Genomic DNA, 72089 nt, shown 5'->3' with positions numbered 1-72089 from the left:
AGTGAAGAGGGTGAAGGATGATGGGGTTGGGGGCCTGTACTGATGGTGGGTTTTGAGCAATGGGCTGGTGCTGGGAGTGTGAACTGAGGGTGGTGGTGGGGGGTTGATGGATTAGGGGGACTGAACTGCGGGGGGCTGAATTGAGAGGGGTTGGATGGGGATAGAACTGATGGGAAACTGGGGGACACGATTTATTGCTGGGCAGGAGATGGACAGATGTGGGGGTGAGAGCTGCTGCAGCAGGGGCCAAAATCTCTTTGTTCAGTACATGTAGGAGAGTGGGCAGCACTATTTGTCACATGCACACACTCTGGGGATGGGCAGGGGGAGTTCAAACATCAAGAGACTGACCTAAAAACATAATATAATAATTTTTTTAAAATGTCATGATTTTGGGGCCAATCTCATGATTTTGGGGGGGGCCAACTCATGACTTTTGATCTCTTGAAGTTGGCAATACTGCGAGCCACATAGAATTCTTCTTCTGGTCTGGGAAAGGGGCTCCCAGCTTCACAGCAAAATGCAAGGTGGAACAGATTGTTTAGCATAAGTAGTTAGCACATATTCTAAGGGACCATTCAAGGACCTAACTACATCAGCCACACCATCGGGGCTCATTCCCCTGCACATCTACCAATGGATATATGCCAGCAATGCCCCTCTGCCATGTACATTGGCCAAACCGGACAGTCTCTACGCTAAAGAATAAATGGACACAAATCTGACATCAGGAATTATAACATTCAAAAACCAGTAGGAGAACACTTCAATCTCCCTGGTCACTCAAATAACAGACCTAAAAGTGGCAATTCTTCAACAACAAAAACTTCAAAAACAGACTCCAACGTGCAACTGCAGAACTGGAATTAATTTGCAAACTGGACACCATCACATTAGGTCTGAATAAAGACTGGGAGTGGTTGGGTCATTACAAAACCTAAATCTAAGTTCCCCAATACTAATTTCCCCCTGCTGTTACTCACACCTTCTTGTCAACTGTTTGAAATGGGCCACTCATTACCACTACAAAAGTTATTTTTCCTCCCTTGGTATCCTACTGTTAATTGAATTGTCTCGTTAGACTGACCTCACACTTGGTAAGGCAACTCCCATCTTTTCATGTATTTATACCTGCTCCTATATTTTCCACTCCATGCAGCTGATGAAGTGGGTTCTAGCCCACGAAAGCTTATGCCCAAATAAATTTGTTAGTCTCCAAGGTGCCACAAGGACTCCTCATTGTTTTTGCTGATACTACCTGGGGCTACCACTCTGAAACCATTCAAGGTAGAGTGGCCCGTTAACTCCTCTGCAATCCTGGGAAAAAAGATGGGGTTAGTGGGTTACAGATTGTTATAATAACCCATAAATCCCTCTCTGGTCAGTTCATGATTTTTAGTGTCTAGCAGAACAATTAATTTAAATTCCCAGGTTCATCTTTTGAAAGTGTTGTGCAGGTTCCCTTTGGGGATGAGGGCTGATAGGTCAGATGTAGAGTGATCACTTTGTGAAAAATGTTCACCTGGAGGTGATACAGTATTTTTGTCTTTTATCATTTTTCTGTGTGAGTTCATTTGAGAGCACAGTGATGGTCTTCTCCCTTGAATGGTTCCTTACAATATGTGCTAACTATTTATCCTAAACATTCTGTTCCACCTTGCATTTTGCTGTGCTGCTGGGAGTAACTTTCCCAGACCTGAAGAAGAGCTCTGTGTGGCTTGAAAGTTTGTCTCTCTCAGCAAGAGACATTGGTCCAATAAAAAGATATTACCTCACCCATCTTGTTTCTCTAATATCCTGGGACTGACATGGCTACAACTCCACTGCATATCCCTAATGAATCAAAGGTAAAATATATTTTTGAAAACTAATATGGATTAAAGCAAATGTAAACAATGTGGCTCAATTCTGTGCTACAGCTGAGGTGCACATGATGCCCAGCTCAGAGGTGGAGCTGTGTTGTGCTCCCCAAATCCTGGGGCTACCTAATCTCTCATTTAAATTAGAGCAGCTTCAGGGCTGCTCTATTTTATGCTGACTGCCAATGGTCCCCAAGAATTGCCCCGTTGGCCATGGAACACTGGGGCATAGAGATTGCACAGCCCCTTTTCTCAGCATGGACCCCTGCATCAGGGACTGGGTCTGGTGGTAACTGGTGGTATGAGAGCTGAAACATCCAACCAGGGTTTCTCCTAGGCACTGCTTTGCACTGTTGAAGCAGTAAAAACAAATAATTCATAATGATCTTGGCAGTTCTCAATAGAAACGGTGTGAGGTAGAGCCTGGTGCTACAAATCCAGGGTCAGACAACAGTCTTATTGAAGTCTGGGAGTTTTGATTGCATCATGACTTCAGGATTGAGCCTGTAGATAGTAGAATAGGGAAAATGAATTCCAGGCAATAAAAGTTGCTCTTGAACCTAAGAAAGAAAGAGCTAGGAAGTGTTCTGAAATGATCTTTCCCCCAGATTCCAGGCTCAAACTTTCTAGAGCAGCAGTACTCAGCCGGATTGATCTCTGGAGTTGTGTGTGACCATTCATAACCTTTATGTGCCTCTCTTCCCCAATTTGAGTAAAGTGGGGCAGGGCATCCTTCAAACAAAATGGCAGTTGCAAGGGGGAAAATGGCCCACTGGGGAAATTATGAGAATACAGAAACACAAAATGTTCTCACAGAGAGGCACACAGATATGTGGGTGGAGATGACAAGATAGACTCTTCTTTTCTCATTTGAGACTGGGCGGGCACATCAGGAGATGCACTATGTGCCATCTTTCTTCTAACTCTTTCTGTTCTTTCCTCCCTTCTTTATACACATCTTTCTCTTTCTTTCCCTCCCTCCCTCCTCTCTTTCAAATGAAGGAGTGAACTGGAGGCACCCAAACTGCTCTCCTTAGTCAAAGCCAATTTTCTTGTATATATTTCATGTGCTTATTTATAGCCTTTGACCGTCCTAGTAATTTTTATTCACTTTCACTAGCATGCTGAAACCACATTTTGTAATAAAAATCACACAAACACTCTGTTATGCACTTGGAGTCTGGCTACGGGATTGTTATTTACCACCTTCCACTACCTAGTACACAAGGCAATGTACAGTGTTATTATTAATAAGAGAGATAAAATAGTAAGAGATTGCTGGAGAAGATGTGTTATGAATGGACCATCTGGGTTTGTCTGCCACAAGAAAATCTGTTCAGTTATTAAATGGCCCTAGTAATCAGGAAAAGGGCTAATCCTGCCTTCTATCAGTGCAGTCCACTGTGCTGGGCACTGGGGCAGGATTTGTGGAGGCTTCCCTGCTTTCCCATGCACATAGATTTTAAGGGCAAGGGTAGACATGGGCTGATGGGACCACAGTTACCTGAATCTGCCATTGCCTCCTGTAAAACAGCAAGAACTACTGGACTGCAGCAGCGGCCGTGGAGCAGCTCCACCGCTACCTTGTGATCTGGGAAGGGGTGTGGGAGTATGGGGGAGCAGTCCAGAGAAAAACAATCTCCGCTGTCTAGGCTTGGTGCAGAACAGAGGATTTAGGACAAACTAAACAGCCAAAAGACTATGATGCTATTTGGTGTACAGCCAATTTTAATGAGCTGCACTTCAGAGACAGGCAGCATAGTCTGGAAAGTTTAAAACCTCTATTAACAAACACTTGTCTCAAACTGACATGCTTTCATGGCACTGAATAATCAATCTACATTTAAAAGATGTCAGAGACTTTGATAGCACTGTAATGGATAGAAACAAATTGTCTTTGGTCAGCTTTGTCAGCATAGATCTTTAGAACAAGGTAAAGAAAAATAAGGCATGAGAACAAGCAAGAGATTATAGTTGTTCACCAAAATGTTTAGAAAGATTTGCTTCTGCAGTGACATTATGCACTATTTTATTCAGTACAGTAGGTGGCACTTTAATAACATACACTTCCAATGTATTATTCTGGGAAATTAATTTTAGCTGTTATCTTTTATTAAATATGGGGAAAATATTTTAAATCTATACTTCGTCAAATCTATTTGCAAAAAGACAAAATTGTCTGTCCTCATGTGTGACCCTGCTGGGTTTTGAAAGGCAAAAGTACTTAAAACATACACCTGATATAAAACATAAGGTTGGCAAGATGTATCAGAATCATGCAGTGTGTCATCCCTCCTTTACATTGTTTACATCTAAACAACAAGCATTTTGCTTCATGTACCACTGCTTTGATTTCAGTTAAGGTAAAGAACTTGGGAAGGTTTCCCCAAAATATGAGCAGAGCAATGGTAAACAATTGATGTCTCAGCAGAATATTTAAATATAAAATGCGTATTCATATTTGCTTTCTACAGCAGGCAGGATATTTAAACACTAGAGAGAGAGGGGGGCCAAATCAGACCTTCTACTGGTAGAGTTTGCCAAGAAAAAACAGAAAATAGCCTTGTTGCCACTGGTCAAACTTTAAGGGACCTAGCCTGTGAGGTCACCTCCTGAGAGACAATGTAAAGCCAATCAAAGCCACTCCAAAAGTGATCAACACTTTCCAGGATTAGGCCCTAAATCCATGAAAATCTTGCACTGTCAATTGCATTTTCCTTTGTGAAATGGGCACTTTGTGTACTGCTCCACTATCATTCAGTTATGTATGTGACACTAATTTACAAAGGGCATTTGTTCTTGGATACACTGATGCAACCCTGTTAATGTCAGTGGGGTTGCATCGTGTAACCAAGAACAGAATTTGGCTCCTGAGGCTTAATTCATGCCTGTGTACCTCAAAGGGATATTTGTGTTCAAATAATAGCAGTAGCACTCAGTAGAATATAAAACTTACTTTCAGGGATTAAAACAGTAGGACAAAAATTAATTGTTATTGAATCTTTCCATCCAATCTGGTATTCTGTCACTTACTACAGGGCATTGATTTACTGTCTGGAGACCAGTCCAGATCTCACTGAAGACATAGGTGCCTTTCCATGCACTTTAACAAAAACTAGATTGGACTCCCAGGTCACCAGGAAAGGCAGTGCTATGGAATCTCTGATTAATATTGAAATGATTATTGATATTATTGTAGCATCAAGAGGCCTCAGGATTTGGAGCCCCATTGTGCTAGTTGATGTATGAACATACAGAAAGGGACAGTCCCTGCTTTTATTCCATATCTGGCTCTATGCAGGTGCAGTGGTCCATCTACACAGAGCCATCTGCAGAATTAGGGCAGAAGAGTCCTCTCTGTATCATATAGGATAAAATCCTGATCCCATTAAAGTCAATGGCAAAACTCTGACTTTAATGGGGCCAGGGTTTGACCCCTAATCTCTAGACTGCCCTTCAGGGAATGTTCATAATACAATTATTAATAAACCGCCCTCACCCCTCGCTAATATTTTGGAACTAATAAGATGTGTACCATTTTTGATTGCTCTTTCATGCTTTTAATATTGCCTTGTTTACTTATCATAGTATTTATATGCCATCCACCTATACTAAGGTCTTAGAGGCAGGATCCATTTTTTATCATGTCTTTAAAACACTTTGTTGGTCCTCTACAAATGCATTATACCAACAATTTCAAATTGATGAATTATCAATTCAGAGTGTAATGTGCTTCCATCAGATGATATCAGACTATCACAACATTTGTATTGTTGTAACTGAGCATACATTAATTTAAACTGGAAAACAATCTTTCTCTGTGCTTTTTTTTTTTTAAAAAAAAGAGCACCAGGGCTTGAGAGATTTCTTGCTGAAACAAGAAATAGAGAGTATAACAGTACCAATGTGAAAATAGGCAAATTCTGTAAACCATTAAAATAAGGCTTATTTGTTTATAATTTGCTAAAAAAAAAATAAGTGCCTTCTGTGACTGTAATGGAAAGCAGTTTTAAAAATGCATCATAACATTTTAACTGCATTGGTCTTCCAATGTTTTTTCCAATTTTCAAGTGTGACAGACATTCAGTAATAGAATTTCTCTAACAGATGCTTAGTGAGGAGTACTCACATGTCACTCAATCTGACATGGTTTTGGAGAAAAGATATGTTCTTCAGCATGTGATCATTATAAAATGATTATCAATTGCATGAGAGTTTATAATTATATTAAAAGAATGGTTCAAGCCTTCTGAGAGCACATAAAACAATTAAAAATAGATACTATAGTTAATAGTGTAAACATCCATTTATTTTAACAGTTTAGTGTGCAAATAATCTATGCACAGATTGGGCATTTTCACATAATGTATCATCTTTGTTTTTTGGAGTCAGATATTTTCAATGCTCAAAAATGTATTTGATTGTCCCATTGATGACATTTCTCTCTCTTTTCTAAAATGTTGACTGGGAGCCTCTTTGTGTAAACAGTGTGTAAAATTGTCTTATCCATGGAAGGAAATTTGTTTTATCCATTTTACAGATACCTGTGCATACACCATTTATACATTAAACCCAAACTACATAGAACTTCAACAGAAAATGTGCATGGCACATGAAAATGGTCTGCTTTTTGTCGTTATGTTTCATATTTCTCTAGGAAAATAACTTCACATTCTCTAATTGAACTCTCTGCTGCTTTGACTGACAACAGCCTCTCACCCAATCTCTGTGGCGATACACATGCATCATTTTCTCCAGCAAATTTCACCTGTCAAACTGCTGTTTTAGCTGTAGTATTCCTGCTCAAAAATAAATAAGAACTCATGATGCACTTGAACCTACCATTCTGCCAGCAAAATCCAGACATTTATTTGGCCACAATTTAGCTGACATTTACAATACAGATTAGGATTTGCTTTTACAGCCACTGGAGACCTAGCTTGGCTTTTAAAATTATTCCCCCAAAAAGATGTAAGGCAAAATAACATATCATGATACAAGAGAAATATCATATCCAACAAAGAAATAGCCCCCAAATATGTAGAAGAACAGTTAAGACATGGACCATCAACAAGAATTGCATTAATCATACACCTTCAAAACATTAAGCCAAATCTCCTTAAAATGTATGAGTTATTTAATTTAAAAGTATTTTGTGGTTACTTACGTCTGAAAAGTGCGTGCATCAGCCAACCATATTCAGAGATGCAGAGGTTTTCAATTTTTAAAAATTGGGGGGTTTCACATTAAAATTGGTTATACATTTTATTATTTTATTTTAATTAAAGAAGAGCAAGTTTGGAAAATCACCACCTCTACCAGTTATATAGGTCCTAACCCTGCATAGTGTTCACCAGCTTATGAACTACAGCAAGGATACCTATTTAACATTGCTAGATACTGGTACAGTAAGGTGTATCTTCTAGAGCTGACTTCTAGATGGGCCGGATCCAGAATGATACTGTGCACCATACAGGGATTCAGCACCTTGAAGGATTGGGCCCTTTCTGTGTACCCAAAAAGTGGACAAACTAAAAAAAAAAAAAAAAAAAAAAAAAAAAAAAAGAATTTATAACAAATGTCTCTTACACAGGAAAGAAATTCTGCCAGGTTTAACAGCTCAGCTAACATGCTAGTTTGTACCAGATTAGAGGCTCAAGTACAAATCCAACCTTGCGATCCCATGCCCCTCTCAAAGACATGTAACATTATCTTTACAGGACAAACAGTGACGCAGAATGAAGGGATAGATTAATAACTTTGTTTTCTATTGCATTTGTCAGACATATTTGCTTTTTCATTTTGGGCAGTATAGCTATTCTGCAAAATTTGATGGTTTCCATGCTATTTTTGTATCAAATCATGCAAAAATTCTCATCTTCACTGGAAAAGTGACCCATCTTCAGACAACACGTTCACAAACCTGGCAAATTTTTCAGCAAAATGGGTTCATTTTGTGTGTGTAATCAGATGCAAACTCCCTCACATTTTCAGTAACCTAGCTTTTCCTCAAATATTGTGCACATCTCTAGTCTAAAGGAATTAAGAGCTCTTTGGTCCAGGCATCCAAGGTTCTACCACAAAATGCACACTGCCACATTTCCCTTCTGTTTATAAAGCACATTTATTGTGTAAAGCTCCTGGCTGTTATTATGTGACTAGGTTACACCAGTCCCATTAAACTGTTCTACAGCTATTCATTGTTTGCTTTCTCTCTTTTATTATTATTACTCTTCCTTGTTTTCTGACCCCCACATCTCTCAAGGAATGGACTGAAGAATTTTTCTGAGGTGCAGTGGATTTCTCAGGAAAAAAAAGACTTGCCATTAGTACTTTTTTAGCAATGAACCATGAACTCTGCAAATCATTATATGGGGATACTTAGTCCTCTTTCCGCTTGGTAACTTGGTGTCTCTAGCAAACACAAAAGGCTTTTCTAGAATTCAGATCTGACAGTTTAGGTGAGCAGGTGGCAGCAGTTCTAATGATGACATGTCAGATTTCAGAGAAACGTAAGACTGAAGAGGTTGTATGGAAGTAGCTGTTCTGTGCTCTCGTGTCATTGAAAGAATAATAAAACACAATAGGGAAAGCAGAAGACATACTTTTAACCTCTGAAAGGCGTTATGATGAAGAGTAGCTGGGCGTTCTTTAAAAGTGCAAATAATTGTTTTTCAACTGATAATATTCGAACAACTTCTAATTTCAAAGATCTGTGCAATGAAAAAAGGTTCTTTATCTAACACAATGGATATAATTACAAAGATTCATGAAAGAGTTACTTCAGGAATAAATTTGTCTGATCAAAAATATTTAATGTGCAAGTTCAGCTAACCTAGAAAAAGAAAAGGTGAGACTTCAGTGAGATCTTATATCTCATTTTAAAAAGCTTGGTTGGAAAAGGAATAAACCATTTAAATGGCCACCTTAAACAAGACACAATTAGCCCTTTCCATGCTAGCCCTCCACTGCATTTGTGATGCTACATGGTATCTCCAGTCCGTAGAAACCAATGGAATGCTAGGTCATGTTATATTCTATCTAATCTTTCTCTAGGTATGTTTGTCACCACGGTATCAGACCACCTAGATCCTAGAAAAGCTTAGATATTCAGCAGCACAGCTGGGACATTCTACTTGGATACATCAGGAATGTTTAAGAAGCATTTAAACATTTATGGTTACATTTCCATTCTCACTCAAGATCTCTCATTTGTCAATTCATCAGAACAAATTCTGCCCTGAAAATAGTGGGATGTACAGCAGAGCAGAATTCAGCCTGTTAATCCTAGAAAGGGGAAGATCAAGTTGGTATGAACTGTGTCAATTTGTAACTTGCTCATTGAAATGGCTCACTCTTCTCGAACCAATCTATTTGAATGGGTGATCTTTTCTTTTTTTACTATGTCTGTTTGCATATAAATTAAATGTCTTTGACTAAATATTTTTTTGCATTCCATCTAGAAACATAAATGAGGACAATGTATTCACCCACATTACAGTAGGAGAAAATACATTAATAATAGATTTCAAAGAAATTAAAACAATTCCAAAAGGGGTTGCGCCTAAAACTTTCTATACTGACCTTAACTACCAGGCTACAAATTCAGGCCATAGTTTTGCCCATATGCAAAAACTAAGGAAACACTTACCATACCTAAGCCTGATTCTGATTTCACTCACACTGGCATAAAATTAGGAGTAATTCCACTGAAGTGACTTGAGCTATGCCACTGTAAAACTGGTGTGAGGGCAGAATCAGACCTCACTGCATTTTCAGTGCAGTTCTGGCACTGTACCCAGGAGGCATTTGCCAAAAGGTTGGCAGGCCAGAAAACAGGTGGATGGCCACTTCTTCCTAGTTTATTGAAGTTGGGGTGTGCAAGCGACAAAGGGAACCACATCCAGGAGCTCTAGGAAGAGTGGCTAGTTTTCAGCACTTAGTGGAGTCCCTTGCCACTCTGACACACCTCCCCATTCCCACCACAGAAAGCAGCATAATAAGTACAGTATGCCGTTTTCACAGTTAACTTACTCTACCTCTAAGGTGCAGTAACCCACTGCACAGCTCTACAGCCTCATTGGCAAGCTTGCATAAATGACGGGGCAGAGAGGAGGAAATCAAGAGGGAAGGTGGTCTGCCTGTTCTGCAATGCCTGCTGGGATGGTCACGGGGGCTCACTGTGCCATTCCATGGAGGCTCAGGTAGGTAGGTTGAGCACCAGGCCGGTGGAAGCAGAGTCACAATTATTCTCTTGCTGCCTCATATGGCTTTGTAAATTTCAGGAGACTGCTGCTTACAAGCCAGAATGCAAGAGCAATGTTATGTCTCCATTTTACTGTTGGTTTGGCTGGGATTTTTCCATGTCATTGAAAATGTAGTTCTTGTTTTTTTATTAGATTCAATTGTGCCAACATCACATACCCCTCAGAATGAATTGTTGTGTGTCTTATTTATGAAGCAATGTATGGCCACAAAGAGGAGGAATTCTTGGTCTTCATTTTCTCCTCACTATATAGTTGAAGAAGAAAACTCCTGAGTAAACTTTTCTGCTTTTCATTAAATCGTAATTATAAAAAGCCCACAGAGTTCAAATAAAGTGCAATCCCCATTCATCTCAAGCCTGGCAAACAGAGTCTCACAAAAAAGCTGATTTATGGCCCATTCCTGAAAGATGCTGATTGCCCTCACCTGCCACTGAGAGGTCATGGTGGTCAATACCAGACAGGTGAGGGCTCTGTACTTCGCAGCATTAAGTTCATAGTATCACACTCTCCATACTAAAGGAAAGTTTTTCCAAAAACCCTCTGAAGTTTATTATTTTTCTAGTGAACCAGGAACACTTTTGACTGAATCTGGACCTGTTCATGGTCCAGATTCATACAAAGGGCCAATGGAGCTGTGCTAGTTTACATCATCAGAAAATTTGGTCCAAAATTGCTATAGTTCTCCTTGGTTCAACATGAAGCTGGGTGATGGTCAGCACTTTCCACTGAGCTTGGGTCAAACTCTGACCTTAAAGCAAAAGTTTGGCCCATGGAGTGAAATCAAAGAAATAGTCAATAGAATCCAGTGAAGTGAAGCCACCATGCTTCAAGGTTAGATTCAGGTAGACTGTACTGGAACTGTCCAGCCCTGAGTTGACCAAAGTGTGATCAGGCTGGCATCTGAGATGGATGACCACAGCTGCCTGGGCTGCTGGAGATGAAAGATGGTTTTCTTGGCCAATGCTGCCATCTGGCTGTCCAGGAGCAGTGGGGACCCTGAGAAGGAGAAAGGAGCAGACACCCTACACTGGGAGACCAGACATTAGCTTTGGCCACTCCTATGTCAAACAGCATCACTTCCCTGTTAGCTGATGTCATCTAGGTCCCTATCTCTGCCAGAAACTGGAAGACAATGGAAACATTTCTGTCGGGGGTGGTGAAGAGCTGATTATCATAAATCTATAGATGTTTAGCCTGTGCCACTGCAGGTTCTCTAGACTGATCCCTGGAGAACTCCATAGCCGAGAGACTATGAAATAATGCAATTAATTAAATGAAGCACTTGTAGAAATCCTTGGGTGAAAGTGTGATGGCTGCCATCTTGAATACATACTGGAAATTACACCTTCAAACCTAAAAGCATGAGCTGGTACAGTTTGAGCTAAAGTTGGGGACTGTAACAGAGCGGGACCTGTAACACACATTCAGCAGAGGGTTATTAAAGCCCCCTATATGCCTCAAGTGCTCACTACCAGTGCCTCACCAAATAGTTACACTGAGGCAATGCATGAGGGGAAGGTGGAATCCTGTTTCATACCTATTACCTCAGCCCTAAGATTAAAATAGCCCTCTCAGCCCTGAGATATCTTCACTGCAGGGGGAGTCCAGGAGGACCAAGGTGGCAACAGCATCCACACCTTGCATGCTGGTGCACTTGAGCAGCTCCCAAATCTTACACCCCCTAAAAGCAAAACTGTACCAGTGTCAGTGCCAGTCTATGGAAGTGTAGGCTCAATTTGTCCTTACGTGTATCTCGTATTATTCATTATGGTTTTTATTAATGATGGAAGCTTTGTATAGGTCCATCCTGCACCACAGCCTTTCCTACATTTTCCTTCAGGGACCCAGAAACCAAAAAAAACCTTCAAACACTTGTGTATTATTCAATCAGTTGCAACATTTTACAGTGCTGTTGGGGTTTAAAACAAAGGTAGTCTGAAATGAGATTGTCTTTCAATTTTCTATGATATCAGGAACGTGGAGAGGGGTGGAAGTGGGAGTTTGTCGTAGATATGATTTTTTTTTTTAAAGGCCCAATTTTCCAGAAAACTGGGTTAGTGTCAATCATATTAAGCCTAAATAATTTAGAAATCACTTACAGCTGATATCCCTTCAACTTAAGTGATACCCAAGAGCCACTCTAGCCTAAAGATTCAGGGCTAATCTATGCAAATGTCGGTGTGATTAGAAAGATTTCTCTTTAAAGTTACAACTGCCCACCTAGTCTCTGACCTCCCCATCAACCTCTCCCACCATTTCCTTCATTTTTTTTTTAAACCTGTATGTACATGGCCTTATCTGGCACTTCCCCTGCTATTTCTAGAAACAGCTATTTTGAGAGTCATTATTACTGACAAATCTTTAAAGAATCTTTCTGTATGGGGCTAAGTTACTCCCTTGCTCCCTGAGGCTAAGTATCCGTATCCTGACAGGGTTCCACCTACCTCTGCACGTCCACAGGGCCTAGGAACCTGGATCTCTTGGCCCAGCACTGCAGGCCACCAGAACAGATAATTGCTTATGCAAGGTAATGGTGACTGACAATTTCATCTTTAAGCTATTTATCAGTTTGCTCTCTGCATGGCAGGTGTCGCACGAACATGACAACTCTTGTCAGTGAAACAAAAGAATCTTGTGACAGCATTTCAATTGAATTTTTTCACCCAGCACTCACCACATTAACACTATGCTAAAGCAACTTCATTCATTAGTCAGAAAAATCCCAATGAAATCCTGACAAAGTATATGACATTTTTGTTTTTACACCCTAAAATGCACCTGATCCCCCTTCAGCACCTTCAGAATAACCTGACTTGGTTCATTAAGAATCCTTTTATTTGTTGCAGACAAATAAGCTAACCATGGGTCATTCTGTTAACACAGGTGAGTCATTCTTATGCTACAAGTGATTCATAACGCAGAAGTTTTTTTAATACAATGCCAAAGTTAAAATGACACATGCCAGAAGGAAAAGTCACAATTCCTCTCTATATTTTCATATTTATAATCAGTGACAACACACATACACACTTACATATACAGTCTGCACTTCTCATGCACCTTGCCTACCCATGGTGACTTCATTCGCCTGCCCTCCAACCTTAAGAGTGCCCTTCGATATTGTTTCTGTATAAACACCCATAGATGTCCAGTTACTTTTGGTCTTTATTTTATGTTAAGAAAACAATACAACAAGGAACAAATGTAAGGACTCTAGGAGGCAGCATAGTGTGTATGCTTCCTGTCTCTGAACACAAAATGGCAGTGGCCTCTGTAGCATGAAGTGTGACATATCTCCATCTAAAATAGCATAGAAAACATATCATAACAGATAGAAGCTGCATACCCTGCAACTCGTAGCATATTTTTAATAGCCTCGGAACATGGCATAATGTCATGGCTCCAGGGACTGAGTCGGGGGAAAAACGCAGTTGTGCTCTTCTAAATTCCCCTTACAAATGAAGATAGTCCACTCCTGATGCTGCCACATGTGGGGAAAGCTTCTCTCAGGATTTGCAGCCTTGTAAGGCTGGCCTTGTCCCCTAGAATCCTCCATGGACCCACTTTCCCCAAGCAAATGATTTGGGGGAAATAAGTCAACTTCTTGGACATTCCTGCATTTTCTTTGCCTCTCCTATAGGCATCTCCACAGGAAGGGGTAGTTTGGCTCTCAAAAACAAATTAAAAGCCTTTTAAAGAGGAGGATCTTTCGTCAAAATTGCTAATTAACAGAACACTGGAGATAGATGGTGTAAGAGGCAGATTGAATAAAATGATGTATTAAAGAGCAGCAACTGAACATAAAAGCCTTTTAAAGAGCAGGCATCTTCTCTCTATTAGCAGGGTTTTCTATGTTCTGTTTTTTCAGGTAGGCATGTTCATCATCCACTAAAGTCAAGCATATGTATCTGAGAGCGAAGTCTGGCCAATTTGTGTTTGTTTTATATCACTAGACTAGTGTGTCTGTTGCTTCTATTGATTCCTTTGTCTTTTGCCTCAGTACTGTTCTCTCTTGAGTTTTACTCTTTCCCCTTCTTTCCCACCTACTTCAATGCTTTCCTCTTTCTCGATCTGTACCTTTTTTTGTTTCTCTCTTCTTTTTCAAACTATTGGCATATCAAGCACATTGACTTCCATCTAGTCAGATTTGCCCTGCAGCACTTACTGAGGTGGTAGTTTGCCAGTACAGGTCATGTACTGCTATAAGATTGAAGGAATGCAATGAAAGTCTGTCAGGGTTCCTCCCTACTCTGAACCCGCATGAAAGACCCCCTAATCTTATATTCACCAGTTTAGGTTAAAAACTTCCAAGGCACAAATTCCTTTCCTTGTCCTTGGACGGTATTGTGCTAGCACCTGTAGGAGAACACTTCAACCTCCCTGGCCACACAATAGCAGATGTAAAGGTAGCCATCTTACAGCAAAAAAACTTCAGGACCAGACTCCAAAGAGAAACCGCTGAGCTTCAGTTCATTTGCAAATTTGACACCGTCAGCTCAGGATTAAACAAAGACTGTGAATGGCTAGCCAACTACAGAAGCAGTTTCTCCTCCCTTGGTGTTCACACTTCAACTGCTAGCAGAGGACCTCACCCTCCCTGATTGAACTAACCTCGTTATTTCTAGACTGATTCTTGCCAGCATATTTATACCTGCCCCTGGAAATTTCCATTACGTGCATCCGACGAAGTGGGCATTCACCCACGAAAGCTTATGCTCCAATACATCTGTTAGTCTTAAAGGTGCCACAGGACTCTGTTGCTTTTTACACACAAGAGAAGAAACAAAGCCTCCCCCCCCCAGATTTGAAAGTATCTTCTTTCCCCATTGGTCCTCCTGGTCATGTGCCAACTAGGTTAATTGAACTGATTAACCCCTTACAGGTAAGTGATTCTGTACCTCTGACCAAGAGGGATGTTATATTACTGCATACATAAAGGTTGTTACCCTTCCCTTTATATTTATGACAAAGTCACATTAGAAAAATTGGATGGGGACACACATTGCTCTTTAGAGTCCACTATGGATCCTTAGGCACATTATTTCTCTATACCATGCTCAGGTCATTCTGTTTCCTGATAATAAACATGCATCTTCACAATGTGATAATACTAGACATTTTCACAGAAGTCTTCCTTCTGAAATGGCATAAATTAGGAGTTAGTGTTTAGTAGCTTTATCCTGTACTCTGCACACCTAATTTCTCATTGAAGTCAATACAATACCTATGCCCTTTCAGCATTCCACGTATTTTTGCATATAAGAGTGAGATCTAGCTCTTTTTTTAGGTAGCAATGTTACCATTTAACATATTGTGCTTAGTCAAGTTTCCATTTTATTATGCATCATCTCTTACACATGCACACATAACCCTTCTGCCAGGCAGTTAACAGCAGCAAAAAAGGTTGGGTTTAATATATCTAGGGTCCTTCTTGACAATTAACTAAACTATCTCGAGTCAAACCCAAAAGCCTGGGAAAGCTACACATACCTTCTCCCAGGTGCCCTGAACAGGCAGAATTTCTCCACTCACAAGCACTCAGAGTATGTGTACAAATGAGGGAATCCTTATTATGAGAAAGGAATCTCAGTCATAAATTTGGGAAACAAAGCAACAGATTGTACATGCAAATAAAGAGTAAAGTATGCCCCTTTCTAATAACTGACAGTAATCTCTCTTTCCATCCACTGGTAAGAATGTCCCATACGTAGCAGACCCTTGACTGTACCACTTCATTCATCCATCAAACCTCACTCATGGTTGGGATCAGCAAGTAGTAATAATCCAAGTGTTGTTTTGCAGGTCTGTCTCCAGGCCTTTGGGAGCTGCTTGCCCACCTACAGGTGCAACCACTTAAGTCATCTCAGTGATTCAGCTTTATTAAAGCACTGGATGGACAGGCCCTCACTACAATTCGTTCATCTCTGCTGCTGTCCTCTGTGTTGTCTCTCACTGTGAAGTCCTCGGTCTGTGTCATCTCTCACAGCAAAGTCCTTAATCTGCATTGTCTTTTGCAGCAAAGTCCCCATAGGAGGAGAGCCAAGAGAATTTAGAAAAACGAGGAGTCCGGTGGCACCTTAAAGACTAATAGATTTATTTGGGCATAAGCTTTCATGGGTAAAAACCCCACTTCTTCAGATGCATGGAGTGAAAATTACAGATACAGGCAAATATACTGGCACATGAAGAGAAGGGAGTTACCTTACAAGTGGAGAACCAGTGTTAATAATTTAGGACCTTTGAGCAGAGTCCTGGCTGCTTGGAAATGAACTTTTTATCACAGGGTCAGAACTCTTTCCCCTCTCTGAACTTCTCTGGGAGCCTGCTGACTCCCCAAAACCAAGATCATGTATGGTTATGGTTACTACCCAAGTGCCACTAGAGAAATTATGGGTAGGTAGTCAAATTAAGTGCTCTATGGTAGCACTATTCCCTTGTCACCAATAGAGGAAGTAAAGAGCGCTTCTCCCTCTGTGGCTTCTTAAGACCAGAGTTTGGGTGGTCAGGACAAATAGTTGAAGTAGTGGTGGTGAGAAGCCAGGAACCAGAGCTAAGGGTTAGAGCCAGGGTCAAGAGTCCCTGCTGAAGTGGTACAGATCAAGTGCACTACATAACAAGCGTGTACATCAGCTACAGTGGTGAGGTTAATGCACTGCAGTTTGCCCCTTGAGCCATGCGCAGTACAAACAGGGTTTACCAATAATTATTTCTCCCCCTTCTTCCCTCCCCCCCACTTTTTTTAACCTTTAAGAAAAATATTTCCCTGCGGTTAAAATTTGGTTTGTGGAAACTTTAATATTATCTGTCCACTATTTTTGGCCACTTAATATGATTTGATATTAGAGATGGATCATGAGCCAGTCCCCTGGATCTGAACACCTCCCCCCCCAGCCCCCCCCAAAAAGCTTGGGAGAATAGATTCAATAGATTTTAAGGCCGAACGAGACCACTATGCTCATTAAGCCTGAGCCCCTGTGTAACACATGCCATAGCATTTCCCTGTGATTCCTACATCAAATCCAATAACTTGTGGTTCAGCTACAGCATATCTTTTAGAATGACTTCCAGTCTCAATTTAAAGATCTCCAAGTGACAGAAAGTTTACCACATCCCCTGGTCATCTGGTCCAATGGTTAATTGCCATCACTGTTAGAACAGTGCACCTTTTTTCAAACTTGAATTTTGCTGACTTCAACTTCCAGCTATTGGATTTTGTTGTACCTTTGTTCTTCACTGGATTCAAATGTGCCTTCAAACTGATACTCTGGATCGAAAGATCCTTGATCTTTGGAGAACGTTGGATCTGATTCAGACTTTGCAGCTGTGCCCTGTTTCTGCTTTATGTGAGTATTTCCCTGGAGGAAAGGCAATATTCTACAGTTAAAGTAAGACTAAAGAGTACTCCTAAGGGTTAATATCTACCCTTAATTCCAGTCCAGACCCACTGACTTCAACGAGTTTGCTCAGGTGTCAGTGAGAGCAGAATCTGGCAACAACAGAAATCACAAGGTGTTATGGTTTGGTTGTCTAGCATGGACAGAAACCAAAGAACAAAACAGAAAATAGAAGAGCACTAAAGCTGTTGGCTCAGGAAACACAATCTGGTGAATTCAGATTTTTGTGGCAGTTGTTGCAGGGGAATTGATGCCTCTTTAAGTTGCCTGGTAACACACCCAAGCATGAAAAGAACCTCCACATATATGGGGAAAGATTCTTATTGATTCACCACATATGGAGTCCTAGAATTTTTCAGGCCACGGGCATCTTGGAAAATGAACTGGGTGCCCCTGGTAGCAGTGCAGAGAGGGCTAGTAGAGAAAACGCTGATTTAAGGAAACTGGAGTGGAGAAACAGCAGATTTTGAATTTTTCAAAAAAAGTCAAAGAAAAAAGGTAACAGAGATTGTAGTGCTCACACTCTTCCTTCCCGTCTGTTCCTTTCTTAGCTGTTCAGCATCAACTTGCTCACTTTCCTCCTCCTGTCTCTGTCTGCCCTTGCTCATTTCCTTTTTTCAGCTACTCTTCCCATTCCTAGCTTCTTGTCTGTTTTTCCTCCCAATTGTTTTAAATTATGAAAATTAGGTCCTCAAATCATTCCTCATTGGAATGGAATCTCAGTGCATTGAACTTTCCCAATAAAACAGAACACTGATTGCAGCCGTGCCAATCACTTATGGCACCGAGATATTTTTGTCACTGCATTTTGTGCTGCTCAGTCTTCAAAGAAGGGAGGCAATATGAGAAGCCAGAAATGGCCCCTCTCAGACTTGCATGGAATTTTGTTAGAGATGATGACCAGGAATCCTAGTTTTCTATGATAAAAAAACCAAAATTCTCCAATTAAGAATAATAAAAATCTGCATTTTTCTGCAATTAAAATAAAATTAAAATTTCCCTAGCCACAAAATATATGGGTATCACTTGAACACAATGTTTTATTGTTAGATTTACATTTTTTAAGCAAGTTCGAGGCCTACTACTGCCATCAATCATTATAATAAAATAAAATCAATAGAATGATCCAGTCACAGTGCATTGTTTCTTTACTGTTGTTGATGGCTCAGCTGTTTCAGCCTCTTGTTGTGTTCATTTCTTTTCATTCAGTTTATATTTAGTTCTTTCCATGTGTTCTACAATTGTCTGCCATTGAATGTAATCTATGACCTTACTGCATACGGTACACAACAGCACATTGCCATCAATGTGAAATGTGTCCTTGCCAAACTCTGCGACACAGTCTTCAGGGGGGATTTTTAAAGTTTCCATACTTAAATTACCCACATCTGGAGGCTGAAGTGAAATTTGAGATGTGTTAAAACATGAATCCCTATGTGCCGTTGAGTAACCTCTATACACTGGAAGCAGTTTATTGGAGTATGTTTAGTTATGTAACTTTAAAGTGCATTCAAAAAATCAACTACAAGAGGGGGAAGTTGTGCACGTTGAATAAGTGACAATGGTATCTTCAGTAAAATTTAGTTACTAGATAATATATGTTTTTATTTTTTCCACAAAATGTAAAAACTAAAGATTCTCTGTAAAAATGCAAATTCTGCATTTTTACGTGGCAAATGGATTTCTAGGCTCCCTGCTGGTGACTCATGCAGCCTCTGGAATTATGTACTCCTGGCATCACCCCAGGCATTATCAACATCCTTTGTCACCGCACACACTGACAGAATCCTGGAGAAAATTACCTCTGGCAACACTATCCTGTCCATCTCTAACACAATTCAGCTGGAGCCATTCATGGAGAAAAAGAGGCACTGTCTGGATCAAAGCAAGGAGGAGAAAAAGTGGTGGGGAGAAAGGGGAGGGGGAGGTCAAATCAAGTCATAGGGACCAGGATTTAGCCCACTCTATTGGTGTGCTTGTGTTTTGTGCATTGGTGCACACAAAGACGTATTCATCATGGATATAGTTGGCCAATTTTAAGTCAAGACTGGATGTTTGTCTAAAAGATCTGCTCTAGGAATTATTTGGGGGAAGTTCTATGGCCTGTGTTATACAGGAGTTCAGCCTACATGATCACAATGCTCCCTTATGGCCTTGGAATCTATGAAACTGGAGTGTGATTCAGCAGGTCCAAGAGACATGTCTTGTCCTGTGTAATGCCAGCTAATATCTATGAGGGAATTAGCAGTCTTACTGGATGCCAGTTCCAAATAGGGACTGCTGAACTTTCCATGCCCAGAACAACTGGTATCATCTGGTATCCAGTGTATTATGCAGGCCAGAGTAGTGCTTTTTGTGGACTGCATGGTACAGCACCAATCATTGCTATTGATCTGCACAACTGCATTTTTATTGTTGATGGGCAAACCTTAAAAGGTTTTGAGATTTGTGGCAGCTCCTGGACTCAGGTGTGGCTGCAAAGCCACTTCAAAAATGGGCTTAGCTTGATGCATGAGGAGTGGAATCTCTGGGTAGTGTAAGGCTGACCTTTTTATGGGGACTGCACTGGTTAGGTGTGAGTTCCACTGTGGGGCAAGGATTGAAAGCAACTTAGGCTGCTGCAACTTCTATCAGGGCAGATTTTTCTACCACCAGCAGTCCTTTGCACTGACTTTGGTGACAGAAGCCAGCATAACCTAGGGCTATACAGAGCCTCTTGGCTATCAGAGCACTTTTCCAAGTTCTGCAGGAGGATTTTGTGTAGCCTTAGTAGCAAAACAAAGTGATTATTTAGTAAGTGAATAAAGAAAGACTTATTAAAAGGGTTATAAATGCCTGCAATAGGTCTCGTTTTATGTCCATTATCCCTTACACATGTTAAAGTTGGATGGACTTCTTTGTTTTGTATAACTTGATAGTGCAAAGCAGTGAATGCAGATAACTGACCAGTAGGTGTCATCATTGTGCTATTAAAAGCTATTTACAGAGACTGTCTACATTTCATTTTGAATGGACCATAAATAGTCACTATGAAATATACTGAGATGTAAAATAGCAGGTGCAGCAAATCTGTGGTGAGGATACATTTAATGGGTGAAGGATTCAATATTCCATCTACTGAGAGAACAACTGTATATAAAAACTCCATCTGTAGCTTTTGTGTGTATTACAGGCTTTTTTATATTTAAAAACAGAAGAATTTATTTGAAAATACCAATATCCTTGTTGTGGAAGATGGTTTTATACAATTAAGTGGCAAAATGGATTAAAACCATTGACAAAAAATGTAAATATTTGAGTAATTTTAGGTTCCATCTGCATAAATTCAGAATGGGGTAACAAGCGCTTTATAGTTCTCCTAGTTCCAGTCCCTATTATAAAATTCCAACCAATAATTACATAGGGTTTTTTTATGACACTTCTATTTCCCCCATTTTTCTTCCCCAGGTGCCCCTACATTTCCTCCACTATCTCCCCTGGAGCCCATCAGTCAAGTGGTATTATACTGACACCCATCACCACAGAATCTGAGCACCTGTTCAGCATCCATCACCACAGTTCTCTGTGTTGGTCACAATGATTTGCACAAGAACAATGCAATGCACTCCATTTCCTTCAGTGGATAACCAGTCTGCCTTTACAATGCTCCTGTCTTTTCTTAACTATGAATGCTGGGCCTGGGTTCTGCCTCAATTGTATACTATGGATTTCCAAAAAATTAGATTAATCTATGAATTAAAGGTCTGATCGAACTCCCACTGAAGTCAATGGGCATCTCAGCAGCTTTCATACTAGAGTTTTGACCTGCTCAGATTGTCCCATCTCCCAGAACTACAGATCTCCGTACTCCATTCATGTTTATGATAGCTGAGCTCCAAAAAGGAATGTGATTTGATCATAAATAGGTGGATAGAGCCAAATTCATGTTCTACCATTTGAAATAAGTGGATCTCAAGCCAATATTTTGGGCCAAATTCACAGCTAACATAAGCAGGAACAGTTCTATTGAAGTCAGTGGTGAAGTTACCCCATTTATCTTAAATTCAAGATAACGCAATATGAAATGAATTGGGCACAGAAGGCTGCTTAGATACAAAGCCAACAGGGAGCTGGTTGGCTATAATGGTTGGTAAGTCCTTAGGCCTTCACTTGTCTAAAGTGGTAAGTGTCTGCATCAGTTTATATGGTAATTACTATAAAATTTGTAGCTGGCTTTTCTCATCTCTTTGTGACTTCTGGAAAAGGCATCAGATAATGGCTCATTTCTGTTGCAGAATCCTGATGATGAGCCTCAGTTGTTCAAAACTCCTATCAAAATGCCATGTGCAATCACAGTTTGTGAAGTGGAAAATAATATTTCAGTTCTCTGTACAGCACAAGAAAATGTATCCTGTAGTTAACCCCATATGTCATCTAAGGACTGGCTAATGGCCATTAGGGAGTATTACTATGAGGACACTGGAAGGGCTGTTGCTGCTGGATTACACTCCTGTCCCACTCTGTTGGGAACCTCCATGTCCTCCTTGGCTGGCCTTCTCCCTGAAACGGATCCAGCTCCACTGAAGTCAATAGGGAATAGTATTGGATCAGACCCACTGTGAGCTGCTTCCCTCTGCTGCCAGATTCTGCACTTTCCTTTGTCCACAAAACAAAAGGGGTGATCAATACAGACTATGTGCGGAGCCCAAAGCAGCTCCATGCCAAGGAGCAGGGTTGCTGGAGAATACAGCACTCTGTTCACTTAGAAGAGCATCGTGTGGTAGAGGAGGAATCTTTTGGAAGCCACAGGGGAATTTAGGGAGGACTAGGGAGATAATGATGGGATCTCATTTCAGAGACAGGAGAGAAGTTGGAGATGGGCCATGTGTTGGAGTGTGTGCACACGGGGGTGGGGGAGGGGGGCACTGAAATACCCAGAATGTGTATACTCGTTCTCCATACAATTTACTGAGGCACCATTCTTGAAGTGCTACGGGATAACAAAATTGGTGCTGAGATAATAAGTATCAGAAGAATGAATTAACTTCATATATTATAATTCCCTGTCCATATCTTGGTCTATGTTATGTCAAGTAAAGAATTAGCTAGTGTGGTACCATCTGGTGCCTAGCAGTCAAAATGAGACACATTGCAGGAAACTTTCACACAGAAGTATACACTCCTTCATGGGGTGAAGTATGATTTAAACACTGCACATATGTTTGGCAGAAAGTGTGGACCTGATAACCCCTCACACAACCAGACATGCATGTAGCAATCTTTGAAAATCAAAAGGCAAAATCTGAGATTAGCTTTGCTGTTCTGACCACAAAACACGATCTGCCAATGTTTGGAGGTTACACATGTAGCTCTTCAGAAGGCCAGTGTTGCAACTTCAGGGACAAGTATGCATCTGAACATGAGATCTTCACCTACTTAGCAATCAGTTTTGGGCTCTGATTGCCATCATACAAGGGTTTACGGAGTTCAACTACCGGCTATCCCAACTTGAATACTTGGGTTTCACATATTACTGTAACTCAAGCTCCTCTCGTCATTTGGCCAATTTTTGATGACCGCCATTTGGACAGGGGAGCTAAGGTTTAGAAAGTATCCTCTAAGGCTGGAACAATACTAACTGGACAACATGGATGGTTCCTGGAAGTATGAATCCTTCCATCTTGCCACTCTGCAATCTAGTTTGTTACTTTAGCAAGACACCTAATCGCAGCCAATTTAAGAAGTGATAGACCTAAAGCTACTTCCATACCTGGGTATTCCTCCTGTCTGGGATTTCTGCAAAGCTGATGGACTGCCCCAGAATATTTATTATATTTTCTCCTATTTACTGTGAGGGTTTTTTGGGTGTAGTTTTAGTTTTATTCATCATTAAAATGAGATGAATCTGCATACCTTTTAATCCAGGATTAGCCCTTTTTACTTTATTTTCCCTGCAAACTGACTGTCAGTGCTTCAAAAACATCGACTGCTGATGGATTTCTATACAGCTGCCCAGGCATCTGTGGTGATAAAATGTGAATGTGCTTTAACAATATCTGAAGACTTCTGCTTGGGGTTTTAAGCAAAAAACAGCTTTTTCAGAAAACATTTGCATATTCTTCAAATGTAGCTTCAAAAATTATGAAATTTAAAATCATTAATCACTGGGAGACTATTTTAGATATGGTTAGGCTTTCGATTCTGATTATGACACAAAATCCTCCCATTAAAATCCTTTTTTTTTTTTTTGCAAGTTTCATTATCACTGAACTCAGAAGATTCAGTTCTCAAAAGTGGCACAGTAATAAGCAACAAGCAGTTATTCTCAAAGGAAGGAGATTTCAGTACAGTCAGTGCAAGGGTGTGAGCTGGGAGGAAAGAAAAGAAAAGATACTTTGGTGCATGTTCTGAGCATAGAAGGGTATGATCCACTCCTGAGTATGTTTGAGGTAGATACATCGAGGTCAGAGAGTCTGTATGGGTATTGCTAGAGATTAATTTTCACATCAGGCTAATATGGGTGTGAGAAGCTATTTCTTTTTACATAGAAGAGATAGAAGCTGTATATAAATCTAGTGGGAACACAGCACATAATCTTTTTCTCAACAACATAGTAAGGAGGGAGAAAAAAGAAAAAAGTCTTGCAATCCAAGGTGAGCCAAGTGACAAATAATGTCTAGAGATACAAAATCAACATGCTGACCCTGTAGTGAGGCAGCAGGCAGCTCTGTACCTGTAGAACTATCACAGCCTGGCCAAGAAACAAATCAGAGACCCAAATGTCATTGCTGTAAAAGCACAATATATTCCAAAGTCAGTCTTCGGGGTCCTGCAGCTGCCAAGAACTTTCCATGAGTGACTGTCTGTTGGCTCTCACAACACTGAAGCATAGATGAGGTGAAGGGAAGCACAGCTCAACACCACAGGCTACAGAAGGAGAGAATTAGTATTGAAATTTTATACAGGTTTGAGTCACTGTTACCATGAAGCCCACTTACATAGCTATCCATTAAAGAGATAGGCCTGTTATGGATGAATTCCCCCTCCCACAGGAAAAAATACAGTGGGGTCTTTTTAAGAGACCATCACATGACAGGAAAATAATAAACTCCCAATGCATTTAAAGGTAAAGCACAATTGAAAATTGACTTGATAGATGAACAGGTCAGATGGATGACTACATTCCTTGTACATCAAACTAAGATGTAGCTCATGCTGCCCCTCCCACATCCTTGGGCAGAGGGAAACTTCTGCCTGTAGATCCACTCCGCTGTGTGGAACCAGGGTTAAGTTGCCTACATGGTAGCTCTACTGGTTCAGTGTGTGAGGGTGGAGGAGCTGGATGCAATGCAAGGTTGGAGAGCTCATACATCTACCAGCCCAGCCAAGTTTGCAAGGAAAAGTTAATACAGCACCATGGTTGTATTTCTTTTTCTGGGGAAATTTTTCTACAGTGTGCATCTCCTCTAAAAGGGTGGGGAAGTAACTCCCAGAGCAGCAGTGGCCAAGGGAAGTGACTGGTAGCTGCAGTGAAACTATGCTGCCAGGAATCTGGGGAGACGGGGACAGCATGAGGTACACAGAACCAGCATGGAGACATATGGTCTCCATGTAGATGGTCCTGACCTATCACTGATCTCCCAGGAACTATGCAGATCCCAGGGATCCCAAAGTTGGAGGGCAGATCCTGAGCCCATTCAACATGGGAGGCAAACTCTGACTCCAATGGACTAATGTGGGGGACCCAGTCTTATGGCAATTTCCTTCCTTTGAACGCATCCTGTGGGTTTTAGCATGGGAGAGGGAATGTAGTTCCAAAATAGGAAGGAGCATATTTAGTGGTTAGAGCAGGAGAATGAAAGTCAGGAGACCTGAATTCTGTTCCTGACTGGGGCCTTGGCTACACTTGCAGCTGTACAGCGCTGTGAGGTAAACCTGTCTTCGTACAGCTGAGTAGGGAAAGCGCTGCAGTCTGTCCACACTGACAGCTGCCAGCACAGTGGCGTGGCTACACTTGCAACATTTGCAGCTGTGTTGGGAGCGGTGCATTATGGGCAGCTATCCCAGCATTCATGTGGCTGCAACATGCTTTTCAAAATGGGGGGGGGTGGTGGTGGAGTGTGACAGGGAGAGAGTGCTTTTCGGAGCATGTCAGCACTCTATTTTGCAAGTTCCGAACTCCCGGCCCCCTGCTCATTCATTCATTCACTCACTCAAAGCAAACAGCAAACTGTTTGCTTTTTCTCTGTGGTACGAGCTTTGAAACCGGCACTTCTGCATTCCTGCAGCCGGTCACAACAATGGAGAGGGTTGGCCACTTGGCAAGGTGATCAGTACAGCGCTGCAGGTTGATTCCTGGTACACACTCACAGGGGAGATTCGTAGCCACTCCGCTGTATCTCTTATGCTTCTCGGGGAGGTGGAGTGCCTGCAGCAGTGTACCCAGGAAGATACAGCGCTGCAAGTGCCCTGCCAGTGTGGACGGGGAGTGAGTTACAGCGCTGGGGGAGGCTTTACAGCGCTGTAACTCGCAAGTGTAGCCAAGGCCTGGGTCATTTAACCACTCTGTGCCTCAGTTTCCACATCTGTAAAATGGGGATAATAAGGCTGACACATCCTTGCAAAAGGTCTTTGACAGCTTTGACATAAGGACATTATATAAATACAAGACATGATTAGTAATGAAATTGTTTCATTAAATAGGAGAGCCCTTTTCAATGAGGAGGTGTTAAAAGACTACAGCTATGGTGCAACAAAGGTTTTGTCCCATATTGTCAAGTGCAGCTATTTGTATTCAAGATGTTGTGAACTAACCCAGGTCTTTTATGTCATTATTGCACAAGGTCAGACAATGGTATGGCTAATGGGAAGTTTGGGCTTTTCAGCTATGCACTGAAATTTCACCCTTAGACAATGTTCCTTTATCTTTAACTTGTTTTTCTCATCAGGTGCGATGATGATGAATTATGTTGCCATGTAAGGTAACCAGACAAGATGCAATACACCAGAGCTCACACAGCATTTTCCCAGGGATAATAATACTTAGCACTTAGCATTTTCAGCAGGAGATCTCAGAGTGATTTGCAGAGGAGGGTTAATTTGAGCAGCTCCATTTTTACAGCCGGGGAAACTGGGGCTCACTTCACACTAAGCCAGGCTCTGAGTCAGGTGTGAAGTCCTTCCATCCGCACACAGATCACTCTGACTCAGGTCAGCAAGCACTCAGGACCCAGGTTCCTATGACCCTGCTAGGAGGAGTAGGTGAGAGCCCAAGTCCCAGTGTGAGTTGGGTATAAGCTCTGCCATTTTGCAGTGTGGACGCAGGTCACACGATCTGCATAGCACAGTACGGACACGTTAGCATAGCTGTGAGTCCTGGGTCCAGCAATTATAAATCCAGCTTTACAACGCAGTGTGAATGCTCAGGCATGGGCTTGGAAACACTGAGTCCACTGACTCAGGCTTAGTGTGCTGTGCAGACATACCCAGAACCATTTGTTCAAGGTTGCACCGGAAATTAGTGCAGAGCTGAGCATAGACACCAGGGAAGGGATTCTCCGTCCCACTGGCAGTCCCTGTACACTGGTGTACCAGTAAAAGCCCTAGCCCAGATATGGCGTAAGGCAGACCTATACTGTCCAATGAGTCCTCTCCCCTTTCTCCCCTCCCCCCAAGGACCAGGGTAGGGGGTATGCTGTGAGTAGTAGGGAGTGGACCTATAGCACATTGTGCTATGGGCATTTTCAGTGGTATTACTTCCCATAGGGCAGCCTGGGATGCTGCTATGACTTGGGATGACCCCCTGAGCTGCCTAAATTATGCCAAGGCTGCACCTGCCCTTGAAGGAGCCCAAAATAGGAGGGCCAAGATGACTTAATGCCACCTTTGCCCTCCTTGTCTCAAGGCAGTGAGTTCTGCACTGTGCCTCCCTTCGGCACAGCACAGGATCTCTGCCCACGTCTCGACTCCCAGTCACATGCTGTAAGGTAGCTACTAAAATACCCTCCATGCTTTCCCGTCATGCGTCCTGATTTACACCCTGTGCAGGCACAGTGATTTCAGCAGGGCTGTGTGGGTGTAAGTTAAGAGAGAACTGGGACTCAAGTTTTTACAGCTACTCATGGGTACTCAGAGGCACTATGGTGCAAAGCCATTTTGAAGGACCCCATCCGTCTAGAGCTCTGAAATTCTGTTGGAAGAGGCCTGGAATCCCCCTGTCAGATGACACCTGGTTAGCTCCAAACCACTTGTAAATTCATCATCCAACTCATTTTACAAGAACGCTATCAGAGAGCAGCTGTTTTTAATGTTTAATGAAAGATATTTATAAATTGCTGTAATAACATTGTTTACTGTTTGAATTACCTCTCTCAGCCTGGTTCATTAGCTGTCATTAGAAGCTTCTCACAACATGTATTCTGCATATAGAAATGGTGTAATAATTCAGAGTCAATCCCAAATGAACTTTTTCCCCCCCCACAGAAGGATCCACAATGTATGATGGGAATGGAAGAAGTGATTAAAGAGTACTTGCCATTCTTAATGTCATTGTCTCTCCAGCATGCCAACATTATCCAACTTCCCTTATGGAAAAGTCTTATAGATTTTACTAAGGATATAATTCTTTACTGATTTCTAAAGTACAGTGGTTCTCACCCATATCCATATTGGGACCAACCTAGGATACTCCTCCTGTCTAGTGAGGATCTAGTTGACACCCCTGCCTTTTTAATACCCTCCAGGCTGAGAAACCCAGCTATAGGATGGCTCAGATAAATCTGCCTACACTCATTGATTCTTTAACATTTGCTTTTTTGCCCCCTTGAAATTAGGAAAAGGTGAGATATTTGGCATGGTGTAATTGTGGTGGAAGGGTTATTTGATGATGACTGAGTAAGTAACTGAGTTTAGCTCCATTAGACTGACCTAGAGGAAAGAATTGAGCAACAGGCCACTTTGTAGTCAGCAGGGGATCCTGCTCAACATCTAGCCAACAGAGAGCTCCGTATTGCCTAGAATGACCAGGAAAAGCAAGGGGCATCAGAGGATCAGGCACAAGGAGAGAGTATGTGGGTCAGTGCATGTGCAGCAGGCTAGAGGTAGCAGCCTGGGTGCTGGCTGCAGAAGGAAGGTCAGATAAAGAGATCTGATTGGAAAGAGCCCAGGGAAACTGAGGCAGGAGGCTGTGGGAAGAGGTCATCTTAGAGCTGGGATGAAAGATGGAGAACAGCATAGTATCTGTGTAGTCATGTGATGGACCTGGGAGAGGCAGGACAGCTGCTGAGGAGCAGGCCAGGGATTGTGACCAGCTCAATTAGTGTTGTAGGAAAGAACATCCTGAGCAAAAGACTAGGAGTAGGAAAACCTCAAACAGTAGTGAGGTGGGCTGTGGTGTAGTCTGTCACTCTTGGGAGAAAAATCTGGTTCAGTAAGAGAACAATGGACAAACAGTGCAGCAGGGAAACATGGAGCGATGCCCCCAACATGACCACTAACTGTCTGTTAGAGCACCAGAGACTGCAAGACCAGGCTTATGAGATCCAAGGTCTAAGTCTGTCAGAAAGAGGTAGACTTAAAAATGTAGCTTGGTAGAGGCCCAAGGAACCCTGAAAGGCTAGCCTTGAACCTCTATGACCCTCAGTACCCTGTATTCAAACCCTATGCACTGCTGTAGTATTTTTTATTCAAAATATGCATTGTAAGGTATAATTTGAAAGCCAATATCTCACTGATCATTAATATTCTTGTATAATGTACGTACATGATGTGTATTAAAAGTTATGAATATATGCTGGAATTGTGACTAAACTGTGTGGAAACTGGTCATATTAGGGGGAGTGGAAACTGGTCATATTAGGGGGAGGTGTGTCCTAAACAAAGGAATATGTGTTTACTGCTTATATGGAAATTGAGGTAAACAGGCCCTTCAAGACAGCAGGGAGAAGAGATAGCAGGAGACAGAACAATTTGCATTCCAGCAAACACCAGTGGGGGAAGAAAGAATACAGAGCTTCCTTCCTCACCAGACTCCATGTCACCTTCCTCATAGCTTGCATGAACTTAACTTTGAAAGGTAACCTTCAGAAGAATCAATTTCAAAGGTTCACTGGACTATAAAAGAAAGGGGTAGAGACCCCCAAGTTATTTCTTTCATATAAGACTTAGTGTTGTGTTTAAATGGAAGAGTGTATTTACCCAGTTAACAAGTTGTCATGTGTTATTTCTCTTAACTGCCCAGGAGAAAGTAAATAAGGAAGTGTTATTTACTCCTTCTCACATCACAAGAACTAGGGGTCACCAAATGAAATTAATAGGCACCAGATTTAAAATGAAAAAAAAAAAATGAAGTATTTCTTCACACAACTCAGTCAACCTGTGGAAGCCAAGACTATAACTGGGTTCAAAAAAGAACTAGACAAATGCATGGAGGATAGCCATTGATGGACCTATTAGCCAGGATGGACAGGGATGGTGTCCCTAGCCTCTGTTTGCCAGAAGCTGGGAATGGGTGATAGGGGATGGATCTCTTGATGATTATGTTTTCTGTCCAGTCCCTCTGAAGCACCTGGCATTGGCCACTGTCAGAAAATAGGATACTGGGCTAGATAGACCATTGGTCTGACTCAGTATGGCCGTTTTTATGTTCTTTCTTTAACACAATATGCCCTAATACAGTAAATCTAAAACATATACTTGAAAAAAAAACAAACTACAGACAAATTCTCACATACAGATCACAAGATAATACAAATTTTATTAGCACAGATTTATAATAAGGTACTCAATATTATGATATCATGCAGTTGGAAATAGCTTTTCAGGGGTTACATTCTATATGTGATGGCCGGTCACATATAGCATGCTGGCAACAAACTACTTATTTCAAACATTAAAACTATATACACAATAACAAACATACACAGACATCCACCTTTGTTATCCCAAACATACCCACTTACTCAATTTATTTCTTATCATTGAAATCACCAAGCTTACTTTTCCTGCCATCTTCCTTCCCTCTGAATGGTCCTTCTGCTCTGTCTGTGCAGTTTTTGTCCGCTGCTACTACTTCAGCCGCTACTGTCTTCTTCTGCGATTTCAGCTCTTCTATCCTGCTTTCACCACTCACTTCAGCAGCACCTTCTACTCACACTGACTAAAGCCAGTCAGCTCTCTGCCTTATATACAGATCCTAGCTTTCTCTGATTGGTCCTTCTCTTCTTATGAACCAATCATGGCTGCTAACCTAACTGTCAGTCAAAGCCAGACCTGTTTGAAGACCTGTACTATTAAAGCTGGACCTGTTTAAGACCTTGTGCTATGCTTAGTTGACCCCTCCCTTCAGGTTTTGGAATGACCTTTGACTCACCTCAGCTGCTTGCTTGCTAATTGCCCCAAGACAGCCATTTTGTTTTCTCGGGCTATGATTGCTTGTGACCACCATCTTGTTTTCCCTAGCTGTAACCACTTAAAACCATCTTTATTAACTATGAAATCCTTATAACTGTAAAGCAAATTATGCACTTATGTAGATCTTAAGATTATGATTCACTGTCACCACTCTATTTTGTTTGTTTGATTAGGCCTAAATTTTGGTCTTTTTCTCTGTTTCAGCTAATGGTTGCAGGACAGTGCTTTTAATGCTGTATTCCTCTCATAGAAAAGAGCAGCCAAAAAATCTCTTGTTTCAGCTGTGAGCATCCCAGGCTAGGAGCTACAGCAACAAAGCATTGTGAGGCACTCAGGGGGGCAGGGCACGTGATAACACAACCTCTTACTGGTCTGGATTGCCCCCTGAATCCCATAACAACCTCCCTTAAAGACTGAGCTCCAGGGGGTGCTCCTTGGAAAAGCTCTGCTTTTCTTTTTAAACTAACTTCTGAGATATGTGCCCCTGACATTTGCATCATTTCTTGAATGTCAACCCTAGTAAAGAATCCTCTTATACTTAAGAAGTATGAGGTTGTTTTTTGGGAACTTATCAAGGGCTCAGCCTGTAAAAATCTGGTGTTGAGAGAATCTCCAGTGCTTGCCTCTGAGGTCAACATAGGACATTGCCAAATATCTAAAAGGGACTAGTGTGCCACATTCCTCACAGAGCAATGGGGTTAGTTCTGATATTTTATTTCCATATCCCACCTCTCACCCAAAGGGACCCTAAAGGACTTCACTAACTCTATACATATAGCACCACAAAACTTCGGCCACTTTGGGGGCAGGACCCTAAGCAGCAAATGCATATGGTAGATGATGGAAGGTATGCAAGGATCAGGGGTTAACGCAATGACCATGCAACATCATGCCTAGCCAAGGACACATGATCTTTGCATCAAGTATTTGTGATCCATGATTTTTTATCAGTATGGGGAGGGCAGCAAGCAACTGGAGCACAAGACCCAGAAAGCTCCTTGGTTAGGAATTGGTTTATGTTTTAAGTGTGTATGTAAATGGTGTTAAACAACCTGGGAGTTCCTCGGTAAGGCTCAAAAACTATAGTGCTGAATAACACAAGAATAAAATACTCCAAGAAATGCAGCTCATTTCTCAAAGAGACATTATGAAACTTTTCACAGCTCAGTGATTAAACTGAGGCTATGTCTATGCTACATACCATTGGCAGTGAAAACAGCCAGTGTCCAAAAGTTATGAATGGAAAAGGCTTCTACAGCTCCCCACTGCCCTTCAGGTGTGTCTTTACTCTACTCGCCTAAGCCATGCCTCATGGTCTACACCACTATTTATACCCGTGTTAGGGGGCTACATGGGTATGCACTCTAGAGGCCGCTGAAAGAAGGGTGCAGTGTAGACGTTCCCTCATATTCCTCGTCTCTGCTCCAAATGGCCAGGGACAAACATGACAACTTAATTCCCACTCCCACTAATTCTCAAAGAAGCCAATTTGTATCCCCTGGTTAGTCCAGCTGTGTAAGGAGCTGCTTCCTGTTCTACTACAGGAACATTAATCATTCAGATCAGCATTTTCATTGTTGTTCCTTTGTGCCTGTTGCCATTGCTGCCAGCCAATGCCTGATCTGCAGGTTTTTGAGGGTAGGACTTGGGATTTCAAAACAAAACAAAAAGGCCATTACCTTTACTTCCTTCCCCCTCCTCATTTATCCACACAGTGATAGCCATTCTAATGATGTTCCTGAGCCTGGCTTGCATTAGGCAAATATGATACAACTTGCTCAGATGCCAAGGTGATGGGCAGAATATAAGAAACTACATCTCCCTCATGGCACATACTGCAGGAAAAAGCATTTCACTGATCTGTTCTTCACAAGGTAGTCGTCAGCTCCTACCTACTCTTTCTTCCCCATAATACATATGCCATTAGAACCATTTGCAGGGTATCAGGATAGTTCAGTTAATAATGCTAACTCTGTCCTCTAAGTCAGAATGACATAGAGTCAAGTCCCACACCAGGATTTATGCTGGGCCTGTGCTGACAAGTCAATGCACTTTAATCCAACTGCTAAAGGTGATGGGCCAGATTTAGATCAACAATCCCAAGAGCATAAATGAGATCAGAATCTGTCCTCTTTCTTTCAGAGGAGACATTGAATTGACTGAGGTGTATTGAAAGCTGCGCTAAATTTACAAGCTATCACTGTCATTTGTAAGGTGTTCCCTGGTCCTGCGTGCAGGAAAGGGAGCTTTGTAGGGAAGCAGCAGCCTGAGCTGGAACATCTACATTGCAATTAATGAGCCCCACAGCTCAAGCCCTGCGAGTCCAAGTCAGCTGACATGGGCCAGCCGCTGGTGTCTAATTGCAACATAGACATACCCTTTCTAGCTTTGGTTCTTAGGTATTAGGGTTCCGGATTCTAAGAAATAAAACTCTTATGTTCCAGTCTTTCAGAAAAAGTATTTTTTCTATCTAACTCTTCTGTGTGGGTGCTGTGAATATAACACTGATGTCAGTCTCTCCAGTGGCAGTCTTATGGTTTCACCCTGGAATCCCTTGCTCACATTGGTAAAAACGACTTGTGGGAGTAAATGTTTGCAGGATTGATCTTGGAATATTTCAAGTGCTAACTCTGATGTCCTCACTAGCATTCTCTCTCTCCCTCTCTCTCAGAAAAGTGCTTTAATGTTTATATTTTGATTTTTTAAAAAAGACTTCCAAGCCTATGCATGATGTCTAGCTGAGTGCATAATGACTATCACTGTTTGCCTAAACTACAGCATTACCAGTTTCTGACATAACTAAAGCACTGAACTTGGGAACAACTTGAGTATGAAAGACACTACTGTATATAAATCCAAATTCTATTAGAAATTTCATGCTGTACATGTACATTGTACAGTACACACTAGCTCTTTATCTTGAAAAAAGAGCAGAACACAAAATTTATAAAAATGGTTTGCTTACAATCAGCAAAGAATTATTATTCCAGGGCAGCACTAATATATTGTCATATAAATGCCAAGGCAGCCAGATAAGACTTCCACTGTTTAAGTTGAATAGCTCTGCTCTGTTTTTATATATTCAAGCTAAACTAGTACTCTTCATACTTTTAATTTATAAATCCAGAGTGTGAATTTGTACAGAAGACAATGCCGGGCTATATATTTTTTTCCTACTCAGTCTTAACTACTCAAAGCCATTCTCCAATTATTTAATTAATTTATTTATTCTGAATTCCTGGCATTTTGTAGTATCCAAATCCAATGTTGCAGTGAATTCCAGTAAATCATCCCTGAAAGCTCTGCCTTTCCTATAAACCGTTCTGTGCACAGCATCAATCATTTTGCTGTTTCACAGGAATAAAAAAAAAATGTTTTCTAAATCTGTCTTGCTTTATCGTCCACCATTACATAAACAAGATGATTTATGGAACACAAAAAGGAAACAAAGGAGGAGGAGGAGGAGGAGATGTCTGATCTTTTTAGATTTTTTTTTCTTTATCCTGGGATTTACACTATCTGTTTTATTTTTCTGGAAGTGCTCTTGCACTGAGTCAGCCTCTTTACCTTTTTTGGTGGCCTCTGCTCCTTATCTTTCATGCTGTGCCCCTAAGATGGATAAAATACCTGAATACTGCTTTGTGCTGGGAGAGATAGTGCAGGGGATCTAAACGACCCTCATCAGCCTGACTGGTAGCATGCTGATTCATCTGCCTCGGAACCCTGGAGTCCACTTACCTCAACGCAGCTGAGTGGATGAACAGCACCATGGTGTGGCACTTTCCATTGCTCTAACATGCTGTGACTTCGCCATGGAAACCAGAATACCGAACATACACACACGCGCAAATCAAAATGATTTGGTTGCCATGGTGATACAAGACAAGTGATCTTTTTCACAGGTTCATTGGTGGCACAAAGTCGGGTAATCAAGTGTCATGGGGCTATAAGAACTCCTTAATAGGTTCCACTTCCAGTAGTCTGTAGTTACAAGTGAGCCAAGGACAGCAAGACAAAAACCACTTTGGGCTAAATTGTGGCTTTAAGCTACTGCCCACAGGAGGAGAGTGTGAGGGTACAGCACCCTGGCGACAGCTCTTGCAGACGTTGCTCTTCAGGCAGGCACATTACTTCCAAGTTAGCTGAAGGCAGCTGCTGCTAGAACCTTTAATGGATTGCAAATTGTGTTATTCCTGCACTGGCCCAGCCCTGCTGGCTGGTTTTGAAATGTGGGGGAGAGAGAAGATGAGGCCTTGCCCTTGCTGAATGTCTCCTTCCATAGGGTTTCTGCTACCACAGGTAGCAGACTGAGATTGAGCCTGAATCCAACACTGGGGCAGACGGAGAGGGAAGGGGTTCTGGTATCTTCTAATCTCCATCCTATGAGCATATGTAGGGCTAGGTACAGGCTAGCCACTAAACCTTGAACTGGTTCACCCAGTCATTGCTGGCATTATGGGCCACCCTCTGTTCTCAGTTACAGCAACCCAGCCTCGTGGACTCAAAGCACAAAGGCAGACAGGATTTTAACCCTTTCCCTGCATAGACTGGTATTCAGCTGGTTTGAGTTAAGAAACATGCACATCATTTTGCCAGGTTATACTCCTCTAGTTATGCTATTAAATAATACGGGTTGAAGATATTTCCTAATGAATGTGGGCATCATACAATACAGCAGCCTGGCACATATGAAATACCAGTTCCACAGGGTTACACAAGTGTAGCTGTGGACAGACTTGGGCCCTGTCTAACAGAAAGTGTCTCTCTCTTCCTTTTCACAATTTTTTTGTTATTGATACGTTTTGAATTAACATGCAGTTGAAAAGCCATCACACCAAAGTCCCTGTGTCTTTGCAAAGAACAGAATAGAGAGAGAAACATTCCAAGCCACTAGCAGCATCTTCCAGCAAAATGCATTTAGAAAATAGCCTTGGCTAAACAAGAGCCTTGGCACTAACGTAATCGGCCTTGGTACATCATTCTTCCGGAGCAAACAGGGCTAGGGAAGAACAATTTGTCAAAGATACACATTTGTAATGTTCAAAGAAACAATTTTCCAGCACTGTGTTATCTCTTGCCTCCCCCTTTATATACCTATTGTTTACTGTAAGTTTTTGTTCAAGAGAAAAATTAGGTATACTCCTGAGTGTCTGGCTGCCTCAGTAATTTAGATGTGCCAGGCTCCAATAATTTATTATGCCCCTGCTTGTTAGGAAGTATCTTCAAACAACAGTATCTTGTAGGCCTACTAGAATATAATGAATCCACTATCAACAGGCATAAGTACATGCATGTTATTTAACACAAGGCGGTAGAATCCAGCATAAATGTGGATAGGCTAGAAGGCTGAACTATTGTATCACAGAAAGTCTGGACAAGATGAGAGGAGTTGAATTTTTTGACCTTTACGTCATAGTGGTTTTGAAATAAAGTTCAATATTTAGCAGCAAACATAGTCAAAGGTACTTTTTGTTCAAGCTCTGTCTATCATTTAATCTGATTCTATATGAGAGTTCCTGGGGTAGAAGATTCAAGAATTTCTCCATGGAGTGTAGGCAAGGGTATATAAAGGATGGAACCCAAATCTCTTTGCTTAATAGATAGGCAGCCCCTGAGGCAATGCACCCCAATGGGAAAATGAAGTTAATATTGAACTGACTTGAAAGAAAGCGTTTTGGGTCATTTCAACAAACCCAAATGAACCATTTAGGTTTGAGAATGTCAAAATGTTTCATTTCAATCAACAATGTTTAAATGAAATGTTTTAAAATTTCCAAAATTAAAATTTTTGGAACTGCTCTTCTCTGAAAAGTTGTGAAATTTCAACATTTTCCCCAATTTGGAATGAAAAAAAATGCGGAACTATTGGAATTTCCTGCAGGACAGAAATTTTAAATTTTGCTCCTCTCTGCTTTCTAGAGAGTATTATGAGAATAAAACCATTAAAGATTGAGAGGCACTCAGATATTCTGGTAATGGGGGCTATATAAGTAACTAAGATAGATAGACTTGTCCATGGTTTTAAACTATCTGACCTACCTGGGCCTGATTCTGCTCTCATTTAAACTAACGAGTTAGGAGCAAAGCTGAATGGAAATGTTTAATAAAATAAATAAAAGGAAAATATTGTCCTTCACTTTTTGTGTCATTTTCCTGCTTTCTCCCAACCCCCCGTCTCCTCCCCCAAGAGCTCTACTCAGGAGAAAGTCAGTGGAGTTACATTGCTATAAAAAAATAAGGGAGATCACTATCAGTGTCCGTGTTTCTGCAAAATGAGGATGGAAATATTACAAGGACAGGATTTCTAATAAGATTCCTGGAACTTTCACCATCTGGTCATGCCAGAACAGTCTCCCTTATGGTCTATCAGGGCACAGCTTCTAGACTTGGGCTGAACTACAAAGCACAGAGGTGTGCAGAAATGAAAATGAAGAAAAGCTACACACCATTCCATTTCAGTTTGAGTCTTTTTGTGAAAGTTCTCATTTTGTATGAGTCAACTGACCCAGTTTTAGTAACAGTACCTTGTAGATCATTATGTTGTAAGCTTCCTCCCTTCAGGGTTGTTTTATAGCTGGTTCATTTCTAGCAGCCTCCAGCGAAAAATGCTCTCTTTACCCAACTTCTGCTTCATGAAACTCTTGAGGGGTTTCTTGAGTCCTAGAAAAGGTCATGTTGAAGTGGCTTGTTTTTTACTAGTAGGCATCATGTTGGCCCATCCTCCGCTTAATGTGCAGACATGAGTCAGGGATTTGATAAGAAAAATTGTGTAGAAAAACAAAGGACCTATTGGGAAGATGTAAAAAGCAAATGTTTCTGATGGAACTGCTCTGGAATATGTCCTGCCTGGTCAAAGTCAAGCCCTCTCTGTAATGGTGATGTAGGTCAATGTAGCTTACTATAACCAAATACTTAATTCTAACTTCTGCACTTCCTGTCTAGCTGTCTACCTAAAGCAATCTATAAAGCCTCTTGTCGTCATGGCTCTAAATACATAACAGTTATTATATACAAAGAAAAAACATTTATTTAGGACCTAGTTTTGCCCCTCTGACTCCCACTGAATACTTAGCAAGTAGCCCCAATGGAATAGATTGTGATGAGCCCTCATGTGAATGCACTGTGTGTGTGTGTGAAGCAGTAAGGAGAGTTTTGCCCTTGTTCATCCCAGTTCAGGGCCAAGCAGAATTTCAGTCTCTGGACTCAGGGGAGCCCAGAGACTACTTCCCTGGCCCTTGAAATTCCCAGTGTTTCTCTACAGGGCTCCTGGCTCAGGAACACAAACCAAGTTAAGATTTATTTTATTGACTCTAAAGTCTTCATTTTTGTTTGAATCCAGGAGCTTAATGGTTGTATATCAATTAATCTCCAGCCTGTTATTCCATGATAATAATGTGAATCAACTCAAATCACAAAGCAGCACAGAGGACTTATTATGGGCTGGACAGTAACCTATCAACCCAGTCTGATGAAGAGGCAGTGTATTGCTGTTCTGGCCCAGGACGGGGCAGGGAAGGGTCCAGATTGTGACTCTGAACATCACAGTCTGGTCTCTGCTTCCCCTTTGCTCCAAGGGTGGAGGGGTCTCTGTGCTACGGAGCCCTTCTGCTGGTGCAGTTTACTTCCCCCTCTGCAGCAGCTCTAGTGTGCTGGCTGGCATTTTGTGTGGGGTAGCACCAAGGCTTCACCCAGTTCTCACCCACCTACATGTGAGGTGGAATAACAGCATGTTGGTGGCTACGCTCCACCACCCCACCACCCTGTGCATGCTCTGGTGATACAGGTAGCCCACAAGAGGGCGTTAAGAGCCTTACACCTCCTTACTCCCCTGGACAAGTGCACAGCTAGGCTCATGACTGAGACTTATGACTTTATAAGCTGGTGTTCTTTCTGATCTTACTGAACTTCTCAAATGCTGTGTCACACTGAGTTCTTAATAAAGAGAGTACACAAACATTCAGCCTCACTAAAGGAAGAAAAGTAGCTCTTTAGCTTCACTATGCTGCAACTTCTCAAGCCAATCTTTGCTAACTAGCACACAAAACCAAAATCTGCATTGAAAAAACATTTGCTGGCCCACCTGAAGTAGGAGAAAGTATTTCCTGATGAATGATGCACTCTCCTGTAATTTTGTTGGGGAATAAATTACCTGCACTCCAGGAGTTCCTGTCTGAAAAAAAAATCCATCTCTTGTCTTTGTGAGGGTGAGAAGAAAACCCTTGATGGATAAAAAGAACAGCAAAATTCACAGTAACAACTAAACACAATACACACACACACAAAGCTCACTACTCATCAAGTAGCTATTCAGCTACAGCAACAAGATCAAAACAATTGTACCTGACCCAACTCTATTAACATTCTAGAAGTGCAGAGCTTATACTATATATATATTGGAGGAAGAAAGGACAAGAGGACCTTTAGGTCAATATAAAACATGCAAGAAAGAAGACAAAAGCTAAGCTTAAGTACCGTACACTGTCAGGATTGTTGATCTTAATCTGCTATATAGGAACACAACCTAAAACCAAATACTCAATGACCTACAGGGCCGGCTCCAGGCACCAGCTTAACAAGCAGGTGCTTGGGGCAGCCAAGGGAGAGGGGCGGCACCTGCGGCAATTCGGGGGCGGCAGGTCCCTCACTCCCTCTAGGAGTGAAGGACCTGCCGCTGAACTGCCACCGCCGAGCGCAACTTTTTTTTTTTTTTCCAATTGCCGCCGCCGATCGTGATCGTGGCTTTTGTTTTGTTTTATTTTATTTTATTTTATTTTTTTTGCTTGGGGCGGCAGAAATGCTGGAGCCGGCCCTGATGACCTAGGCAGGTCACCCACTGGAGCATTGGTTGTAGCCTGGTTGTCTGCAATGCAGGCCATAGTGAGTGCTGCAGCCACCAAACCGAGGTCTGCATGTTGGTGGTTTGCTTTCCCAGGATATTTTTATAAACAATAGATGAGGCCTTTTCTATTTAATATGACATTATAAAAAGTTCAGGCCACACTCTCCAGGCTAAGTAGGCAGCTTTGTGCCAGTCTGCTGTCACAAAGCTGCCCTAAAATCAGCAGGAGTGGCCAGAGGATGAATTCCCCCAGTGCAGGGTGATCCACGGGTGGCACAGAGCACCCCATGTATGGCAGTGCAGTAGCATGACCAGATAAAATGGGGCATGGCTGGAGTGTCCCTGGGCCTGGTGATGCCTGGCTCCTGGAATGGGCCATTTGGATCAATGGCAACAGGGCAGGGCTCAGCATGGGTCTGAGCCCGTAGAGGGTTGGGGTGGGGGCCACTAAAGAAGCATACAGCCATCTTTGGTTCCCCACCCCCCCCGCACACACCATACCAGTAGCTCAGTGAGACTGGAGGTTCTGGTCTTTTATTTTATTTCAAATCTAAAAATATAGCACCAGCTTCTCCTCTCACTTACACGGTGTAAAACTGGTAACACTGGGAGGAGAACCAAAATCACCATGTAGAATCTGCACTGACTTCACCCCTCCTAGTTCTGGGAGGTCTTATGTGGATGAGGAACTGATCATGTGAGGGAAGATTCACTTCAGGGTGTAGGCCAGGGAGTCCTGGAGCTCTCTTGGTTGGGGACAGGTTTAAATTCTAACCAGGTAAAACAACACTAGAGATACACCGAGTCAGCTCATCCAACTGTCTCCATTACCACCCCACCAACTTGGTCAGAGCCACTCATTTTTTGGCACTGCTGGCCACCTGTGGTCCCTCTAACAGAGGGATGAGTGCAGCTGGTCTCTGGTGCGATAGCCTCCTTCTGGTAGACTTTCTGCTGTTAGGACTTCCCTCCAAAGATGGTGCAGGCCCTGTGGTGAGTCTACCCCACAATGATCCCTGAGGAAATGCAAGACTGGCAGGTTCTTGTATTAAGAAGTGAATGAGTGTAAGGAGATGTAGCAAGACTTTCATTTTTCTTTCCTGAGTTTGTCCTTTGTTAAAGGTTATGAGGGGGAAATGCTTCAGAGTCCAAAATACTGCTGTAACCCTCCACAGTTTTATTCCCTTTTTGGCTGTATTGGAGTAGGGTGACCAGACAGCAAGTGTGAAAAATCGGGACGGGGTGGGGGTTAATAGGAGCCTATATAAAAAACAGTTTTCTGCAGTCCCATCTCTTCCCTGTATTGCACCCAAATTAAACAGTACACAGGCCTTAAAGAGGAATAAAGTAGTTTGAAACATCTCTGATTTTGAAAGAGAATGACTTCCTGACAATAGGAGCAGCCTGCCATGAAAGAGGTACAAGGTGGATAAGGTAATATCTTTTATTGGACCAACTTCTGTTGATGAGAGAGACAAGTTTTCAAGCCACAAAGACCTCTTCTTTAGGTCTGGTGGATTGTCCTCAACACCTTTTTTTACACCTTCACTCCCACCTTGTCTCTCTAATATCCGGGGATCGACACGGCTGCAACTATACTGCATACAACAAGGAAAGAGGTAAACAGGTAGGAAGACTGGGACAAGTAAAATGGAATCTCTTCTGCCACTTGTGAGCCAGTGAGTCTGGCTTGAAAAAAAAAAGTGATTTCTTTCACTTGATCTTTAATCCTTAGGGATTTGGAATCTTTAGAGTAATTGCTGATGGAATTTTCCACAGACTGCTGGCTGAAAAACACTGCTAGGCATAAATATCAAAACAATTTGGAATTTATTAATGCTGCATATTAAAATAATTCATGGGAGAAAGTGCTAGTTAGAGGCTGGACTTTTTAGATAAATGTCACATACTGAACATTTGCATTAATTTGCTGCATAGATTGTTTTGACGTGTCACATCCTGAATAAAATGTAAGAACAGTGTCTCCTGTGGCATTTCAGAGCTATAGACACATGGGCTGAACCTGGAATCCTTACAGCTTTGTTTTGCTCTTATGAGATTTTTTTACTGGAAACTGCATGAATTTATCTTTAAACACTACACTGTGCAGGTTCCCATAATTTACATTTTTAACTTGGCAGAGGGAGAAGGAACAAAAAATATCTCAGAAGAATTCTAGCAGTATATCGAATTTCTTGGAGTTTATGAAGTTCAGTAAGAATCCAACATTGTTTTATTATGTTTTTCTTTTTTTAATTGCCAAACCATAGAAATTGGAATTTCAGGTCTCTTAACTTAAAGCAAAATGAACTGCCACAGAATAGAAAGGAATTGCAAATAAAAGCGTGCACTCAGGCATTACAGTGAAAGCAGCACTAGGCGGGCATAAAGCCTGCATTCCCAAATATGGAAACAACCCTAACAACAAGAAATAACCACAGTTCTCAATGTCAGCCTAACAGACCGCCTCTTGCTACCATCTCATTTTGGGGCATTCAAGTTAATCTTGGTCTAGATTGTACAAATCTTGACCCCTGTGAGTAGTCCTTCCTAATGGCATTGGGCCAACTGTTGTGTATAGGATTTGTATGTCATATCCCAATTTCTCTCCTTCTCCACCCTCTGTAGTATCAGTGAACTGCATGCTGACATAGGGCCCAATCCTGCAATCCCTTAAGCATGTGCATAACTGTACTTCTGTGGGACTGCTACTCTTTGCAGGGTTGGTGCCATTGTTATTTTTCCCTTTGGAGACATGGTGAAGTAGTTACTGGAGCTGGTTTAGAATATTTGAATTTTCAAAATGTCTATGAAATTTGTTTGTAAACAACTTTCAAAACTATACACAAAATAGTGTTGTTTTCCAGCTGGTTTTCAGAGTGATCTAATTTTTTTTTTAAACTTGAGAAAAATGTAACAATTTTTTAAAAATTTGTCCTGATAGTTTCCTCTGTATTTTTTGATCAGCTCCAGTGGTTATCCATCTCCACACACCATTACTTGAAACAAAGCATAGGCACCGACTCCGTGGGTGCTCCAGCCCTGGAGCTGAGCACCCACCGGCAGCCAGCTTCCCCACAGTCCCCCACCAGTGCCTCCCGCCTGCTGGCATCCCCGCCAATCAGCACCTCCCTCTCCCTCCCAGTGTGCGGATCAGCTGTTCTGCGGCTTGCAGGAGGCACTGAGGGGGAGGAGTGAGAGTGGGGCATGCTCAGGGGAGGGGGCAGAATGGGGCAGGAAGAGATGGGGTGGGGGTGGAGCAGGGGCAGAAAGTGACATGGTGGGAGCTTAGGGGAAGAGGTGGAGTGGGGGCAGGGTGGAGGTGGGAAAAGGTGGGGTGGGGGCTTGGGGAAGGGGTGGAATGGGGTCAAGGCCTGGGGCAGAGCTGGGGGGTTGAGCACCCCCTGGCACAGTAGATGATTTTAGGGGTCTTAATTTTGGCATGCCCAATGTGAGATACCCTAAAAGAGTCTGGTTTTCAGAGCAGCTCTTGGGCATCCACTGGATACATTCATCTCTGAAAGTCAGGCTCCTTTGGAGTGTCTCAAACTGGAAATTTAGGCCTGCATTTCTTGTTGCATAAGCAAGGTTCCTAAACCTGCAAACACTTATACTTTGCCTCAGTTTTTAATAAGACTAGTGAAGAGCTCAGGGATAGTGGCAAGGTGGCTAATGGGGACAAGGATATGGAGATAGAAATGCCCACATCTGAGGTGGAGGTCAAACTCAATCAGCTTAATGGGACTAAAACTGGGGAGCCAGGATAATCTCCATCCAAGAATATTAAAGGAACTGGCACATGAAATTAGAAGTCCAATAGTAAGAGTTTTTAATAAATCTGTAAGCTTGGGGGTTGTGCCCTATGACTGCAGAATTGCAAATATAGTTCCTATTTTTAAGAAAGGGGAAAAAAGTGATCCAGGAAACTACAGACCTGTTAGTTTGACCTCAACTGTATGCAAGGTCTTGGAACAAATTGTGAAAGAGAAAGTAGTTAAGGACATAGAGGTTAACGGTAATTGGGATAAAATACAACATAGTTTTACAAAAGGGAGATCATGCCAGGCCAACCTGATCTCCTTTGAGAAGATAACTGATTATTTGGACAAAGGAAACGCAGTAGATCTAATCTACCTGGATTTCAGTAAGGCATTTGATATAGTTCCACATGGGAAATTATTAGTTAAATTTGAGAAAATAGGGATGAATATGAGAATTGAAAGGTGGATAAGAAACTGGTTAAAGGGGAGACTACAATGGGTCATACTGAAAGCTGAACTGTCAGGCTGGAGAGAGGTTACTAGCGGAGTTCCTCAGGGATTGGTCTCAGGACCAATCTAATTTAACATTTTTATTGTTGACCTTGGCACAAAAAGTGGAAGTGTACTAATAAAATTTGCAGATGACACAAAGTTGGGAGGTATTGCCAATATGGAGGAGGACCGGAATATCATACAAGAAGATCTGGATGACCTTGTACACCGGAGTAACAGAAATGGGATGACATTTAATAGTACAAAGTGCAAGATCATGCATTTAGGGACTAACAACTAAGCTGGGGACTTAGCAGTTGGATGTCACAGAGGAGAAGAAAGATCTGGGTGTATTGGTTGATCACAGGATGACTATGAGCCGCCAATGTGATGTGGCCGTGAAAAAGGCTAATGCAGTCCTAGGATGCATCAGGCAAGGTATTTCCAGTAGAAACAGGGAAGTGTTAGTACCATTATACAAGGTACTGGCGAGACCTCATCTGGAATACTGTGTGATTTTGATGTCCCACATTTAAGAAAGATGAATTCAAATTGGAACAGGTGCAGAGAAGGTCTACTAGGATGATCCGAGGCATGGAAACCCTAACTATGAGAGGAGACTCAAAGAGCTTGGCTTGTTTAGCCTAACCAAAAGAAGGCTGAGGAGAGATATGATTGCTCTCTATAAATACATCAGAGGGATAAATACCAGGGAGGGAGAGGAGTTATTTAAGTTAAGCGTCAATGTTGACACAAGAACACATGGATATAAACTGGCCATCAACAAATTTAGGTCTGAAATTAGACAAAGGATTCTAACCATCAGAGGAATGAAGTTCTGGAACAGCCTTTCAAGGGGAGCAATGGGGGCAAAAAACCTAACTGGTTTCAAGTCTGAGCTTGATAAATTTATAGAAGGGCTGGTCTGATGAGATTGCCCACAATGGCATGTGGCCACTCCGCATCTGCTATTAGGAAAAATCCCCAACGGCTGGAGATGGGGAGGGCTCTGAGTTACTACAGCGAATTCTTTCCCAGGTGTCTTCTGGTGAGGCTTACCGATGTGCTTAGAGTCTAACTGATCACCATATTGTGGTTGAGACCCTGCGGGGGCGGTTGCCTTTTTCTGCAGCATGGGGCACAGGTCACTTGCAGGTTTAAACTAGTGTAAATGGTGGATTCTCTGTAACTTGAAGTCTTTAAATCATGATTTGAGGACTTCAGTAACTCAGTGAGAGTTTAGGGGTCTATTTCAGGAGTGGGTGAGGTTTTGTGGCCTGCAATGTGCAGTAGGTCAGACTAGATGATCAGGATGATCCCTTCTGACCTTAAAGTCTATGAGCACTAAAGGTAAGCATGTGCCTAAGTGTTTGCGGGAGCAGGGCCAAATGTAGTCAATCATACAAGAGGGGTACTCCTCTCACATTGCCCTAGAATAGCTTTTTGTTTCTTTCCTGTGTCAGAGCTACATTCTGCTGTCACTTATACTAGTTTAAATTCAGAGCAACTCCACTAAAGTCAGGTGTAAATCCAGACTAAGTGAGAGTAGAATTTGGCACTCTATTTACAAGAATGCACATTTAATAAAAAGCAACAAAGAGTCCTGTGGCACCTTATAGACTAACAAATGTATTGGAGCATAAGCTTTCACCCACAAAAGCTTATGCTCCAATACATTTGTTAGTCTATAAGGTGCCACAGAACTCTTTGTTGCTTTTTACAGATCCAGACTAACACGGCTACCCCTCTGACATTTAATAAAAGTTTCTTTCTCCAATTCCATTGACTAAAAAGGATGAGATCTGTAAGTTTAGGTAGTTCCCATAAAACACCAGAAGCCCCTGGATTGTCCTCCACACCTTTTTGGACACCTTAATTTCTAAACAATGAGAAATAATTCTTGTTCCTATGCTGCCTAATTCCTATATAAATTTATAGAACACAAAATTAAATTCATATTAGGCAGGGAAAGAACCAAATGTCAGTGTTATCTAGTCTCTCCCCCTGCAACTCAGGATTTTCCCCAAGTTTTCTCTCCAGGCCACTTCTAAATGATTCAGGGGACAGGGGTGGGGTAAGGGTGGTGGTGGTTCAGCCATTTTAGAGCTGATGTAGTTTCTCTGAACTGCTCCTGTAGCAGAGAGTGTATACTTCTAGGAATTAGGTACCCCAACTAAGGAAGTACAACATTCAACATGCCGCTCTGTGGGTGCATTGAAAGGAATGTAATCATTCAAGGGGAGGCTTAAAAACATCTAAGAGACAAGCAGCAGGGTAGATTGCCAAGGGTTAATTAAGTGCATAGTGGGAGGGCTCTTTATCCTCTCTCTTTTTGTGGCTAATGGCAATTTCACACTCTAATTGGACAAGTTAGAAGTTCCAGGGAGTTACAAGTGGAACAGGTGAAAATGTAACTGATGATAATTGAAAGTTAATTATATTCATCCTAGAAGTAGCCATCAGGTTTTCTGAAACACATAAAAGGAGAACCTGGACAGCAACATGCATCTTAATGAGAATCTTGGCAAGACTCTGATCATTTTGGCTACCCTTTAAAATCTCAGTGAACACTCTCTGTTTGTGGGGTTATATTTTTTCACTTCACCTACGAGCTTTTCACTTCACCTAAGAGAAAGCCAAATGCTCATGCTTTGGTTGCGAGAAATCCTTTTGATTTGGGTTTGCTGTGGGTTTTTCTCATGATGGCTAAATGGAAACTCTGTACGTGGAGTAGCTACTGATTCAGGCCCTCAGAGTGAAAACAAAAGCACTGTGATTTACTGTTCCAAACTGTATGTTTGATGAAAGCCGTCATTAGATGAGCTAATGTGCACCCTTATTGCTTAAATCGGAAATATAAACACCTCCAAATGGGAATGGAGCACTTTGTTCTCCTGCATTACAAATGTTAAGTGATTCAATAAAACAGAGCACCATAACTGCATACATCTGTGTAAAATGGGTGGCTTTGTTTATACATCCTGTTTAATATCTACATTGCATTTGCACTGAGGCATTAAAAAGAAATAATGTGAGCAGCACAACTGAAAGCATCAATCCCTTCCTTCTGTTCTTTGCTTCCATAAGGGCAACTTTAAGGCCAGGCTCAGAGAGTGAATGGGATGAAAAGGAGGCAATGTGGGAGATAAAAGGTCAGTTAGTAACTCTCTCTCCTCCACCGACTCATTGCTGTCATACCCCTGACTCCTCCCCATATACTTTCCTCTCTGATTTCAGAGTGTGGCTCTCCCTCTCTTCTCAGTCTCATCCTTGAGGATTTCAGTTTCCATGTCAGGTCCCCCTCCAACCCATTAGCTGCCCAAATCCTTGGCCTCATCTCCTATGATCTTCAAGGTTAGATCTATCCTCTCACTTCAAGGTTGAGTGACCATGTTTGTTTTTCACTAAAAACTATCCCTTCTGTTTTCTCTCTGAATTCCCTCTTTCCTGCACCATCTAGTCTCATTCAGCATCACCTTGTCAGTGGGGTTCCTACCACAGGAAAACTCTGGGCTAGGCCCCAGTAGTCATCTGGGCCTCTGCTCTGCGGTGTTCAGGTGTTCCACCACACCAGTCCAGTCATAAGAAACTCAGCCCTCCAGCTGAACCCCGGTGAGAGAGAGTCACGGGTACAGCCCTCCAGCTGAGCCCTGGATAGCCCCAGAATGGGGTGGACTGCCAGTAAACAAAACACCAATGAAATGTTCCACAGGTGTGGCAAAGCTCTCTTCCTTCAGAGGAACTTCTGTTAAGCTGTGGCCCCAGCTAGGCTCACTGGCTAATGTAAAATAATAGTGCCCTCTCAAGTGGATGAGCATCAGGCCCTCCCTTCCTTCAGGGAAGGGCCCTTAGACAGCAGTCATCTGAGGAGTCCTTGCCTTTAGCCAGCCTTGCTCCAAGAGCTGAGGACTGGAAACCTACTCTCCTCTCTGATTTGCCACCAGCTGTGCTGGGATTATCCCATTTAAGCTCCTCTGACCAAGTCTGATATCTCTCACAGGTGTGGTACATTAGCTTATTAACCCTGTGTTGCCCAATGTGGGGTTTGTACTCCATCGCATGCCCACTAACCCCATCCCCTTCTGCAACTTCCAGTCTGTCCATGTCCATGAGATCTCCGCCACCTCAGCTCTCATTGCTCCTCTCAGCTCTCTCATTCCTCGCTTCAGTAGTTTACTTCCTCCATTCCATGCTCTTCTCTGTACCCTTGACTCTCTCTCACCAGTAAGTCTGTCCTGTTAACCCCTGATTTACTCCCTGTGTCTGCTTCCTCCACTTCTGTCCTGGTGCTGCTTCCTGCTTCTGGAGGGAGTCCCATGACCTTGAAACATTGCAGGTGTGTTCTGTCTTACTTCAGCTCTGCCATCTCTCTGGCCAAACAGCAATACCATTCTCCTCTCACTGAGTGCAATGTCCACAGTCCCTGTCACTTATTTGTAACCATTGACGCTTCCTTAATCTCTCTCCCCTTACTTTCTCTCGGCACAGCATTTTGCAGATGTTTTCAGAGAGGAACTCAAATGAGAAGCCAGTGTCAGGGGCTGGATACCACAGGGAAACGATTCAAAGAGACTCAGGGATTATGTGCACCTATTGTTAACCTGCAAGGTGAAGTTAGGGCTGGCATAGCCCAAAGGAAAATGCTTGAGTGACTGAAAGGTTGGTGGTGTTGGGGAGCTGACACCCAGCTACCACAAGAAAGACTCCCACTCAATGGAGGCAGGGGATAACAAGGTGACTCACAGTCCTGGGTGCCTCGAGAACTGTTACATCCACCAAGATCTTCCGTGTCTCACATCCTCATCCCTATCCCTCCCCTCATCCCCCTGCCTGCCAAACACCATGTCCTCCTTCTGTCCTGTTACTTGAGCTCTACTATCTTCTCCCCCTCTCTAATCCCCCAACCCATCCCTTCCTGCTTTCTTACTTCCATTGCCTTGGTGTTTGCCCTTCCCTCACCTTCCTTCTCAACCTCTCATTGGCCTCTGGTTCCTCCCTCACCCTCTATAAGCATGCCCTAGTCTCTCCTATGTTTTATCCCACTTGTTTCTCCAATGACAATCCCATTTCTCTCTTTCCCTTTATCTCCAAAATTACTGAATGCACAGTTTACAACTGATTCATTGATTTTCCCTCCTCCAGCTCTGTCTTGGATCCATTCAAATGTGGCTTTCAACATTTTCACTAAACTGAAACCATTCTGCCTAGGATCTCTTCACGGCTAAATCTCAGGGCCTCTCTCCATCCTCATCTTCCTTGGCCTCTCTGTTGCTTTTGTTATTGTTGATCATTTTCTCCTTCTTGACCTTTTATATTCACTGGGCTTTGAGATACTGTTCTTTCTTGCTTCTCCTCCTACTTGTCCCACTTTTCTCTTATCTCTCTGACCATTCTTTCAGCATCTCTTTCAGTGGATTCTACTCCTCTCCTCTCCCACTCTCTGTGGGGCTTCCCCACAGCTCTGTCCTTGACCTTTTTCTCTTTTCACTGTGCATCCTGTTTTTAGGTGGTCTCATCATCTCACCTTGTGTCAGCGATCATCTGTGTGCTTATGACTCACAAATCTCTTTGTCCACCACTGAATTGTCTCATTCTAGCTACTGTTGCTTCTCATCCTCTCTCTCTGTCAGCTCCTCCTGGTTATCTTGCCATCAGCATCAGCTAAACATGGCCCAAACTCAGCTCCTCATCATTCCTGCCAAAACTCCTCCTCTTCTCTCCCTTTCTAGCACTGTTGACAGTGCCACCATCTTCCCCATCATTGAGGCCAGCAGTCTGAGTTATTTTGATGCCTCCTTTTCTGTTACTCCGCACTTTTCCAAATTCTGACACTTTTCTCTCCTCAGAAGGCAATCTCATAACTGTCTCCCACAGTGCCTGTGCAAAGGGAATCCTCCTTCTGCTGAAACTGGGGCTTTTATGGTTCCCTTCATGCCACTCTGGTCCTTTTACCTGGTGTAAAAGATCTGAAGTGGAGCTAAAGATCTCATCCCCTGGCTTCAGTAAATTGTGTATGAACAATGGTTTAAGATTACTGCATGAGTAAAGGTAGTATATGAAAAGCAGAGCATAATACATCACTGGCCTCAGTATGCACAGGAAAGCTGCTGCCAGAGTTTTATTTCATATTCACTGCACTGATTCCTAAAACTTCCACAAATATTTTTAACATGTCTATGTATTGTGGGAGGTTTTTTCAGACTTTGGCAGGGCCTAATATCAAGCTCCAGATAGTGCTCGACTCTAGCCCAGCTGCAGTGAGTCAGAAGGGAAGCATGCAAGGAGCCATCACTCCTTGGTGAGCTAAATGCAAGAACTAGGCACATGCTGCTCTGGGCTAGTGCCGCAATGTGCATGGGCCAACTCCAAAGGGGCAAGGACATGATCCCACCATCCATTCCTGTCAGGGAAGGGAGAAGCATGCAGCACCCTGGTATGAGGTAGTTCAGTGGATATGCCTCACCTGCACACCAGGGAGCTTCAAGAGGCTTTGAGCACAATGTGGTCCACAGGACTCCCAAAGTGGGCCTGGACAACTGTGGCATGATCTAGCCCTAAATAATGGGTTACTAATCACCAGGAGCTGTGTCTGGGTTCCATGGGAGCATTTCGTCCCTCTCACTCAGGGGAAACAGAGGTTATGCTGAAGGTCTGGAGGTAACATTAATAAATAGGTGGTTGAGATTTGTTCCTCTCTTATTAAGGGCAATAGCTGTAGTTTTAGTGGAAATAAACCTGTAAGCGCAATTAAAGATTTTTATTTTCTTATTGCACCAGTTGCGGTTTTGTGCCTCCCAATTGCTGATTAAGTTATGTAGGGCAGTAACGTAAAGGAAAGCTGCAGATTTTGCTTTCCAAGTAATGCTGTGAAAGTGGTTTAATAGAATTCAGACAGAGAGGGTGTGGCAGCTTGCCAATGTTAAGCCTAAGTAAACGGCAATAGAAATTGAAATGATTGTTACTGGCTGAACTTGTGCCCCTGGATTAAACTGAAATCTTGCTGGCATCATGCTGGGAATATTGAAGGGAATTGTAATTCTGTTGGCTTGAACTAGCAATAGAACTAGTAGTTCCATTCATATAATAAGGAGCAGAAGGGGATCTCCTCAAAAAATTATTAACAAATGAGTAGAAACTGCCTAACACCTCAATAGTAAATAATACGAACAGTGAAATTGCTTGATATCGTGAAGAGTGGAATTGTGAAGGCTGCCATTCTCAAATTACTGCACCAGAATAATAGCAACATTGTTCCCATTCCCTTCACTGCTCCTGTGGATTAACTGACTTTACATTATTTCCCAGTGATACATTCTGTATTATTTATTGCTGTAATCAGTAAGATTCCAATGCCATAAATAACTTTTCTCACACTATATGTGACTTTGTTTTATGGATCCACATTAATGTATTAAATTAGATTTCACAGGCGATAGCTATTGCTACAGTCCTTTCAGAGAGCGCATTTATAAAAGGACAGTTGCTTGGCTGACCTTGTGTCTGAACTTTGATCCTAGAAAAATACTTTTATATGGAAGCTGGAAATGGACAAAAAAAGTAGATAAATTGAGGATACACCACAAGTGGACCTTACTTTAGCAATGCATTTTCTTCCCAAATGTTTCTTCCGTTAAGGACCTGGTTGGTGACACTTATTCATTCTAGTTCCACTGACTTCAGCTGAACAGCTTGCATGAGTGCTCACTAAAGTTGCACAATTGGGTACACGTTCAGGCAAGCAGATATGAGTGAACAATGTGGAGAGGACCATTCTTCTGAGGAACTCAGGCTGGCTTCTCAATGTGCCACAGGTCTGATTCCTTAAAGCTCAAATCTGCTTTTAACCCTGATTACCAGAGAAGACCGTAGGGCAACATTTTCCAAACTTGGGTGCCTCAAGTTAGGTGCCTATATGGTCTGGGAGACTGGAGGTCTGTGTTCTGTTCCCAGCTGTGCCACAGATTTACTTTATGGGCATGAGCAGGTCACTCCACTTTTCAGCATCTCAGTTGCTCCATTTTGAAAATGGAAATAATGCTTAACCATTGTGCCTCCCGGGGTGTTGGGAAGCTTAATTCATTAGTGCTTGCAAATAATTTTGAGATCCTAGGGCAGAAGAACTATAACAATGCATAGTTGTTATTGTGGATTATTTACCAAAAATAAATTATAATCAAAGGGGCTGACAAAGGAGGTGCTGTAGTCACAATGAACAGGTCGGATTATGAACAGGAGGCTGCCAGGCAACTTTCCAACACCACATTCTACAGGCTACTATCCTCTGATCCCACTGAGGAGTACCAAAAGAAACTACACCATCTACTCAATAAACTCCCTGCTATAGCACAGGAACAAATCAACATGGACACACCCCCAGAGCCCCGACTAGGGGTATTCTATCTGCTACCCAAGATCCATAGACCTGGAAATCCTGGACGCCCCATCATCTCAGGCATCGGCACTCTTACAGTAGGATTATCTGGCTATTTGGACTTTCTCCTGAGACCCTACGCTACCAGCACTCCTAGCTATTTCGAGACACCACCGACTTCCTGAGGAAACTACAATGCATTGGTGATCTTCCTGAAAATACCATCCTGGCCCCCATGGATGTAGAAATTCTTTACACCAATATTCCACATAAGGAAGGACTACAAGCTGTCAAGAACAGTATCCCTGATGAGGCCACAGCACACCTGGTGGCTGAGCTTTGTGACTTTGTCCTCACCCACAACCATTTCAGATTTGGGGACAACTTATACCTTCAAGTCAGTGGCACTGCTATGGGTACCCACATGGCCCCACAGTATGCCAACATTTTTATGGCTGACTTAGAACAACGCTTCCTCAGCTCTCATCCCCTAGCACCCCTCCTCTACTTGCGCTACATTGATGACATCTTCATCATATGGACCCACGGGAAGGAGGCCCTTGAAGAATTTCAGGATTTCAACAATTTCCACCCCACCATCAACCTGAGCCTGGACCAGTCCACACAAGAAATCCACTTATTTGCATCTACAGTGCAAATAAGTGATGGTCACATAAACACCACCCTATACCGGAAGCCTACTGACTACTATACTTACCTACATGCCTCCAGCTTCCATCCAGGAGACATCACACGATCCATTGTCTACAGCCAAGCCCTAAGATACAACCGAATTTGCTCCAATCCCTCAGACAGAGACAAACACCTACAAGATCTTTATCAAGCATTCTTAAAACTACAATACCCACCTGGGGAAGTGAGGAAACAGATTGACAGAGTGAGACGAGTACCCAGAAGTCACCTACTACGGGACAGGCCCAACAAGGAAAATAACAGAACACCACTGGCCATCACGTTCAGCCCCCAGTTAAAACCTCTCCAGCACATCATCAACAATCTACAACCTAACCTGGAAAATGATCCCTCACTCTCACAGATCTTGGGAGGCAGACCAGTCCTTGCTTACAGACAGCCCCCCCAACCTGAAGCAAATACTCACCAGCAACTACACACCACAGAAACACTAACCCAGGAACCAATCCCTGTAGCAAACCTCATTGCCTACTCTGTCCCCATATCTACTCTAGCGACACCCTCAGAGGTCCCAACCACATCAGCCACACCATCAGGGGCTCATTCCCCTGCACATCTACCAATGTGATATATGCCATCATGTGCCAGCAATGCCCCTCTGCCATGTACGTTGGCCAAACCGGACAGTCTCTACGTAAAAAGAATAAATGGACACAAATTGGACATCAGGAATGGTAACATACAAAAGCCAGTAGGAGAACACTTCAATCTTCCTGGACATTCTATAACAGATTTAAAAGTAGCCATACTTGAAAAAAACTTCAGAAACAGACTTCAAAGAGAAACAGCAGAACTAAAATTCATTTGCAAATTTAACACCATTAATTTGGGATTGAATAGGGACTGGGAGTGGCTGGCTCACTACAAAAGCAGCTTTGCTTCACCTGGAATTGACACCTCCTCATCAATTATTGGGAGTGCACTACATCCACCCTGATTGAATTGGCCCCATCAACACTGGTTCTCCACTTGTGAGGTAATTCCCTTCTCTTCGTGTCTCAGTATATAATGCCTGCATCTGTAATTTTCACTCCATGCATCTGATGAAGTGGTTTTTTGCCCATGAAAGCCTATGCCCAAATAAATCTGTTAGTCTTTAAGTGCCACCGAACTTCTTCTTGTTTTTGTGGATACAGACAAACACGGCTATCCCCTGATACTTGATACCAAAAATAATGTAATTTTCAAATGTGTTTTGTACGATCAGGTTCAGTATGAGGTGGTATGGCGTACAAGCACCCCTCGGGGGGCTACCTTGTTCTCCGGAGGTTCAGCTTTCATTTTTTAAAGAAATGTAAATCTCTAGTTGTTATGGGCTCTATACAGGGGTAACTATGTGAAATGTAATGCCTGTGTTGTACAGAAGTCAAACTAGATGATCTAATGGTCTTTTTTTCCCCTTGAACTATATGAATCTATGAATGGTTGCAAGGAAAGCCTCAAAAATGTGAACTGAATGTAACTGATGGGGAGATGTCTATGGGCTTGTCATCACTAACTTTTGTTAATTGATTGCCAGTTAACACATTTGTATAGGCTAGTGTGGGCACTCCCTACACATTTCATCTACGCTACAAACTTTTATTCATCGCCCTTGGCTGATCCGTAGGGCAAAGAACAAACACGTGTAGTCTAGGGGCTTGGCTACACTTGCGAGTTAGAGCTCATTAAAGCAGCCCCAGGCGCCCTAACTCACAACGCGTCCATACTGGCAAGGCATGTAGAGCACCCAAGCTCCGCGGCTGGAGCGCTCCTGGTAATCCAAATGTGGACGGAAGCAGAGGGATTGCTGGGATGCGAAGCGATGCATCACGTGGCTTTGAGACAGGACCCAGAATTCCCTGCATCCCCCAGAATGGGAAGAGGTGCTCTGTGGGATAGCTGCCCATAATGCACCACTCCCAATGCCGCTGCAAGTGCTGCAAATGTGGCCACGCCAGTGCACTTGCAGCTGACTGTATGAACACACTGCAGTGCTTTCCCTACTACACTCTCCGAGGGCTGGTTGAACTCACAGCGCTCTACATCTGCAAGTATAGCCATGCCCTAGGTGAAATCTCTGGGGAAGGTCCACACCAGCCCTTGCAAACATGTTAATTACCTGGAGTTAATTGGCAATCAATTAACTCAGGGTGCAAAAGTTTACTGAAGACATATCCTTTGTCTTCACTGCACATGTAATATGGGCTGTTGCTGGGCTTCAGCCCAACCCCCACCCCCCTTCGCCTCCCCCTCCACACATAAAAACCTCTGACCTGGGTTTGGAGGTGCTTTAAGCCTGCTTACCCACTGGGGGTGGGGGTTTACAACCCTGGCTCTGGTATAATTTGGGATGGAATCTGTCCATTTTGGGTGGTGATGCAGGCCAAATCACTTGAGTGCTAATAATCCTCCAATACCTTCCCACAATTTTCCCTGAGGCCAGAGATGTTTTCCTGCAGTTGACACAGCTGTTTGGGAAAGAATCCTAGAGCATCTCTCAGCACACAGTCATGTGATGTGTCTCCAAACACACATGGGTGACTGCAGTAACTTTGCTGTGGGGACACTCACACCCAGGGCAGGCTATCCTGGGTGCCAGTCACTCATGAAACAATAGCTCTGGGAGGTGTGAACTGCCCCATTTAATCTCACTGAGGTGAGGCTAATCTAAAAGTCAACACTGGAAACTGTTTCATTCCTAATGTAAGAGGGCAGAGGGAGGGCCCAGATCTGCACAATTTACTGAGAGTGATGTCTCATTTGGTGCCACCAAGTGGGCACCATTTGGGAGACATCATCACTTCCCCTCCAATCAAGGAGCCACGTCAAAGTCTCCTCACCCACTTTCCAATTCCACCACAATTTACTATCTTCTGAATACGTATTAAACTATTCATACTCAACAAAAACTATCGCCCCCCACCCCACCCCCTTACTTTGGAAATCTGAGCGGTGTTAACATTTTTAAATGGCCGTTCTAAAATCCTTCTACAGTGTAAGGGGAAAAGGCATTTTTTCATTCCATTATGAAGCTGTATAATATTGTGGTAGGCATGCTTGCCCTCTAGTACTCTCCCAGTGTGTGTCAGGCTATGAAAATATAGAGCACTTCAGAAAAAAGAACTTGTCTGGAAAAGACAATGTCAGGCATTAGATGGTAGATTGGAATCATCAGTATCTTCAACCCCGCAGCATCTAAAAAGATATAATGATCCACAGACACTGCAAGCTTGCACTTTATGCCTATTGTGTTGATAGTAGGTTTCTGGGCTACACCAGAATTACAAAAAGTTACTGCCATTACAATGTCTTAGGAAACCCAGTTGTCTAATAAAGACAAAAGGATTTTTTTAAGCGTAGGCAGTGATGTCTGCTTCAAGCTCAGATTCCAAAGAAAAGTGATCCCTCTTGGATAGGCAAGGGAAGCATAAGACATTCACAGATATTTCTTTTCAGGGAATAAAAAGGAAGCTCGTGTACTAGTAAGATCTGTGCTGTCAGCGCCGGGGCTGAAGACAGCATTCACCACAGATAGTCACAAAAGTCCAGTGTGGGATTTATCACTGGAGAAAAGCATTAGCTAACCAAGCCGGCATTTGTTCAAACAAGTCAAATACCCTTAAACGCCCCCAGGTAGAGATAGCAGGAAAAGGCCTGTTCCATAGGCTGTCCCTTAGAAAGCCCTGCAGGGGAATCTCGTGGTCAGTAATAGTGCCTAACTGCTTTGGCCTGCCCAGGCCTGCCATGGGCCAGTCCCAATTAGCAGCTGCCTGACTGATAGTCATGGGTCCAAAACCACTCCCACACTCTGAAGGCATTGACAGAGGGATCAGGACCCCCTGGGACCCGGGACCCCCGGGACCCTGCAGTTCTTCCTAGTTATCTTCTTCAGTTGTGGTGAAAATAACACAGCTTCTCCAAGAGGGCTTTGGTCAGGATCCACAGCTAGGAAGCCATATAGAGTATTTCTGCACTGCAGCTGGGAACAAGCCTCCCAGCCCAGACAGACAGACTTGTGCTAGTAGACTTGAGCTAGTGTGCTAAAAAGAGCAGCGTGGAGGTTGTGACACCGGCAGAGGCTCAGGCTAACCACCCAATCTCAGTCCCAGTGGATCAGGTGGGTCAAGCTCAGATGACTAGCCTGAGCCTCTGCTGGTGCCTCAACATGCTTGTGTGCTCATGAGAGTGTGTGCCAGGCAGGGAAGCTCGCTCCCAGCTGCAGTATAGACATACTCTAGTGTCTGAGCCAGCATTAGTATGCCTGGGATCATGTCACATTGCCAAGGGGTCCACAAACCACAGTTAGTTCTGTGGGGCAGGCCCATGAACAGATGGCCTGGCAAAGCTTGGCTACCATTTGGGGCATCGGACCCCACTGACTCACTTGGAAGAAGGTCAAAGAATACTATGGCCTGGATTTTGTATTTACACCACCTGAAGTCTGGCTCCCTCCCTGGCCAGCACCCTTTGGGCACCTGTAGCTGGGAGGATGCTGTTTTGTTTCTGAATGTAGAGCACCTAACCAAACCAAAACTCCAAGTGGAGAAGTGGCAGGAAAAGCTTCTGGTCAAATGCCCATTTGAATCACTATCTTCCAGAAGCAAAAGGCACGTTAGGGCATCTGGCAGCTAAACTCTCCATTATATTTTGGAGGCATATTATCATCAATTAACTTCTAACTCATTCTGAACCAAAATCTGCCATATGTATTCAAACTATTATATTTCAGTTAGTAGCCCACTAACCTCCCCAGACCATCTGAACACATCATCACAGCATATTTCCCCCCCTTTGTAAATATCCCTGGAGAGAGAATGAATGAAATATTTTACATGCATTAGTGAAGACTGTTATCAGAAAGGAATATTTAGTAAAGGAAAATATGATTTTAAAAGGGTTTTTTTGTCCAGTTTTATTGCCACAGGAATTAACTATAAACAAATTCCTTGTCTCTTTTTTAACAAACACAATCCTCAAGCTCAAAGTTAAGGTTTCTATGAGGAGCACAAACTTCTAAATGTGGAGAAAAAAGTATGCATATATGTAAGGTATTCTTTAATCTGATGGAAATTTCCATTTTGTAAAGCAGCAGTCTGTGCTTCATATGCATTAATTAAGAAAAACTGACTCCTAAGCTTATCTTTACAAAGTTAGGACTATAAAAGTTCTCCCTTTTAATGTTTCTTTTAATTGGTCATTCATTGAAAGCACAGAAACACCAGCGAATCAATTAGCTACCTCAGATATAAAGCTTATTACTGACACTGTAAAAACTGGAATTTTTTCACATACAGCAATGAGGCACCTTAAAAGTGCAAGCGAGTGGGCAGGTACAAACAACCAAAATCAGTTCAGCAGTGACACACCGTTTAGCGTTTTATTGATAACTACAAAGTCTGGTTAGAGCGACAGTGATCAGAATAGAAACCCTGTGATTAAAATTCAATTTGTTTTTCCTTACCGTTATGGAGCTGACTCTATTCAGTAGATAAGGGTGAATACTCTCTGGGAAAAACAAACAGGGTTAAATAAAGACATTATCTGAGTTAAATCCAGACATATAAACCTTGTACTTCGTCCTGAAATCAGAAAGCCCAACGTCACAAATTAGCATAGTTAAAAGAGTAAAATAAATCTAGCAATCAGAAAGATGGTATGTTTCAGCTAAGTATTTTTGTCATTGTTGCCTGAGACCATATATTTGTTCTCCACTCATTAATTTGAAGACAGAATGAAATTATTTTTGGGGAATCCTATAATATTATTGCTTGAGATATTGTAAGATTGGGTACTCAGTGCAATTCATTTCCCCAACATTTAAGAGTAATGTACAGTTTAATTGTATAACATACAAATACAAAATTGTACTACAGAAGTAAGCATAATGGTGCTTTTATACTTTTAGGCATCTTTGTTATCTTTTCAGATTGCAAATCATTAAATACTAGAGGGTCTTGTGCTTTTGATGCAAGGTATGTTGAATCACAGTAGGCACAGGTCAACAGGAGAGCTAAGTGAGTACGTTTTCAAAAATGATGTGTCAAGTTATAACTATAGAATTCCCATTAAAATCAATGGAAACGAAATGACTAACACTCTGTGCATTGTTTTCGAAAATGTATCCCTGCCATTTTTTCCCACCTACGTATAAATGCAGATTGCTGTTCGGGCTTGGCTCATGCAAGGTACTCTGAGCGCACTAAATGGCCTCAACTTTCCTTGCCTTCAACTGTGGGTCCGATTCAACAAGGCAACTAAACATGTTCCAAACTTTAAGCTACTGCATAGTCCTGTTAAAGACAGGTTAAGGCTAAAGTTAGGCATGTGCTTAAATATCTTGCTGAACAGGGGCCTTAGTGCCTTCCAGGGTAGGATCCTTGGAGGCCTGGAATTAGACATCTAAGGAAGTGGCCTAATTTTCAAAGGCACTGAGTGCCTACAGCTCCCATTAACTTCATTGGTAGCTGTGGGGTGCTTGGGACTGCTGAACATCAGGCCACTTCCAGCTAGAGACTTAAATGTGGATTTGAAAGGCTAACATTAGGCACCCAAGTTTGAACATTTTTGGCCTCCACCTCCCATTCCCACTCTCACTCCTCAGGAACCCCTGTTCCACCATTGCTCCTTATGGCCTGATAACCCAGGTGTGAGGGAAAAACCCTTCCCACAAAACTCACAGCCAATCAGATAGTCCCCTTGTTACCAGAAGGATCCAACATTGCCTCCCCTAGTCCATAGCTGGTATAGCTTCTCCTCCTGTGGCGTGAGGGTGTTCTTTCTCTGGCTGGGACAGGGCCTGTGCTCAGGGGCCCACATGGCGTCATTGTCCAGTAGAGCTCTAGGTCCCTCGGCACCCCTGTGCTCACTCCCTACAAACACTACTGCAATGATATTGGCACAAAATACTCCTTGTGTGGCACCCTTTGAAAACTCAGTACACATTGGTCAGTAATATCATTGTGAAATGTATGTGACAATGCTGTGTGTAGAATTACTGATATTCTGCTTTACAGTCTGTGTCTAAAAGATGTTCAAACCAGGCACGTTCTGGGGTGGGGGTAGAGGGTATGTGTTGATAAACAGCTTATCTCCAGATAAAAGAGGCCAACTCTTAAATCAGGTGTGGGCAAATTCACTGGTATTGGAGGTTGCAGGAAGAGAACATTTATAATGTAAAATTGCAGCAGGAGGCATCACATGGTTGCTCATCAGGGAACACTTTAAGCAAGATGAAGTCACCTCACCCCCGCCCCTCTGGAGGAGAGACTACCCCAGGGGATCAGTTTGATCCTGAAAACAAAGGCAGACTTTCAGATATAAGGACACACATAAAGTTATCCTTCTCCTGAGGAGACAAGGAAAAGCAGCGCCTTGGCATCTGGGGATTTGTAACTATTTCTATGTTAATTCCTGCTATTTGGCATCACTTAACCTATGCCTTGTGGTAATCAACTTGTTTTTTTTTTTACTATAAACCAACTTATTGCTGTGTTTACAGGGAAATGTGTGTTTGTCCCAGTTAAGTTAGTAAGCTGCAATGTATTGACTCTTTAAAAGAGCAGCAAACTTAGTATCTTCTATGTGTGTACTGTGATACATTCTGTGCATTGCACAGAGACATCTCTGAGGCACTTGGAATTCACTGGTTGTTGCCTGCTAGGCAAGACTAAAGACTGGTAGAGTCTCGAGGAGTTTGCTGGTGAGGAAGGCAGACTGGTATGGCAGGGAGCTGACACACTCTATTCTCCAGCAACGCTCACTCTTGCTGAGGCAGAAAGGTAAAATAGTGGGTCAGAGCTCTGGGTTTCCCCAGCACTGTGTTACAAGCTCCCAACCACTTGTCTCCCATATTATCAGTTCCCCTCTATAGGCTTTAGGCAATGGCTGTGTGCCTGGTACGGATACTATGGCGGAAAACATCTACAAATTAAAGATACATGACTGCTCATATTACAGCATGGCAGTTTTAGGCTAGTGTGGTCACTTAGGGTTCCACTGTGCCAGGAACCTTATATTATATACACCCTGACCTGCCGGTCAGAGCATGATCTCTGGGCTCTATTGGTTCTCACAGATTCCATCCAACTCCAGTGGTAGGCAGCAGGAACGGCTCCTCCTAGCTTTCAGTCTACAAAGGGGTAAGGGCACTAGAGGCCACAGAGCCTCACAAGCCCATGGTATGAGGGTCAGCATAGCCAGAGGGAAATCACATGTAGGCAGGAGCTAGGCAGTCTGTATGTGGATGTAGAAGTGATGGAGGACACTACCATAGGTGAGAAGGCAGCAAGGTGGATCTACTCACAAGTTTGTTCACATTGGGCCCTGCAAAACCTACAGCAGGCTTTATACATACTCAACCAGCACCGCACCTCTGTCAGTCATATGTGTTTAGTCTTTCACATGGCTGGCACCAGGGAGTTGCTTGCAACAAAGATGGACCAGGAGAGAACTACCTGGTATTTATTGTTCTTAGAGCGTGTTCACAAAACATCCAACTTACCTGCTGGCAGGTCAAACTGATGAGGATCACCAAACTTGATTCAATTCTCCTCCCCTAAACTGGCAGGTCTGGGAATGATTTCAAAGATTCTGCACATTGTTTCCCTGTGCTTTGATGTCACTGTCTGAACCACTTTGCTTCTAAGGATGACATAACTAGCAGCTACCAAAGACTTTAAAAGGGGAGGGGGGATGGTATAGGTTTCCAGCTATGACATCCCCGTGCCAGTATATCCACTGTGGCAACATTGCTGTTGCATATGTTAGGATAGGTGTACTCGATCTCTGAATCTGTAGTAGGAAGGCAGACAGGATGGCACTGGGGAAGTTCTAAGCAGACAGTCTCCAGTAAGCACAAAGGAGAGGGAGAAGGAAAGAGAGCTTTAGGGCTAAGGTGGTTCTTTCTTATTATAATACATTGCCTTGTTTGGTGTTAAGAGAAAAATGACTCTGGTTCTTTACTAGTCACTTGACAGCCGTAGTGTTTTCCAGACAGTAGCACTCCTGGTAGTTACATCTGAGTAAACAGCAGTGAGTTGCTATTGTTGGGAACCATGTCAAGTTGTATGAATCTGGTAGTACAATCTTTGTTTATGGACTCTGCTTTTCAGTATCCACTTACTGTGTTTTAGGTCTCTCTTCATCGGTATTGGCTGAGTTTTCACGTATTTTATTTTTAGATGATGCAAAAGTCTGTCTGCCCTGTGTGTTGACATCTAAGTGCAGCCTACATTCAGTTAGGTATAGCACTGAGACAGGCAGTGTGGGATTTTAAAAGTGCTGCTCATTGTTAGCCTAACTCTACTCCCCTTGAAGTCAATCAGAGTTAGGCCAATGTTGAGTATTTTTGAATCTCCCACCTTCAGCCTTGTATGAAAGCATGGGAATGTCATAACATTAAACACTAATACACATAAGGTCTAGCCCATTGAATAGTTCTGGTTTAACTATTTCAAGTGCTAAGACTCTTGGTGTAAAATGGAACCTTATTCACTTCTTGGCAGACATCTCTGTTCAGTATCCAAGATAACAGAGCAGCCATACCACTCAAAGCTGTAATCTTGTCATACTTGATACACAAACATGGGTGTGCCAAGCTACTGCCTACATGGGCACCAGCATTAAAAGGAAAACCAGATTTGCAGGAAATAATGTTGATCTGCCTGGGACTCAATTCAATACCCTTGGGAGTTTTTCCATGGACTTTAATGGGCATTGGCTCAAGCCGTAGGTCAATATTCAACAAACTTCCCAACATAATGTTGGGCCTGATGTGCTATTACAGGGGTTATAATGTAGAAGAGATATAAAACTGAGGTTCTCTTGGTATCCTGGGCAAATTCCTATCTGGGCTTTTACATTCTATCTGCCTAAATTCCCTCTGCAGTGTCAATTTATCAACTTGGAGTCATTAAGAATGCAGCTGCTCCAAGTCTCCTGGGGTCTACATCTCAGCATGCTACCTCATTCCTAAATCCCCACCATGAGCTCCTATTACAGCAGTGGGCAATTATTATAATTTTCTTCATTTCATGCTCTAAACTGTTATGTAGCATTGCTGTGTGCTGTTAAATGGCTGCCATGTTTCACCCCAGAGGTAGCTACAGTTCAGCATCAGGTGAAGTGATTCCTGTAGCAAATTTTGCTAAAGTGGTTTTGGATCCTTTGGGATGAAAAGCACTATATAAAGAAGTGCTCTGTGTAAGCTCGAAAGCTTGTCTCTCTCACCAACAGAAGTTCGTCCAATAAAACATATTACCTCACCCACCTTGTCTCTCTATATAAATATAAGGCATTATTATTACTATTATCATTTGACCACCATAGGAATATTTAAAGGGTAAGTTCATTTCCTGGCAGGAAAGACTAGGAAATATTAGTTGACGCTTTATTTTTTTTTTAATATTTCCATTAGACAATTGTAATTCATTATTTGCTAGGTTACTGGAGGGTACACTTCATCAGCTCCGTTTCATTTAGAATACAGCTGCTCCAAGTCTCATGGGGTCTAGTCTTTCTCAGCATGCTACCCCCTCATTCCTAAATCTCCCCACTGGCTCCCAGCATTGGCATGATATTATGATTTGACTGATAAACCAGTAACCTAAGTGTAGCCTATTTTTCTGAACTTCTATCAACTTACATTTGTCTGCTCACTCATAGCTGCCATTGATGGCAATCTGGTTTGCCTCCAAGTAAAACTCTAATGCAATTTAGTTCTCATGAAATTGAGGGATGGATAGCACTGGTTGGAGTCAAATAGAATACAGGCGCAAACTAATGTGCACGTTTCCCCACACAGCTCTGCCCATGCATCTTGATTCTCTTCAGCAATAGCTCTGCTGTTCCAGTTCATAGCCTGTCTGACAAGGAAGCCAAAGCTGTATAGCAGCATTAGGATGTGTCCACCACTCGCTTTTAAATGATCTAGTTTATTTCACTTTTTTCTCCAATCAAGTTTGCAGGCAGATGAGCAGACAAGATACTGCAGTGCTTAAATACTACCCTCCTAGGCACCTTGGATGGACAATGCATCACACTTTTGTTTACTCACTAACATTTAGTATATATGAAAAAGTGACTTGGTTGTCACAGAGCCCAATGAAATAATGCGAACATCAATCTCTTTTTGCCTGCCATGGGAGTTTTGCGTATTTTAGGTTCAGGTACTGCTGGCTCAAGATTTAGAGAGCACACGTTGAACTCTCTTTTATTCAAGGAACCCTTTTTCCCACCGAAAAACTTCCCTAGAAGCAGAGGGTTATGAGGGGTCAGAGTCTGCCACCCTTACTTATGCTGCATATTGCCTTAAATTCTGATCCTGTCTGGGTCCTTCCACATAGCTCAGTGGAGGAACAGGGCCTCCAGAGTAGTTCTATTGAAATCAACAGGACTTCTTACAGAAGAAGATTTTAGTCAGTGTAGCAGAATCTGACCCTAGATTTGGAAATTCAATTTGCACACTGCAATACATTGAAATAACATGGGGCTTTCACTCTGTACAGTACCTCTAGCTTATCTCTCTTCTGAACATTTGCTTTCTGAGGAGCATGAAAAATACTTGTGGAACAAGATTGCATGAATGGGTTATAAATGCATTTTTTTTGTTCTGTTTTTTCAAAAAGCAAGAGTTAGGAACAATACAGCCAAAATGTTTTATTTGGGCAATACAAATACAATCAAATCAAAAATATCACAGATTTTCATACATTAGTAAGAAGTTACTGTACACTTGAACAGTTGCCATTTTTACAGCTAACAAAGCTTTACCTTTATTAAAATGTATTTTCCTCTCACATAAAATATACACTTTTCACTGACGTATTTTACATCATACACCTCTCTGGGATAAGAAACATTTCACAAACAATGCACAACAGAGGCCATCTTCTCTAAACCCATACAAAATATTACATAGAAGCGAGAAACACTGTAATATCCTACTAGGCTGAAGCCCTCAAATGTCATAGTCTGTTGCTACTAAAAATACTACATGCATCATAAAATGCTGTACATTGTTTAGAGTTTGGACTTGTAAGATTTGTTCATAGTTCCACACGGTACTTTATAGTTAAAGTGTTAAACATCACTTTGTACTAATGGCACACTGACTCTTCCTTTATGTCCATATGTGCAATTAAAAATAATGGCCCAAATATTAGAATAAATACAGTACTTTTGGCAGTATAACGCCAAGATTGATAATTTGATACTTTGTGTGTCTTGCAGACATGCGGTTTGCTGTAACCTGATGGCATGTTAAAGCTCTCGGATGAAATCCTAGTTGCATCAAAGTCAATGGGAATCTTCCCATTGATTTCAATGGGGCCAGGACTTCACCCTTGCAGTAGTGTTATATTTTCCTTACAATTAGTACAATATAAAAGGAGGAAAAAGGTTCCTTGAAGATTCCAACCATGCTGTAATACAAAGATCACTAGCAGCAAGCATGTCTGTAATGTAAGGTTTCTATAAGAACGTCCCTGGGGACTATCAAGACATCATTTTTATAAACAGTTTCTTATTTAATTTAGAGAGCAAATGAAGGAAATAAGTACAGTGATCCCTACAGGGTGTTGCTAGGATTTGGAAAGAATTAGTGACTCAATCAACTTAAGGTCAAACTACTGAAATAAAGCATTTCACCGTCTTCTAATCCTGGGAGAGATTCTTCTGTTAACCAAAGTAATTTGTCTGGCAAGTTATAAAAAAGTGATTTTCTTCCTATCCATTGTACAGTAGTAAGGTTACATGGAAAATTACCGAGTGGCTTTGGAAATATTTTTCTGAACATATCAAGTACCATTAATTTTTTTTCAGAGACATTAATTTATTTTGCAAATAGCAATGTCTGTCTGATTAATGAGACAGATGCAATATGTACTGTAGCATTGTCTATATACTATCCTTTCTATGCTTGTAACCCTCCTGAAAGGAACCAGCTGTTTCCTGGAGCAATCCTGGGGGGTGCTGAGCACTCACAACTCCCACAGGGAGATGAAGATGCAAAGTAACTCACCAGGGCCGGAACCAGTGTTTGTGTGTCTGAGTCTAGCTAGCTCTAGGTTCCCATAAAAGTTAACCCAGGCTTGAAATTTCAAGGCTCCTTTCAGACCTCAGCTTCTCATTTTGCACAGGTTGTTACTATCTTGCTGTCAGACTGGCTTTACATAGAAATGTCCTACACACCTCTCACTCTTCTCTAGGGAGAATATCCCGAGCTAAGATTTCTGCAGTTACCTTTGGAATAGGGGATTGTCTCTATTCAGAAAATCCTTCAATCCTCATAAATAAGGCATCTGTTTAATGTATTTACTGTAAACCACGTTTTGAAACTAAAATTCCCAACCATTTCTCTATCATCTTGAGATGATTTATTTAGAATTGAATAAAAAAGAGAAACATATATATATATTTATATATAAGCATTATTTTCTAATTGTGACACAATGTACAAGGCATGATCTGATTCTGGAATAAAATGCAGTCCCTGCAGGAAGGAATATGAACATAATGTAAAGCAGTTTAATCATCTTCCTTTATACAAGTGATGTGTTTACTGTGTAATAATGGCTTTATCATCTCTGTGACTAATAGCTGCTAAGACAGAGGAAATACAGTCTGCAGTGGTTTCATTTTACTTATAGTTTCACACTGTAATGCTGCTATGCTGCTTTGAAATGAAATCCCTATTTTACCCTAAGATCAACATAGTGACTTTGACAAAGTCACCATGTTGATCTTAGGGTAAAATATATGTGCAATAGAAATGAGTCACTAGTGTAGGTATGTTGTCTGAAAATGCACTGACCTAGTCACTGCTTTAGCCAGTATACACAATCTGGTTCCATTCAATCCTATCCCTACAGGAGCTTCGGGGCAATGCTTTCCACACTGCTGATTGATTATATTTAAGTAGGATTTGATGCAATTGGGTTCATATTAGTCATGGGAATATTTTTTTTTGCAACTGTGTTAGGGGGACCAGTGTATTGTGATGAATTATTTTCCTTGGATTCACTTGGCCCATGCTGTTATCAGCTAAAAGCAAGCTAAAAAACAAACAAATACAATATCTGATCTTTTGACAGATACTGTACATTAAATTCAAAGCAGAAATTCCATCAGCTGAGAGAGAAAGGTGTGATAGGTCTCATCCATGACAGGAAATCTGCTTCTGAAACTAGGTGAGAGGCACATTATATTGGAACACTATCAAGAATCGTGCTCCTTGAGTGCAAGTTAGATTTTTTGCATACAACCATCTATTTGCAAGAAAGATACATGTACACATACAAGGGCAGAATCTGGCGGAGAGTCTATGAACCAGGTATTTATTTAGTCTGGAATAAAATAAATTATTCCACTCATGAGCTGAAATTGGTTAATCTCTCAAATGTATATTCTAGAGTTTTGAAATTCATTATAAAAATGGATAGCATCATGATTAATCTTTCTTCTCTCTCATCTTGAATTCCAACAGATCAAATGTATCTCATTTTAATTAAACTAAATTAAATTAAAATACACTTTTTGGGCACCCTCTAAAGAGAATATCTCTTTCTTACAACCCTAGTTAAGACTAATTTGCTATTATTTGTGTCCCACATATCATATAGCATATGATATCATATGTATCATTTTTTACATTTGGCTCTACCAAATATATTTTATTTTTTAATATCTGGTGTTTGTCCTTATTCTGATAAATGTAGAAATGAAACATGTGTTTCCTGTAACACATTTCATTGGAGTCGAAAAAGTAATTCATTCAGTAAGGCCAGTTCTAGCAAACCCAAACTGTATAACTAATTTGATTATCTTGTATATTTCAGCCATATAATTGCATCAAAAGCCCCTGTTCATCACTTGGTTTTCTTACTGTTCTGTGATATTTTAATGTAAACATTAACGCAATGCCTATGCTTTTCTTCCTTCTGCATAGAAATGAAAAAAAATATCAGTATTTACCATGCTGTATCATGGGGATACTTAAGTAAATATATAGGTACTGATTCTGCCTTCACTTACATCATTGTCCAACAGATTTATTCCACTTAAATCAATGGAATTACACCAGTGTAAAACTGGGGTGAAAGCAGGATCAGGGACATAGTGTTAATCCTCAGCAAATATCATCTTCGGTACATGTAAATCTGTCTATACAGAAGCCCTTCAGAATAATCCAGCAGGGTATCAGGAAAGTACTACTAGCAAAAAACTGCTGCACAGAGATACATACCTAGTCTCCCAAATCAAAGATGAAGACGTGGTTTTTCATGATAAAAGTCTACAAAGATACAAAACTAACAAAACCTGCTTCCTCACTGAAACTCCAGAGTCTATGTACACTATATACAGGTCTATAGAACAAGAGCTCTACTGGTGACTAGAATGGCAGCACTTTCCAGCATGCCTCTGTTATGTGCTCCATAATATCATAAAGTAAATTAGCAACTGTCTGCTCTTCTGCTCCTTTCTCAGGAGAAAGGATATTAGACTTTCATTAAATCCTGCTCCTTTTTCTTATTCTATTTGCTGTAATAAAATAAAAGTTGTTTTTCATTATGGGTCATTATTTGTTATATATGTCAAATCTGGCAAGTTTCAAGAAAAAGAACAAAGTTCCTTGTGGAAGGAACGGTGTTATATCGGGTGAATAGCACTGGGGCTATATGATTTTTTTTTGGTAATAACGGAAATACTGGCCTTTTGCAAAAGGAAAGTGTTTGAAGATGTACAGTGCTACGAGTGGAAAAGCATTTTTTTCATCACATGTCCACATTATTTAAAAAGGGAAAAAATAACTCCAATTTCAAAGGCAGTTTTATGTAAGACCTCTGCTTGCAAAGCAAAAGGGTCAGTCAGACCCAAGCTATCCTGGTATTTATTGAATTTTTTTAGTCCCATTTCATAAAATACTGAGAAACAGAAATTTACTCTGATTCTTTCACATGGGACTCTCAAGGTGTATGCTGCACAACTATAAAATTTAAAACTTATTCCTTCAGTATGCCTATAAATGTCACTAAAAATGTGACTCAGTTAAATCTGAGCCCAGGGAAACACGGTTGTGGTGTTTTGGTAAAGGTTGTAATGCACAATCCATGCATCTTTTAGGAAATGAAATAACAGTAACCACTTGTTTTTCAGCATCCTCCCCCCGCCCCATGAAAGCAATATAACCGTGCCACACACGAGAGTAGAAGCATTACACACCACCTCTCCTTACGTCTTTCATTATTCATAGAGAAATCATCATACTGCAGAACAGAAATAATTCTCAAGCATTAATTTGATTTACATAAGTGAACTGTTATGCAAATGTTTACTTTAACTGTTAGCAGTTAGCACTGAAGCTTTATGTTCTGAACTGATGAATAATACTAGGCTTTCCCTTCATGCTCCTTTATGCTTTTTGACCTTATTTGCTCTTAAGTAGCTTTGCCATCAAAAGCTGTAATTCTGCTGAATGATTTCCCAAATGCAAGAGGAGACCTACTGTGTAATACTTGCCAAATCTAATGGTCTGCGTTGCATGCAGTTTTTACTACCGTGTGATTCCATTTTGCAGTCCAGCTAGTACCATCCTATAATTAAATAGCAAACTCATGCAGTTTAAAGGTCAAAAGCTTTAAGTGTGCCGACACTAATGCTGGCACTCAGACTGAAGACCAAAGCCAGCACATATAATAAACACTTCTGTTCAGTTAAAATGAAGACTTGTACCAATTATTAAAAATAATTTGCTTCTACATATATTGCATGAAAATGTACTCAAATGATGGAATTGGCTCACATGGCTTAGAAATATATAAAAGGATAATGGCAGATTGATGTTTACTTTAGCTTTATAATCAGGCAAGAAGTAATGTTGATGTTCATATCAATTGTCTTCATTTTTGATGAGGGCTCTTACCTACAATAGAAAGTATGACAATGCAGCAGAAATGAAACTAAGAATTGTATTTTAACAGCTAGGGTAAGCTGCTTTGCAAGAGATGCAAATGATAACTAGCAATCAGTTCATCAGAGTTTAAATATTAAAGATACATACGCTCTGAAAAGAGGTCTAGCTTAGAAACAAATTAGATAACCTAAGACCACCCACAGATCACATTAACTCATCAGATTTCAGTGACCAGCTAACTCTGTGGACCACCGGGGAGCCCACTTCCTGGTTCAATAGCATCCCAAAACATTTTGCACATCTGCACATTTTAGTCGCTGTTTTTCCTCCTCAATGAAGCATTACTTTTTCTGTCTAGATGATTTCAGTTTGGTTCATTTTACTGACAAAGGGATACTAGAAAGATAAGAAATTAAGCCTGACATACTCTGTAAGTAAAGCAAAAATTTATAACTAAGGGTAAGTATCCTTGAAATAGTGAGATGTGTCATTATTTGGGCATTAGCCAGAAAATTAGTAATAAGTTTGTGGAATTACATCAACACCACATTTTCATTGATCCTGTACAGATTCTTTTTTTTTTTTTTTTTTTTAATTTATTTGGTTTTTCCCATTTTTTTCATTTTAGCATCTGGGCTGATATGTAACAAAAGAAATTTAGGATGATTAAATGAATTGTATATTGCTATTGTATGTTTTAGCTCTCTTCCAGCTCTCTGCCCAACAGGCAGGGATCAGCTCAAAATAAGGATCAAGAACAATGGGATTTTATTTTGTCAACTGTTGTGTAAATATCATACATTGAATGTAATAGGTACTATTAATTTACAATCTCATTCGCCAGTGAAGTTCTCCAAGCCTAAGAGGCCAGGATATCTCCATTCGGGCCAGTGCAATGGCCCCAAGGGTTTCATTCTAGCTGACATGAGCTGGAGCAGCCCTAAGGCAGGCCCATGATTGAGGATGAAAAGAGGACCTGCCCTGAGATGTATTTCCACCAGATTTGTAACACAAGCTTTACTGAATCTTTTTTTAAACAGAAAAATGCAACCCCCCCACTCCTGTTTATAGCCCTACTGTGGTCTGATGTGTGTTTGCAGGATCAGACTCTATATCTTGCTTTTTCTTACCTCTTTATCCCAAATAAATATTACAGATTCATGATACAAAAATCAGCATAAAATTAGACCTAGATCCTGCACTACTTCATGTCTGTAATACAACTAGATACAATTTTAGGACTGAATATTGCTATACCAAGACCATTTTACTTATTGCTAAATTTCCCTGTTCATGGCTCAAAATAGCAGAGCCAGAGTTCATTCATAGTTTCTAAACACATCCCCTTAAAGACTCACCTGCGTTACTTGTTTAAAAATTGCTTCACTTTCCTAACCTATTATTAGCTCAAATATGTATTGTATCATTCAGATCATATTGTCACATTGCCCTCTTAATTCTAAGCTTCATGGCACAGGTATTATTTATTGTTTTAATATGTCTTATCATTTGATAATGTACTAAGCCTTCTGCTCAGGATCACTAATGAAAATATATTTCTGGAATGAGGAACAGAAGGCTCAGAACCAAGATTTTTTCAGGGTAATGCTGTTTCCTGCTCTTTAAAATCCCCAATATATGACTAGTAATATATAGTAATTAAAATATAAGCTAGCAGGATTAACACAGCAAGCACTTTACAGGCACTCTTTTCAGGAGATTGTATCTCAGTCTCATCCTTCCCAAGGCTTCCTAATTACTGCAGTCTTAGAAAAAGGAAAAAAGGTTTTTAAAGTCAAGCTCATATTAGACAAGGGGAATAATCACTAGTGATAAGATACTAAAAATCAATGTCAGTGCAATACAAGTTAGAATCAAGGGGCCAATTCAATATAAAAACCTCCCTGTTCTGCAGTGCAACAGCCTGTACAAAGCTATTCACATTTGCATCCTTGCAAAGGATTTTACAGTATAGAAACTATATAAACTGTTGGCTGAATCAAGCTCAAAGCACTAACATTTTGTTTAAAATGGAAGAGAATTTGACAGCATGGAATAGGTATATTCCCAAATTGCCATGTTAATACAAGTTAGGTTTTGTGTGCAGGTGCT

Source organism: Terrapene carolina, unplaced genomic scaffold (genome assembly GCF_002925995.2).
Source record: "Terrapene carolina triunguis isolate 2854851 unplaced genomic scaffold, T_m_triunguis-2.0 Scaffold210, whole genome shotgun sequence".
Classification (NCBI taxonomy): Eukaryota; Metazoa; Chordata; order Testudines; family Emydidae; genus Terrapene; species Terrapene triunguis.
Note: the sequence above shows the minus strand (reverse complement) of the source record.